At 41.3% G+C, this 72089-nt stretch overlaps 1 protein-coding gene across 3 annotated transcripts; it reads right to left on the reverse strand.

Moving 5' to 3' along the window:
* Positions 1-2475: 2475 nt before the first annotated feature.
* On the reverse strand, positions 2476-52908 carry RGMA (repulsive guidance molecule BMP co-receptor a). 3 transcript variants are annotated; one of them, XM_088452678.1, is made up of 4 exons: positions 52742-52908; positions 28175-28290; positions 12472-12986; positions 2476-6075 (listed from the first exon to the last, which is right to left on the reverse strand). In XM_088452678.1, the coding sequence occupies exons 1-4, from the start codon at positions 52753-52755 to the stop codon at positions 5392-5394; spliced, it is 1329 nt and encodes a 442-aa protein (XP_088308804.1). In that variant the 5' UTR covers positions 52756-52908; the 3' UTR covers positions 2476-5391. The 3 variants fall into 3 exon arrangements, with proteins under 3 accessions (XP_088308804.1, XP_088308803.1, XP_088308805.1); XM_088452677.1 differs by having other exon boundaries at positions 12472-12989; positions 52742-52907; XM_088452679.1 differs by lacking the exon at positions 52742-52908 and adding an exon at positions 28543-28582 and having other exon boundaries at positions 12472-12989.
* Between the last annotated feature and the right edge of the window lie 19181 nt (positions 52909-72089).

Raw genomic sequence — 72089 nt, forward strand, 5'->3', positions numbered from 1 at the left:
CACATATATCAATATCAACACTTATAACTGTTATATTCCAGAGTTTAATAAAAAATAAAATGAAGAGACTGCGCTATTAGCGATGACTACAAAATTGTGATATAGCAGAAAATATATATCAGTCAGGGCTCCATTAGTTTATAAAAAAAATTTCATTTACACACCTCAAATATAAATAATATATCACAATAAGTGTTAATACACACTCAACCTATTATCTCTATATTACTTTAAATGATTGGAGTGGTTCAGAACAATGTCCAAAACCTTGATACTATAAAACCACTTAATTGCAGTCCTTTCTTTGACCATTCACAGGGTATCATTTGTACCAGTATTGACCCGGCTTATTGAGATCCAAAAAATGTTCATGTGAATCACAGATAAAAATGTTGACACACTAATGGTTTAGTTGAGTTTTTATTGTTTTCTAGCCCAAATATTCACCCTAACCCACCCCTTGGTGCCTAACCCTAACTATTGGTGTAGGTGCATGACCCTAACCGTCCCTTCTAGTGCCTAACCCCTAAAAAAATTAAATACAGTGTCAACCTTTTGACCATCTTATATGTTGACCTTTTGTCCTAGTCAACCTAATGACTGTCTAACATCTGGTGTCTATCCAGACATTGTCGATCTTTTTACTGTCTATCTATAGTCCGAAACCCCCCCCCCCAAAAAAAAAATATAACAAACAATAATTCTACACATTCACAGGTTTAAAATGTAATGCTAGGATATTAGATAGTGTTGTGATCGAGGGAGAAGATTGTTTTCATATGCACAGTAGGCTTCCTGCTTGTACCTTAATGATATATGCGACAGGCTGCCTCCCAAGAGTAAGAAATGGATCTCATCAATCCATAATGCATTCAACTACATAACAAATTAAATTTAAAGCGTGTTTGACTGGGGTATGAGCACCTTATTATATTAGTCATCTCCTGCTCTAGAGTGCTCGGTTTTGTAGTGAGCAGAGAACAGAGCAACCCGCAGCCAATCATATAATTGGGAGTGGTCACAGTAGGATATAAATGAGCTGATCTTGAGGGAGAAAGTGACCTATCAACTCCTGTGATTGTTTGGAAACTGATACATCTCCCCCTCAGAGTGGACAAGTGTAGAAGTTGTAATGGGCAACTTGTCCACTCTTTAGAAGATATGATACATCTCTCCCCTAGTGATAGGATACAGTTACCTTTGACGTTGCCATCGACATATGACCATCTGTGGAGGGACACCATTGTCCTCTCACCATCAAAGAGGGGCTGAAGGGGAATCCCAGGAGACATTGACTGCTAAATATCAATGTTCTATTGCAGCTGTTGTTACGGCCTTCTGTCTTCTCAGTGTGCAGCAAGATGCAGAATATAAACATTGGCATAAAACAGGGGTGGGGAACCTTTTTTCTGCTGAGGGCCATTTTGCTATATATAACATTTTTCGGGAGCCCAGAGCAAACCACGCCCCCTCAGTGTGATGTCACACGGGGGCGGGACCACAATAGTCAGTTATTACAGCAATGCCTGGAGCATTCTGAGGATGCTCTGCGGAGCTGTAAGAGCAACGGTGTGACCGTCTGAAGCTTCCTAAGGATGCTCCAGGCGGCACTGCTGCATAGATTCTGGCTGTAGGATGCCATTCTAAGCACTCTGCTAGCCAGATGGGGCTAGCAGAAAACAGCTAAGAGGGCCAGACCAAAATGATTCTGCGGGCCTTATACCAGGGATGAGGAACCTCATGCCCGGGGGCCGTATAAAACCATAGATGGGAAAACATCAACCTATCGATTGCAAATTAAAGACCTGACAACAGTGGAAAAAATGAACTGTCCAAAATAGCTATAGTGAGGTCATGGCTGTATGTTACACAGGCAGGAACATGTAGGTGGACAGATAGTGGGTGCATAGAAATGGGGTCATCCAGGAAGCCACATTAAGATAGTGGAATGTTATGAGTGGGATCCCCCACAGGACAGTATCATGACAGAGGCACCATTACAAGTACAGTAGGAATATCATAGCGTATTTTGGTGTACAGATGTGTCCACATACACCTTTCCTAATATCTAGCCTTATGGTTCAATTTGCCATGCCTTTGACTATGCGATTTAGCCACGCCTTGTGATTTTCCTTAAAATTTGCTACTTTAAACAAATACTTTTGCAGCAAAAAAAAATTAAATAAATTTGGATCCGTAGAATTGCTACTCGTCATGGAGCAACTTGGCCATGCTGGCATCTCGTGCCAAATGAAGCAAAAAAGGAAAGGTGTACGAGGACACATCTGTATATCAAAACAATTCTATACAATACATGCAACTTGATATCAATAGCCATTTTATATAAGCAACTTCTATTTTAGGTTTAGCGGGTAATTAAAGTCGTATTTGTAATCTTGTGACAGATCTATTAACAGTTCAAAACTATTATAAAAAGGCAAATTTTGTTTTTCAAGAAAGAGAGAACACGTCAGACAATGTTAAAAACCTTTACTTGCATTTTTTTTTCAATAAATAATTTACATTATCTACATGAGTCATATTTAAGAACACAGAGTTATTGTTTTCCCTTTTTGCGGTACTTCATCACTTGGGTCTATCTTGGTATAATTTAACATAAAAGCTTGTTAAACACAACCAAAATAAAGTGCTTCACTTTATGTCTCTAAGTATTGATTAAATCGGCAACAATCACGCCACAAAATGACAGTGGTGTAAACTGCTAAACAGACTGGGCATTAAAGCTAATCCATACAGTATGCAATATTTAGCAAACTACACACAGACACACACACGCACACAGCAACATGCTTGCGGGTGGCTAGAGGATTATAGCTGCACAAACATAATAGCACTTGGCTGGAAATGCGACTGCACTTGTGGCAGGCACTACATCCCATGAATTCAGTGAGAATTATGCAGCAAGTCAGCCTTTCGGAGTCAGTGAGCTGGCAAAGCATCATGGTAAATGTAGTTTAGGCGCAGCTGGATTGTTCAAGGATCCCCATGCATGTGCTAATTAATGCTTAGCAAAATATGGGTTAAACAATGGAGACCCTTTATTAAAACTAAAGGCCTCTGATAATTTGATAGAGTAAAACCGATCCTACAGAAGGCAGCAGCCCACTCTCCAGTGTGCTAATGGTTTATCAGTTACTACAATCCTTCTCCTGCTGCTTTTTGGGAGTTCTAACTCTTTTAGGGAGTTAGAACCCTGCACAATAAAGACCAGTTGCATTATTTTTCACAAAGTAGATTTGAATTGAATTGTGCTCATAACCTGAATTGCTGGACAGAGAGTGATAACGGATTCAATTATGGAGGATCTAGGATTCCAACAGAGAGGAACTGCCACTAATGCAATCTCATTATATTAACATGATGAATGTGCATCTTCTGAGAATGTTTTGGAATACTAAATGAAAATACAGATACAGAAAACATTTGACAGCTAAGGTTTTCTTTTTTTTGCTCCTCAATTTTTTGTTTTTTAAAATATTTATTTTTTTAGTGTACTTATACAGAGAGGAGGAAGCAATTGTTTGGTACGAACAAATATTCTTAACAACGCGGGATATCATTTCACACTATTAACCAGTAGCACTGAAGCATGCCATCTGTCTCAGTGTGGTCCACAAATTTCTATAGAAGGGAGATGTTCTTCCCCTTTTCCTGGCAACAGGTACACTTTAATGTAGTGTAGTGCCACTCAAAATAGATTATATATCGCGTAACCGCTGCCATAACATTTTCGGCATCTGTTGAACCGATAATCACAATATTACCCATGAGTGCTTGAAACTTGTGCAGCACATTAGTGAAAGTCACGATTAAGCTTAATAGGGTGAAAAGTAGTTACCACATCTATTTTTTTTTTATACACTGGAACACATTACATCTCTTCCTATGTACAGTGACAATTTATAAAAAGAACCACAAAAGCTCCATATATTATAGACAACATAAATTACATCCAACACAAGTTGCATTTTTTTTGCTTTACATCTGACTCCTATAAGTATATATTTACACTATACATCTGCTCCAGTAATCGGTGTCATACCAGTAAATGGTCTGTACTATGAACACCAGTCTAAAGACCAGGCTATTCCACGCACCAATCTGGAATTTATAACTATAACATTATGAGTTCTAGGATGCTGCTTCACTTGCCACTAGAGGCTGCCTTGCAGATGCATCATTGTTGTAAGTATATAAGCGCTCTTAATTCCAGGCCTGCTGTTTAGTTCCTACTAGTCCTAATCTAGATGCACCTGTAGCTAGGGATAACAGCATGTACCTTGACTATCAGGTCCATAAAAGTGCTCCCATTAGGGTTATATCTGCCATAGTCAAAAGTAATGTTAGCCAAAGCCTGCAGTTTAAGGAACATAATGTTTTTCTTTCCCTTTTGATTTATTTGTAGAACCTAAGGATTTTACAGATTGTGTAACTCCTCTGTTATTTAATTTAAAAATATTAAATTCATTTTTGGGTGTGTTAAAAAGAAATTAAGGATTTGTTATTCTGAGGTCAGTGTTAAACAAATCAGTACTCTAAAACACCTATCAAGAGAAAATATTATTTGTATATATTTCTTGCAGTGAGAATCAGTGTTTTGTCCGTTACTGCATATGATGTGTGCAGTAGATATGAAGAGAGCTTATTGCTACATTCCACATTAACACTTAAAAAAATTCTCATTGTTGATACGTTACCAGATTCTGAGTGAGCACCACTAAATTGTTCATGCAGTTACAACTCACTATGAAATCACAAAAGCCACAGTCACAAGATGATACAATTTCACAGCCGGCATGATACTTCCAGTACCACGATTAAGCCAGAGGGGATGCTCTTTTTCGATGCAACTTCAAAGTGTTGACTCTATATAGACGAGGTATGGTGCACATAAACCTTGCTAGCAGACTTGACAGCCAGGCAACACCTGTGTATGATCCACAATTACTTTGTGCAAAAGACATGCACAAGCAAGGCTAAAAGGTCTCAGTTCAGCTCATTTTGAGGTCATAACCTGAAGGATTACGCACACCTGTCCAACACCAATGCCAGACAGCTCAACTTCATTAAAGAAACTAAACCAAAAAGATCTTAACATTGTGTTTACACTTTGTATCAAGGGCAGATGTGGTTTCACTAGAACAAACCCTTAGGCGGGAAGCGAGTGTTGCCCTCTTCCTGGTGTTCAAAAGATATTTCAGTGTACATTTAGAAAGCTGTTAAATACATCAAATAAATGATGAATGTGATTATACAGGTGTAGGTGTTACACTTTGTGCTTTTACAGAAACAAATGGATCTTGGGTAACTGAGCCTGAACCTCTGGGACTGCTTACTAATCTCAAAAAGATTTACACAGTAAACATAACATTACAGCAACACTGAAACACAAAACACAAAAGCCACAAGGAGCTTGGAGATCTCCAGGCTTATTTGAGGAGCTGCATTTCCAGGCCCCGTGGTCCTTTCATACAGATGGATTTTGTCCTTGTTGGAGTGTAACAACTTTACATCTTCAAAGGCATAATAAGCAGCTAGAGTGAAATTCACATCTCCTGTAGTAAGGAGGTCGAACACACAGGACTGAAAGTAAAGGTCCTCAACTGGCAGCTTCTCCTTGCATTTGGCTCCTGCCATTTGAGGGGTGAAGGACGCACCACTGGAAACAGCCCCATGCCTCCGAGGAGCAGTTTCTGGAGTTTGGGAGTGGAAGGTTCGAAAGTCAATTTGCTGATTCTGAGGACAACCCTGGAGGCACAGGTAAAGACCTTGGTTTTCTTTGTCCTCTACTGCATTCACCACCTCCTCAGGCATGCGCACTGCAAAGGTCAGATAGCGACCCACTTGCCGGACCACGATGGTGGTCCCAATGTATTTGGCCTGAATTTCTATGTGCTGCCCGGCCACTTTTTCAATGATTTTCAAGCTGTTGGCTCCACTCTTGTCCCCGCCATTCTTTGAACCATCTGCAAAGGCTGCAGGCAACTCGTCCATCTCAGCCTGGTAAACCTTCTGATCAACACACTCCGGGAAGTTCTTGAAGATTATTGTTATCTGGAGAAAGAGATTAGAACACAATCAATAGGAATTCATATAGACAATGCATGATCACTTTTATATTTTACATAATTCATAGAGAGGCGCAAAAAAAATGATATAAATATATAATTATATATACACACACACTAGACCTAAATGAACTTGTTCAGGACAGTAGTTTCTCTTCCCTCTTTAATGACCAAGCCAATGTTAGGTGTGATGTTTTTACAAAGTAAGCACAAGCCCTTCATTTAACTAAAGATGAAAAGAGCCATCTCTCGTGAGTATAGAGATTCCATATATGTGTAGTTTAGATTAAATATGAAAGAGTGAATGGGTTGTACATGCAAGCAAGTAATTTTAATATGAGAAAACATAATGGGTGTAATTTTTTACCAGCACTAAGGATTTAGATCTTTAAGCGCAGTGATTGTCAAACATCGGTCCTCAGGACCTCAAACAGTTCATGTTTTCCAGGTCACCCAGCACGTGCACAGGTGTTTTCACAGGTCAGAATCTATTTTGCTACTCAGTAATTATTCCATCTGTTTCCACAGACATAAATCCTGAAAACCTGACCTGTTGGGCATATTGGAGCTGAAAACCACCACTGTAGAACACCTCCTGGTAAATGCAGATTATATAGCTGTAATCATGCTAGCAGTCAGGAGAGACCAGATCCAGGTCTCTGCAGCAAGGGGTAATCCAGGACCTATCACAACAGGAATTGTGGCTGCTATGGATGTCAGCAATGGCAGGTAATTCTCCCCAGTAGGGAGGACGCTTCTTCTTTGTCAGCAGTGCAAGGGCCTGCTGCTGTTTGAGGCCTTAGGATTTCTTTTCCAAATGAGGAATCACCACATATTGGGCCTGATTCAGCAAGGAACACAGTTGCTAATATGCATGCAATCGGCCGATTGTTGAGTAATGCGCATGCATCACAGTGCGTGAACTAGCCATTGTGATGGGGACTGCGATCACAGCAGCTACACAGAGCCATCACAGAGTGATTGACAGGAAGTGCCATTTGTGGGTGGTAACGGGAAGGGGGTTTGGCCCAATGCAGGCATGTCAGTGCTTTCAAACGTCGTTGCAGGGGCGTGCATAAGTTATCCACTGCGATGCCCTACGCAACCTGAAGACACAGCGTGTGCTATAGTTAGCAATTTATAAGTAAGGTCAGGGCTTGTGCAAGTGTGCGTGAGGCTGCGATGGTTACGATGTTTTCGCAGTACTGCTAAGCATTACTGATGTATGTAAGGTAAAGGGGGCGTCCTAATGTTGTGCTGCGATGGCATAGTGATCACAATGGATTAGCATACTAATAGCAGTGAGACTGCATGCGTAATCGCTATTGCATTTGCACCTGCGTTCCTTGCTGAATCAGGCCCATTGTTCAAGCCTGAAAAAGGAGGCCACTGTTCTGCCAGTTTTAAACAGTGGGTGGATGGCTAGTAGTTACCTTTTTTTCCTAATAGATATGGCTTACTGGTGTCTGCAGAACCATTTACACTTTAGAAATTGTCTAGAATGCCTAATGACAAAACAAAAGAAATAATAGGGTGTTGCTGGACAATAGTCTTTGTTCAACTGGCAAATCCAGACATATAGAGAAAGCTAGGAAACTGGATTCATAACCATGAAACATATCTTGTCTCTATGGAGTTAAACTAGCCAGACTAACAGTGAATTATAAAGCTCCACAGAGGAAGGCGGTATAAGACTCTCCAGCTGTTGCTGAACTTAAGTTGCCTTAGCCAGCTCTCCTTCAGTAAAAACTTTTTTTCCATATGTGAAGTACACAGTTTTTGCAATTTTCCACCAATAGAATGGATTCTTAAAACGGTCTCCGGCTTCAACTGCAAGGCATGTTTTGCAGATATCATCCCAGGAGCACAGAAGAATGTATGTGATGGGTTGAACTATTGATTAACACAGTGGAAGATAAAATAATGCAAAGTTTCTACAGTTCAATCAAGTAGAGACCAGGAAACTGTGACAAGATGCATCTATTGTAATCCCCTAGATTGTAAGCTCCTAGTAGCAGGGTCCTCCTCCCTACTGTTTCACGGCCCTCTTGTCAAGCACTTCATTGCCAGCCTTCACCTTCCCAGCTGTATTGTGTATGGAGAATTGTGTTGCTATTTGTTACTTGTGCTCTGTTTTGGTTACTGTATTGTAAAGTAATGTTGTGTGTACCCTGTACTGTATGTACGGCGCTGAGGACCACTTGTGGCGCCCTATAAATAAAATGTAAAAATAATAATAATTTATTGATAAAGCTCCCAAAAATAGGCAACAATATAAATTTTCTACGTGGTTGTAGGGAGTTGTCCAGCCTCAATAGTAATGCACCTACGCAGAGTTGCTTAAAACATGCCGTTAGACCTTGAGACAGATATCGGGTCCTTGGACCATATGATCGCACAGAACAAGGCTCTCATGTTTGCTAGTTTACCGCATACCTTTACATTAATAAGGCAAAATAAAATAATGTTTAAATCATGGCGCCAAGCGTCAAAGCTTCACGCTGGCGCGATAAAACCCAGTGACAATATAAACAAAATATATGCATCTGCTTGCATTCAATAGGGTGTCATTCAATCAATACGGCTGTTATTGTTCTCGTCCTCCAGCTGTGCAGGAGAGTTTGAAAGAGAAGTTTGATAAAATCTTCCCCACGGTGCTGCGCAAATGAAAAGGAGGACAAGAGCAGGTCATGTTTTGCAGTTTCCCAGAATGGTTCAAAATGCCTAAGTGAAAAGACTCAGCAAAGCTGGCTAAACACTGACACAAATAGTGTGCTGATTTATTACACACTGCAGTTTCATACATGCAACCACATGCATCCACCCATCAGGACAAATATGTACTTCTCAGAAAGGTCTAACTAGTTCCACAAGATCCCGCGCAATCCAGGCTATCTGCAGAGAATCAAAAAGGAGATTAATAATTAACCTTTTTTTTTTGTTAACGATTCAATTAGAATTTTTCTTTAGTGATAATAAAACTGTGTGTTTGGTTGCATTTGCTAATTATGATCATTATCACCTAATAATATTTTTATAGTCACTTAATTGCCTTCTCTATTTTGGAAAAAAGCATCACAGGGGACCCTAACTCTAACCCTTTGTTGGTAAAGCCTATATTTACATATAAGATTCAATACGGCTTCAAATGTATTTCTTGTTTTGCACGTGAACTGAAGCAGAGCATATAAGAGTACAGTCAGTTGATCCCCACTTGTAACTGCAGGGGCAACAATGCAGCATTCTCATATAGCCATCTTTGAGGGAAGGAGTATGGACGGAATTGTGGGCTTTGTAGAGTATTTGTTGATGAAAACACACTTAACACTTTTCAGAAATTCATAGGGATCATTGTGCCTTATAATAACCAATGCAGGGAAATGACACTAATGATCCCATTTTAATGTATATATCTCTGTTTTTTTAATATAACAGCTTCATAATGGGGATAAGGATGAAATGAGGGAGATTGCTAGACTCTTCAGGGAGATTGCTACTATTTCAGGGAGTCTCCCTGACAATGAGGGAGAGTTGGCAAGTATGGTTAATGCATGCGTTTATTTCCCTGCATGCGATCAATTCTGTACCAGCCAAATAGTGTACCACCAATATTCTGTGACACCCACTAAATAACGTTGACCACTCAATAAGCTGGTAAATAGATTTTCATTTTCAACTCCAAAAAGTCTCAAAAGCAATATAGTAGAGATGAATTCCCTGGTATAAAAAAACTAGTGCAACCTAGTTAAATTACATTGCTGTAATTACATTGTCCCCTTTCATGTGACAGCACCTATAAGAATTATTTGCTTGCTTGGCCCCATCTATAGACATCGCTCATGTAAGCTACTTAAAAAATAAAATAAAATAAAATAGACTTGGATATTGGCATGCTAAGCTGCTCTTCCTACCCTGTGTACTTCCTACTGTAAGCGGAAGGGACTACACAGGGGAGAGGCAGCAACTTCTTCATTCTCTGGATGAATAGAGAGCGTAGCATTTAGATACAGAAATCCAGCACAAGCTACATGGTGACAAAAGGCAGAGAGGCCAAATGCTACATCAGGAACAAGCAAGTGACATAATCACCTCCACGCAATACTAACACTACATTGTGGGTGGATTTCACATCAAATTGCTCTTGTGCCTAGTGGACAAATAGTATTGGTGGGAGCGTACACCTATGACGATTATAAACCTTTATATACATAAATGTTGAAATGGAGGGGGGGAGGGCAAGGAGGCGGCTAACCACATCCCCCCCAAACATTTGGGAGGCGGTGGAGAAGGGGCAGGCATCGGTCCGATTTTATTGCCTCCCCAACATAAAATCCTTCAGACATTATCATTCTCACTTGTAGCTTCCTCTTATTTCATCCCCAGCATCTCCTGGCCTCCCCTATATCTTCCCTGACCCTTCCCCATGAAGCCATGGCCCTTTTTTGAGTGCATTATGTCCCTTTGAAAAATGAGGGGGGCGCCAATGCTCTTTCTGGCACAGGGCACCAAAAAGTCTAGTTACGGCTCTGCGTTCAGACGTCCCTGTTTATATAGAACTATTAAAGAGATTTCTTGATTTCTGCTTCAACAAAAGTGGACGTCCTATAACAAGAGAACTGTTGGATTGAAGGAATGTTGTGAGCATTCCACTGGTATATCAATGGCCAGACCAGGACTCATTTCTGCTGGATAATATCACACTGGCATATAGTAGATATTCCTAACACACACCACTGTTAGTAAAAGACACCCAGACTAATGAAGATACATTTTCTTAGAGTTAGAGTTCTGGCCATGACTACCTGTAGGACATTATGAAAAGGCAAGCAACAAAGATTGTCATTAATTTCTTACAAAATAAATAATGGTCGAAAATATATTTCCACGTGTCTATATGGAACCCAGTCTAATAAAGACACTTCAGTGAAAATTATAGCACAGTTTATTGGTAAAATATATGTTTAGCTTTCAGATGAAGGTCTGCCAAATCATGCTAATTGATTCTTCAGCCTAAGGCTGGAAAACAGTGGTCAGAATGTTAAAATGGCAGCTGGAGAATAGCAAACTGTCTGATGAACGATGACAGCGGCAACATGATCATTATTCTGTTAGCCTATAAAATGCTAGGCTCTGAGGAAACACTGCTAAATAACCTTATCCCTCTTATTACCGACCTCTCTGCTCAGTTATATGTAGGGACACCCATATGCCCCTCCCATTCTCTTCCAATTTAAATGATGGAAGCCCTAGCAATACATAACTAGGAGTAACAAACACATTTTGTCAGCAATACACAGAACCATAAACTCTGTACAGAGAATATATTCAGCAGATTTTAAAAGCTCAAAATTATATATTGCTTATCCATTTAAATTAATAGCGTTGTATAAATCTCAGAAACATGGGGACCGTGGCATTTGCCCTTTTCCTATAGTAGTATAATAATGCACAGACTTGACCTAATAAAAGCAGTTTCATTGCCTGTAAATGTCATGTGTAGCTCAAATAATTAATGGTTTGTAGGCAAGACGACCCCAAAAATGCCCTTTATGGGCACAGGTTATTCTGAAATGTTTCTTGTTGATAACTATTTAGGTAAAGAAAAAAAAGATGAAGAGAATATTCATCCTGTGTATCGTAAATGCTGTTTTGGCAATTTCTCTGTAACATACATAAAGCCAGTCACTGCCTACAGCAGCATCAATATCTGCCAGAGAAACTGCAATAGAGGTTTTCCACAAAGATTTGCAACTATACTTTGTGAAAAAGGCAAAAACAATACATTTTTCTGTGTAACCTAAGTCAGAGACAGTAAAACTTTGACGCAAAGCTATTTGCTATGCAATTGGCACAGTCAGTAGATCAAACTACAGATGTGTCCTCATATATCTCTGCTACAGTCACACTAAAAAGCCCCTCTCGGCGCACCAGGTCCCGGGAGACTTTGCCATCGCCAGACGTCTTTTTTGCCTAAAAGTCTCTAAGTCGCATTGCCATGCAACTGGGACGCACCAACAGACTGTGCAGATTCATTTGATACGTGGCATTTGTATATCGGTGTCCGACAGAGTCCCTGAATCTGTATACAAAGTGCTACAATGTAGCGGCCGCAGCTTTCTTCATCCAAGTTACATTGTGTTTCATATACAGACTCAGGTTCACACAGATATACAAGTGTCACATATCAAATCAGCACAGTCTGCTGGTGTGACATAGTCATCGCATTTTCGACAAAAAAAAAAAAAAAAAAAAGAAGATGCCCGACGCTAGCAGAGTAGCACGGGACCTGATGGCTCACTCACCCCAGGCAAGTCGCACTGTGTGGCGTATTGAAGCTAGATGTATGAGGACACATCTGTACTAATAGAAACCTTGTGATTACCTTGCTTGTAGCAGTTGCAGTGGATCCCAAATGTACCGGAGTGTTGGTGACTTGCACGTTCAAGTAATTATTGTCTATGAGAGGCCACGCCCCTTGAATTTTGCATGTCTGGAAAGTGTCCATAAACGTCCTAAGATGGGGGTCCCCAAAGAGACCACAATGGGTGTAGTTTGGGGTAGCCGTGTTCCGATGGAAATTCTTTTCGTAATGACAGATCTCAGGGCTGTCAGACCTTTCCTGGCTGTCCCATGGAGGTGGGGTTCGCACACGAGGCTGGGAGGTGGGACCATCTTTGGAGCAGTTGTGCTGACTCATGAGGTCGTCTATGCCATGGACAGCCGAATGGTAAGCCAAGTCTCCTCTACAAAAGCGGGCAGTGCGGCGAGTGCAATGGGCATAAGTCCGGAGTGCCGTGCAAAATTCCACAGAGTCCTCTAACCCTGTGTGATGATGGGAGTTGGATGTTGTCGTCCAGAATTCAGAGTTGCACTTCAGAATTCTACACGATGAGCTGACTGCTGGGGGGGAACAAAAAACAGAGTCAGCAAGATGCACATCTACATCACATGACACAGGTGACCAACAAAAAAAAATATGCATTAGGTCAGATTCAATAAGCAGTGAGGTTCAAATCAATATGTGGCTGCAATTAACACGAAATGTATACTTATTTATACTCTCATCTTTATAGAGCGTAAGCAAAGACAAGATTTCCAGCACCAATATCCTGTGCGAGATTCTGACAGAACCTCACAGCAAATTGTATCTGCCCATTATCAGCAAGCAACATGCAATCTTAAATCAATAAACTATAGCTTGTTAAACAACTATATTTAAACATCATAAAAGGAGGACAGACTCATCTATTTTAGGTTATATTTGTGCATTATAATATTAGTAGTAAAGCTCTCATTGAGGCAAAAGTTACCACTTGTTCTAAAAAAATATGCATCAGTGGTAATAAATAAATGGTAGCCACACTTAGAATCATTATTATATGAATAGTCTACCTTTCTGAACATTAAAGTGTACCCAACCACCTACACAAAATGGAGGCAGCCATTTTGTGAGCTTAACGAAGGTTCATGAGAATGTGGCCTTATTCTTAGCAGAATGCTCCTCGAGTGACAAATATCAGCCCAAGCACTCCGAAGCTAGACTACAAATACATTACGATCAATTGCCAAATTATATTCGCAATAATGCAGTCTATAAATCCAATATTAACATCTCTGAGGGACAATGGGCCAAAGTGATGGCAGTGCTAACTCACGAGTCAACACACGCAAACTGTCTGTACTCCCCCCATGTACGTAGGGAACAATGCAGTTTAATACATTCAAACAGTTTCAATTGGCTACTTTGTTTTCAAGTCAATGCCAAGCGGTAGGGTAAACTACAAATTTTGACATTTTTATTACCATTATAATAATATATAATATAGAAGTGTAATAAAATTAAACCTACAGTGACGTGTGGTGGCTGTAGTATAGGAAAGAGTTATTGGACTAAAACAAAGTACAAGTGGAGTATGTTAAGTGTGCAGCTATCAGCTAGAATCACGTACCAGGCAGTAAAACACAGAACAAGCTGGAAGTGCTTTACTAATCCTGACACCAGCCCCCACACCCACACAGCAACCACAGTTTATTTGATGTTTATGAGATACAGATGTTTATGAGATACATACTTGCGAAAAGGAGGGGAGGGGTAGGAGAGATGTGGCTCTCTGAATTACTGTAATATATTACCGATTGTATAGCCTGGGAGAGATTTAAAAGCAACTAGCAATTGATAAACTAAAAAAAGTATCTAAAAAAAAAAAAATATATATATATATATATATATATATATATATATATATATATATATATATACATATACACACACACACACACACACACACATATACACACATATACAGAGCTGACGACAAAGGGTTAGGCAGTGACACAGAGACTGACACACAGGCTGGAGAATGAGGCAGAGATGCACTGGGTCTGGGGGAATGGGGCTGGGACACACTGAGGCTGAGGGAATGAGGGGGAAAGGAGCAAGGGATCCTGGGGATGGAGAGGCGCAGGGGGTCCTGGGGATGGAGAGGCGCAGAGGGTCCTGGGGATGGAGAGGCGCAGGGAGCCTGGAGAACCACAGGGTGGCCTGGGGATGGACACATAGGGGGGCCTGGAGTAACACAGGAGGGCCTGGAGAGAGACAGAATTGTTTGTTCAGGGAAATTCATATTGTGTCTTGCACAAAAATTTCTGTTACAATATATTATTTGCTCATGATGACGACATTGGTTATATTTCTACGCAAACAGGCATCTTCCAGACAAATGATCTCCTGAATGAATAGTGAATACTGGAAGAAGACGCTGCCCAGTGAGGCTCAAATTCTTCAGAGCTTCCACATTGCAGAGAGACCACCACGTAGGTAAAAAAAAAAAAAAAGACTTTCAAACCGACTGGCCTGTACCTAGTGCAGAAGGATGGGGGGTCCCAAAAATAGTGTATCATTCACCAAAATATATGTTGATGGCCCTGCTCCCCTCAGTGGTTGCCCTCCTCCACAGACCTCGCCCCCTCAACAGACCCACCCCTCAGCAGACACAACCCCATTAGGGCTGCTTCCAGAAATTTCCCGGGCTGGTTTTCCATCCCAATCCGCCCCTGCAAAGCTCCATCCCGAACCACAGTATTTGAGTGGTTTGCAGAATTTCAGTACATTGGAAGAAGAGTAGTTTGGAAGAAGAGTAGTGCTGCAGCCGACCTGTGTCAGCCATCACAGTGGACAACGTTGTTGCCGTGCTGTCCATAGTTGAGGTGGATGCCAGGGTGACCGTGGCCCAGTCAGAGAAGGAGACAGGCATCTCAACGGGATCCATCTGCTCGATACTCCACAAAAAGTTTGGCCTGAGCAAGGTTTCTGCATGCTGGGTGCCTCATCAGCTGACTCGAGAGCAATTCACATACAGTTGTAAAGCGCAGCAGCATATGTTGGCGCTTTATAAATAAATCTTACTAAAATAAACCTATAGCAGCCTGACATCAGGTGTCTAATTTGCAGTAGATCACCCCAAGCTAATTACCGATTTCTTGCTAATAGTTAAAAGGACGAGCTGCGGTCTCTTAAATTATATATTGAAATGAGAAAAAAAAAAAAGGGTTCAGGCAGCGACATAAAAAAAGAAAAAAAAAAAAGCCAACGTTGCTTAATGTACAGTGTATTAACTTGTGCTAGGGCTGAACTGTGAAATACAACCCCGGGGCGATGGAGGACAGCTGTGTTCCCAGGTGAGGCTGTTAGAGTCTCATTTCCTCCTACCTCCCTTCCCAAACATCCACAATATTTAAGAGCACATATTGGCTGCAGGCATCAAAAGCATACGTCTGAATGCAGTAGTGACATGTGAGTGTCTTGCAGCTCGTGAATGAATTGCTATATCCATGCCAAGAAAAGAAAGTTAACAAAAAATTTTAAAATATAAAAGTTACACGATATTCTGTCACAGATTTAACTCATTCTCTGGTGAAGAGACTTGTTGGGGCCCATATGTTACTTTAAAATGTTGATGAACTACAACTCACACTATGCCCTCACAGCCAGCTTCCATTTATTTACTAAACTGACACAGACTGCTCTCCCAAATTATACTTTACAGCCACTAGTTCCCCTAGTATCTCTCCACCTCACAGAGCAAGTGATCTAAAATGACTCGACGCCAGAACAGAACCACTGCTTAAACTAACATTGTTCAAACTGGTTTATGTTAAAAACGGACACGTGTGCAAAATAGGTCTGAAAGCTCTAATTGCAAGCTTTAAGAGCCATCTGTCTTTTTTCTTCATGTATATCACAAAGTTCTGTCCTCCACTGAGGAGCCCTAACAAGGACAAACAGACTGTTTGTAGGTGAATACTCTCTATTAGCAAAAGCGCATGTCCTTCTGTAAAAATTCAAGAGGCAATGTTCTGGAGACTCATACATTTTGGGTAGTTCTCGTAAACTCAGGGAGACAGACGAGCCCAAGGGATCCCACCTCTCTAATGTAGTTGGCAGCTGGCAGCTGGATGCAGTGTTGCCTACCCTCCCGCCTCCTTCCTGCAGTAGACTCCCGATTCCCTGTGGAGTCTCCCGCTGCCCCAGATAGTTCAAGAAAGCCCAGGATTTCTCCCCACTGCCCTGCCTGTTAAGTAGTTGGACTGCGCATGTGTCGAGGGGCGGGGCCTGAACAAGAGGAAATAACCCGGAGGAAGCAGCCGCTGAGGACCAGAGCGGGGTTATCGGTGTAATTACAGTGAGAGGGAGGGGAGAGATTGCAAGTCTCTTTCAGGTACACGGATCTCAGCTAGTGGGTCGAGTAAGTGGCTGGGATAATGCGGATTCCTGTGCAGGCTGCCATGGGAGGGTGCTGTAATGGCGGTGGGTGGGTAACACAGAAGGTGTGCTGCGCTGGGTGACCCAGGGTGTGCTGTGCTGGGTGACAGAGAAGGGGAGCTGTACTGAATGCTGTGACAGGTGTTACAGTGCTGGGTGACTAAGACCTGCCCCAGTCTCACACACACACACGGTATGGGACTAAACAGGATATGAGTTGGAGAAGAGGGGAGGCAGAGACGTATGGAGAGGGAAGGCTCCGGGGGTTGATGACACTGCTAGGGGGGAGTCGGGGTCAAAGACCAGGAGAGTGAGGCTAAGGAGGAAATTACACTGCAGGAAACACCCCTGAGTGGCAATAGATACGCCCATAGGTGGAGCTAGGCACACCCTCTGGGCTCCTCGACGGCGAGCGCGGACATTCTATTACTGAATATAACCTCCCTGAAACTTGTTTTCAAAATTAGGCAAGTATGGTTTGATGGTGCTTTATGCAGCAAATCACATCCTCATTGCCCATCAAGACATTTTGGAGGGCCCGAGGGGGAGGGGGGGGGTGGATTTGGAGTTGCAAATGCATGCAAGCGTGGTCATTTAAAGTGCTGCCATTTTAAAAGTATTACCCAGACTTCGGTCCTCTTCTGAAAAGGGGAATCTTAACGGGTTATAGTACACTTAAATTGTTTTAATCTGTCTGTGAATGCCCAGCAGCTTGGTGGACAAATCTATTCAGGAAGTATCTTCTTTGATCCAAAGTATAATAAATTGTGAAAGCACAGTAGTGCCCTAGCTAGATGTTTTGACAATTAAAGGCCATAGAACTCCTTGTATAATATTTAAATCTGGGAAAATACAATATTGTAAGACTATCCTCTTAATTCACTAAAGGATTATGATTATGTACTGTGGGCCTGATTCAGACCCGCTCGCAAGCGGGTCGATTGTTAAACAGTGCGCAAGCACCTCAGCAAGAGAGAAATTCTCTTGCTCCGGGGCTCGCTACAAACAGGACGGCTGTCGATGTTGATCGACAGCTCGTCCCGTTTTGTAGGCGGGGAGGGGGAGTGGCTACACAAACGGAGGCGTTCCTGAAGGAACGCCTGCCATTTGTGGGAGGCACCACTGACATCACCAGTGATGTCAGTGAAGAGCTTCCTGCTCTGTTAGAGCAGGAAGCTCACTGGGGCTTGCGGGAACGAGACCCTATCACAAGGGTCTCGTCGTAAGCCCCGATGGTTGTGACCATCACCTAGCCGCTCGCAAAAGCTGTGGGTGGTCAACCACAACTTAGCGAGCGGCCAAGAGGCCGGTGTAAAAAAAAACCACCAGGCCGCCCCGATTCAGAACGAGCGCTCGCTTTTTGCGAGCGCCTCTGAATCAGGCCCTGTGTGCGACATAGGGTCTCATTCAAAGATGTATGCAAGCCCGATAGTTTGCAAACATTTCCCATGGCGAGATTACTGCGAGTTCGCTCGCAGTGTCTCCAAGCCTCAGTGTGACAGGCTGCAGCAGTATCAGGTGCCGGCCTTCATTCCCAGAAACAAGGACATGTCGCTCCTGTTTTCTGGGAGTGTAGATGCAAGGCTCTGCATCGGGAGACACAGATTTCCTGGCCTCAGCTACACAGATAAGACGGCCATTCTGAATAACCATTGTCTGCCAATGCTGCAACCATCGTGCCCGGTAATCCAATGCTGCGGCCTCGGATCTGTGTTGCTGTAAGAAGGCATCTTTTCTTCTCAGACGCCTCCTGGTGCATTAGTATCTTTTCACATTGCTGCATCATCAATGTGGCCTGTATTTATCTCTGAATCAGGCCCATTCATACTTCTATGTATGTTCAAGGCTTCTATACCCGATAGTAAAGATCTCTGGCCTTTACCTGTGATTAATCCAGAAAATGCACCATCTTGTATCTGCACTTCAGACACAAAAAAAGGAGGTCAGTGTGGAAATAAACAGTATTCACTAAAATCAGGTCAAGTAATACCTTAAAAAAAAAAAAAAAAAGAACACAAAGAGTAGTGCTCATAAACTTAGCTGCTAGCCGTCATATACGAGATGCAAAGTTCAGTGTGTGAGACATTCACTCAATGGCACAGTTGTTTGAAACCTGGATTGATCACAAAACCTTTCTTTCTGTGTGACTCATGCCTGGCAGGAGACACTGGTATTGTTGGCATCTGTACCCTTAGAACTTTATTTACTTGGTTTTGACACAGAAGGGGAAAAAAAAAAAAAGACAACGACAAAGTGCCAACATATCTTGGCTTTTGGCTGCCACATCTTTCAACAGAGAAACCAAAAGATTGAAAAATTAGCTGATTGAAATGAACACTAAAAAAGAGGCTTATTCAAGTCCCTCCAATTCCCTTCACCCAGTAAAAGGGAAAGGAGTGCAGCAACGCCTAATGCATCCAGAATTCGCATTTCTCGTCAGCTAATTACTATCACCGATCATTCGTCGCTTGTGAAGTCCATACTCTATGTTACTGAAATATCAATATTTAAACACCATGTATTAGATAAACATACACACATTTCTGAAAGAGCCATTTTGACAAAATTAATAGTTTATATTCCGCTTCTTTTAAAGGTTCCCTATCACACGCACACAGTGGAGGTAGTCATTTTGTGAGCTACTAAAATTCAGCCTATAAATTCACTATCATAACTGAGGCTTGAGATACTCGCTGCCTCGTGCCTCAGTGATGTCCTAGTGACTTGATAGGATGCCTGCTCATGAAAAGTGCTTCAGCACACAATGGGCTTCCACCACTGCGCACTTTAAAAACTTGATATACAGAGGTTTAGTGGTAGAAATTACTTATTCCTACATTTATTTATTGATGTTTCAGGTTGTAATAACCGAAAGGACCCGTCAATTACTTTTATCTGCCGGGTTTGATAAAGAAAGCACCGGCTGTATCTGCTTTAATCATAATCAAGAGATTGTAAAACACTGTGGCAACATTAATTACGGTATGCTAGGGCACTGGCCTCTGCAATGTACCAGACTTTTAAAAAAGGCACATTTCCCAGTTCTGAGAAAAAAGTCATTCTAGTTAAACTGGTTCTGATATATTGTGTGTGTAGAAACAAGCGACTTGGATAGTTCATCTCAAAGGCAGTTACCAGAAAATAGTTGATCCACAATCACCATCTTAATTAAAGGAATTTGCATTCAATATACAAATCATCACTTTGTACACAAGTGTTACTGGGCAACTGACTGCTGTACAAGTAATGCCCCCATTATTCTCACAAAGCCAGCATCATTAAGGGAATAGAAGGTAACTATTTAAAAAGTTCACTTCAATGAGTCTCATCTTGGTAAACCAATGTTAAATCACAGGTTTAAAACACAAAAGAGGTGTGAACATTTTAATAATGATTAGAAAAATAATTAAAAACCAGGAAGAAAAAGAAAAAAAAAAAAATCCGAACCCCTTCCAGTGACCTCTTTTGAACTGCTAATCAAGCAATCTTGCGGAATAATGGTCTGATTATTATTCTCTTGTTTGCATAACAAAGCAGCCTAATAAAAGTATTTGCCTGTACTCAGAGGGGTGTGAAAGATCAGCTGAGAATAGAGACTGTGGAATGTGGCAGCCTCACTAAAGCCTGGGCTAGAGAATAAAGACAATGCAATTTGCCATCAAGAAAAACCCAATAGGCCAATAAATTACCCCATGTGCAAAGGGGATTAGATCAGGTTTCAGTTACACTGAGATGGGGGTTGGGTGGAGAGAGAGAAAGAAACTGCAGTCTTAAAGATACAGGGTTTCTTTCATTCAATGCCTTCACAACAGGGATCTTCTGAGACATATGGCCCAAAGCTAAATTAATGCACATGGTAAAGGAACTGCTGAGCTATATTACAGGATTACTCTGCTGAAGACCTTTTCCCCCACTTGTATTTTTTTCTTTTACTTGTAGCATCAAACATCTGGAGGAGGACTTAACTTTAATTATTTGTTACTTCACTTTTTATCTCTGTAATACAAACTCCCCACTATGGTAAATTGCCAAGCACGGCAGTATTTTACTCAAATGGTATATTTTATGGCAATACCACTAGGGGATAGACAACCTGTTGCTTTCGGTCTGCAGAACATTAATATTGTGAATTGTTGTTCTGACTTGTATAATATACTTGTATCATACACCCCTGTTTAAAATAAGATGGACACATTACCCATCTAAATAATGGCACACGGATTGCAAGTAGAATACGAGCTAAATATATTTTATGTCACTGTAGCTGAAAAAATATCTGTCTTGTAAAACACTAGTCTATCTGGGTAACCGGAGACTGAGCTTCTGCTGGGATAACAGCTCTCTTGTCAGGAATATCACATAACCCTGTATCCTGTCCCAGAATCTCTTGCAAAAGGAAAAAGGAAAAATCAAAACACCAGCTAAGCATTATTTCTGGCTATTACAAGGGTCATCGTGTGGTTTTCACACAAATAGCGCTACAGTAAATAATTTAAGTATTTCATGCATGGAATACATAGCTATATATATTCCCTTTCAAAGAATACTGTTCGCAACATGATAACAAGCTGTAAGTGGTCCCATAACAAGCTATAAACTGTCTGCTAAATTTTACTTCATTAACATACTTCTGTTTGTCAGTGTTCCCAATGCCATTTCAATTCTGCATTTGAGATACATTTCCAATTGATTGACATTCCATAGCCATTAAAAAATGCAAAGCAACTAAAGCACATGCAAACAGCTGTGATCGTACATATTTCAGTGCATTTAACTTGTGTTATGGTGGGTTATTCTCAATACTACTTGTTCTATTTCCATGTGTCTGATGCAGGTCATATACTGTGCGGTATTATCAGTGCATGAATTTCAACATGCATTTGGCTTAGAAATGTCCTGTTACACACTGAACACCCATCAAATTTAATACAGTTTATATGCACTTATGTTTTAATATCCACTAGAATTAAACAAACAAGCAGTTAAGGGAGCACCAAGCAAAAAGGTAGAACATCAAGATTTGTAATAATACACTAAAAGTTATGCTAGTCTTAGCAGCTTGGTCTTCTCACCTTTCAAAAACTGCACACAGGCCTAAATTATGCTTGTACAAATCATGCATGACACCCTTATCTACAGATAAGAAAAAATGCTTCCCAAAGCTGTCATCATATTCTTAATAACAGATAATTTGACAAAACACTTATACCCAGTGGAATTGCATTGGTATTTTTTTTTTTTTTTTTGTTAAAGCTAGTTTCACACTAGTGTTTTTCAATAGACTTCGGAGATCACTGCAGGCTGCCACCAGTGTAAACAAAGAAAATATATAGAACAGGATGCATTTGCTGTGTTCCAGAATGGAGCATTTTAAATGTGCTTGCAAAATGTATAAATGGCTTCAATGGTTTGTAGTGTCAGAAAGGGTCCAGTCGCAGGGCTTACCAGTGTGATAAACTCTAGTAATAACACAAGTATTAATTGTGAGTAGATTCAAGCCCTTAGGAAGGCCAGGGTTACTTTGTAAAGTACAGACACAGAAGGTACCTGATAAATGAGATACAATTTGAAATTAGTCATACTTGGCCTTCTGATAGTTTTAATTACATATCTCCCATGCTAGTCAATGCTTGTGATCACAGACAGAATAAACTAGACAATACTGCAATTGTGAAAGCAACTGTGCTAAGGTGTTGCAAAGAATTATCGGAGGCTTCAAGTAGTTGCAGATGTTGCACTCTTTATAGTACAATACAATAGATATTTCACCTTCAAACTGCACATTACTCATAGACGGATGTTGATAAAGTGGATAAAGGATTTTTACCACAATCCTAGATAATAACTCTGTAAATGCAGAAATACCACCATTATCCAGCTCTAATCAAGGTAACATGTCAACATAGAATACCAATTAAATATAAAATTACACCTGACGGTGCAACGTTCAATCAAGTGGTGGGAAAACCCAGTAAATTCCAAGTGAAAATAATAATAAAAACATTCCTTACTCAAAAAACACAGTTCTGGACATGAGTCACTCATAAAAGTCGTCTTCCTATTGTTTGACAGTAGGTCTTCATTGACACAATGCTTGCTGTCTGGAGGATCCTTCCATCTTTGTATATGTCCTCTTAGTCCTCATCAATGTATAGCTGACTTGGACACTATCGGAGCTATTCAATTTAGCGCACTGTTAGGGCGTCTAAAGGATTTCTTCTCGCACCCTGAGAGTGCAAGGAGAAATCTGACTAAAGTACTGGCCGCAAGGCTGTTTTCCGGCTTTTCGAGGCACTAACAGCCTCGGGGCCATCACTTTAGTTGTGAGAACTGGCATTCTCAGACTAAACACACAGCTTTAGCTGCGAGAACCGGCATTCTTCAACTTAAGTCCGACTAATCGAACTTAAAAGTGCGCTGAATTGAATAGCTCCGGGAGCTCCCTCCAGTCACCATCAACAGTGGGCTTAATTGAATCAGCCTCAATAAGTCTTAATGAGATAGGGGAGACCTAAAAAGTACAAACATAGTGTAACATCTTCCATATAAAATAAAGGTGTTTTATTACTCCATTACGCTCACATTTAAAAAAAAACAAAAAACATTACTATCATATATCACCACCCATGCACGGGTCTTGGTGTGACTCGGTCTGCTCTTCTGAGTCCCAGATGATATAAATTTGTTCACAGACCCAGACACCTGAAAGAATGGCTCAGAGACAGCATTCCAATATTCCACAATCTACCAGTCACAAATCACCAGGCTTGACGCATTTCAGGCTACTTGTTCTTCCTCAGAAGCCCCTGAGGAAGAACAAGTAGTCCGAAATGCGTCAAGCATGGCGTGGAATATTAGAACGCTGTATTAGAGCCATTTTGTCAGGTGTCCGGGACTGCAAGCAAATTTTTACCATCTGGGACTCAGAAGGGCAGACCGATCCACACCAGGACCCATGCATGGGTGATATTATATGCTTGTAATGTTTTTTGAAATGTGAGTGCTATAGAATAATAAAACAGCTTTATTTATGTGGAAGGTGTTGCACTAAGTTTGTACTTTTTAGGTCTCCCGTGACTCATTGAGTCTTATAGTGCCAAGTCATCTCATGTACAAAGATGGAATGATCCTCCAGACAGCAAGCATTGAGTCAATGAAGACCTACTGTCAAACAATAGGAGGACTTGTATTATGAGTGACTCATATCCAGAATTGTATTTTTTGAGTATTTTATTATTTTTTCACTTGGAATTTACCGGGGATTTTCCACCACTTGATTGAACTTTGCACCATCAGGTGTAATTTTAATATATTTAATTGGTATTCTATGTTGACATGTTACCTTGATTTGTGATGGTTAATAGTGGTATAGTTAGACTAATCGCACACAACCCAGCATATAGAGCCTAAAACTGCACACAACTGTGGCTTGCAATCAAAAGTTGCATACAGTTAAGGAACAGTCAGCTCTCTAAATGGACGTATACATGTTGCAGTCCCCTGACAGCTGCAGAAAAGTGTAGTATGTGTAGCCATACCCCGAAGGGGGTCTGCTGCTTAAAATAAATAAAACCAGGCCTGATCTAGGAGTTATACTTACTATGGTCACAAGCAAGTGATCTTGTATTTAGTCCAGCTGGTTTAAAGTTATATATAGTACAAATTCTAACTTGCCCTAAATGATACATATAGCATAAGATGTTAGAGCCTTTCTATAAAATACTGTACATCCAGCGCTCATTCACATGTTGCTATTTTTTTCACACAAAGTTAAACTCATGAAAAGGTGTTTAAACTAGGAGTAAATGGTGCCTTTCCCACCTTTGTGCTATAAGATTTTAATGTGACATTTAAAAATGTAAGCCTTGAACAACGGAATTCACAAGGCATATAGAACACACAGTACCAAAACACGTAATAGGGTAAAAAACGTGTGCAAACGTTTTCCTAACACTTGTGCATAAGCCCTTAAGGTGCATACACACGTAACGATTTTTTTAACGATTTGTTGTTAACGATGTCGTTATCGTTCAAAAATCAGTTTCTGAGTTATATGCTCTTGTTTGTAGTTATTCATCGTCCATTTCAGATTGTTCAACATAACGATTTTCATTAAGGGAATGAACATTTTTCATTCATCATTGTAAAAATCGTTCATTACACTTCAAAAATCGTTCACTTTTTCAAGGGAAAATCTGACAGAAAATCGTTGGTTACAAAATAGTTACGTGTGTATACACCTTTAAACTTACAGAACTCAGATGGTTGAAGTTCCTATATTGTATACATTAACAACCAAGCATTTGCCTGATCTTGAGTGCTATGGATTGAGACGTGACCTCTCACCTGTATGACATAACCCTCAGCAAATGCTTTGGTGTAACGAACTACCCTATATGGACAGCTGGGGGCAACAGAGCAGTTACAATTCACAGCAGTAATTGGTGGTTAATAGCACCAGGTGTATACACAGGAAACAAATCTAGTTTGGGTTGTGTGCAGAGTACACAGGTGCTGGAACCCAGGAAAAAAACACAGTGAATCTCACAGCCAATTATCCAGTTTGCTGAAATGGTCTACACAGCATACTGACCACTATAAATTGTATATCTGCCACTTAACCAACACTTGGCAACTGAATTCAGCCTGTGATTGTTAAAATGGGGCTACATTATTACTTTATTTGTAGTAAACACACAACAATGTTGCTTAAGATACGATTTTTTTCTGCCATCAACAAATCTGCTGTATATGACGGAAGCGTACAAATGGACTGGCAAGCTGCAAGTATTCTGAGTGACCTCTAAAGCAATATCTGCACTAGTAATTCTGACAGATAACGGAGTTCTGATTGATCTGTCCTTGCAATGTAAATTTACTTAACACCCTAATCTTCCTTTCTGAAACATAGCCTAGCAGTGATTTGGAAACAAATTATTGGGTGTTGGAAGGTCATATTATAGTATATCTTCCTATTTCAGTGACATGAGAGGAACAACCCCCCCCCCCCCTTCCCCCAAGGATTAACCTAGTAATGGAAAATCAGATGTGTAAATAGTCATCTTTATAAAAGAAGCAGCTTGCCCACAAAGCATCAGGTGCTAATAAAGTTTTATTACTATTCTACTACTGTATATAAAAATTAAGTCTCTCTTCAAACTTTATTACAAGAGAAGTTAATAACCTGATAATCTGACAGTGTGATGTCTCATATTTTTTCACACACTTGGTGGTTCACATTTGCGATGAACAAGTTGTGCTCATAAACAGTCTGCTATAAAGAATCTTATAGTCTACTGTACATTATATATTAGTTAAAAAAATAAATACATACAACACCACCAGTTTAAAAACATTGATCTTAAACTTGAGCAAATATTTTAGTAATTTCAACTTAATATTTTGTTAAAATAAATTAGAAAAACTACTTTAGCAAACAATGTATGAAAATTTATAGAAACAAGATCCAAATATCTTGTGGGATACATGACCTAGAAAGAAAAATATTTCCACATCTGGAAACAAGAGAGACAGTCATTTTAAGCATTTGAGAAGGTGCCGCTCACAGTTTCTATCTCTGCAGTTTTATTACAAATTATGGAGACATATCCCTTCTGAGACCACATGAAAGGGGTTTATCAAGCCATCTAAAGACTTCCAATAAGCAAGATCTCCATCTAGAAGGAACTACACAGGCTAGCACTTAAGTCTAATAAGCACTTAAATCAACTACTATATAATCTTCAACTTCATAGCTATAGGGGGTCAAATACTTTTTTTTTTTTTGCACACTGGTCCTGCACTTAAGAAGCAAAGGTTAATAAGGCAGTTTACAAAAAGTGATTATACGCATTTAATTTTTTTTTTTATTTTTTTTTACAAATAGGATTTTATCTTAAATCAGAAATTATAGATGAACTTTAAAGAAATTAGTGGGATTCATTTTTCATCTAACACAATGTTTGAATATAATAAAAATCTATTTTTAGGCAGAATGCACGGACAGGAATTAGGAGGGTAATCCGGGTTATACAGCACCTATTCTTCCCAAAATAGTTTGGCTGTTGATAGGTGACTAAAATTAATTTGTAGTCCAAGCAACAAATACAAATAATTTAAACACCCAAAGGCCCAAAACAAAAGCCTTATAATCTTGTAAGAACATAAATTATAATTCCTGATACATTTGGAGATTAACGGTTTGAAAAATCAGCATTTATGACACATTATAATCCAGATGCTGTGACCAAACCCAGAACAGTTTGTGATGAGCAATGAACTATAGTCATTTAAACCTATGTCACAGCAGGGACTTTAAGTGCAGATGATCTGGTTCATTATAAAGTAGATTTGTATGCGTTACATATGTTCAATGAGGAATGATTTTGAAATTTCCCATGCTTGGTTGATTGCACAAGAAAAAAAAAAATCTTAACATGCCTAAATAAAAAGGTCAGGTTTCAGCAAACAGTTCCATATATTAGATTGACAAGGCGATTAGTTTTATAGCTCGTTCTTACAGGTAAAACAAGCATGTGACAGAAAACTCTGCCAGTTGTACAACACTTGGATATAATGTGCAGAGAATGATAAAATACAATTATTTCGGGATTTAACAGTAATACATTTCCAGGTGAATAAAAAACCTTAAGCCTGCAGAAACTCGAGATCTCTGCAAGGAACAAAACCCCCAGTGTGGAGTCTGCCCTCCTCCCCCAACAAAAACAAGGCTGGCAGGAATTTGCAGGCAAGGATCAAGCCAGCAAAACACTAAGATTTATTGAAAACAGATGCCTATTCCTGGTCTCATTCTATAGGTCCTGCGGCCCTACCTTGAAAAGAAATACGCAAGGATATACTACAAATAATAAATGCATTTTTCCCCCAAGCCTAGCAGCATTGTTATAGGGGCTAGGACAGAGACAAAAATTGCAATGGAAATAAGGAACTAGACATTTTTTTGATAGGGGTAACTATAATAAACAATCATTTATTTTTTAACATTTACTGATATATTGCCAGCATATTCAGTTGTGCTTAACGATGGAGATATTAACTGCAACAAAAACATCCCAAACTGTAATGTGCCATACAGATAATGACAATCAACTTTACTGGCAGTGTTACCAGCAGATGGTGCATGCATGTGTAACTTTCATTCAGGCGAGTGATTAAAACATGAAACAGTGTTACAAGGAGCATGCATGTTACAAAAAGCCACACACACACACACACACACACACACGTGTTTAGTTACTCTATAGATACCCTCCATAGGAGAGGGAACCCTTATGGTAGAGACAGGAATATGGGATTGCCTTACCTGTGTGGAATGTGCACAAGAAGACGGTGAGGATGTAGAAGAGTCCCAGGGCTTTGGGTCCTGCCCCTCTCCCCATGCCCATCCATCCAGCTCGGGCTTTAACCACAACCCTCGCCCTGGACCAACAACAGAAAGAGAGAAGAGATGACACAGTCCGGCAGTCACCAGCGTGTGCGCAGCGCTGCAGCAGCCGGGCTATAAAAAGGGATTGCAGCAGCCCATCCACACTACAGCAGCAGCTATCAGTCACTGACTTTTACTGAGCTCCTTTCCCAGTGCCGCTTCCCCCCTCCCGTCCCTGCCCCCATGGCTGCTGCTGATCTCACTGTGTCCAACCCACAGCTGCCTGGCCTCCTCCTGCTACTCACTGCTGGCCTAGGAGGAGGAGATACTCAGTCCCGCTCACACATCTAGCACCACGGTGTGCAGCACAGTCACACTCACACAAGCAAAGCCCTACAGGGAAATTACATACACACAGTACCAGTACTTGTCCACGGGTGTTTCTGTCACCATAGTTGTCTGGTGCAAACACATAAACATAGATTCGCTGCATTTACCAACATTTAATTCTGGTTTGTAGCTCCGGGCAGACATTCATCAAAAAGCAGACTAAACAGATTTATTTTCTGATGTGCAGTATTATTCCTAATCTACTTCCTCACTTTGTTACCTGAGAAAGTCATTTTATGTTGTTGTTTTTTTATACTTCATATGCAACATGGTACTCTTAAGTATCAGCCAAAATGATGTCATGGGCCTGCTTCCTCCATTAATTATCATGTATTATACAGGACTGCAAATGTATATTATGACTTCTTACTATAGTACCTATAGTTTAAATGATAGAAAGTGCTGCAAGTTTTATTCTTAAAACTGAACAAGAGACAGAAAAAATAGAACAATAAAATAGTCTATAGGCGTTGTTATTACTTAAAGCCACATGAAAAAAACACCCATGTGCACAGCAGTCCCTAGAGTCAGACCTAGACATTTGGGTCATACCCCCAGAGTCCCCTAACGCTGCACCCAAAACTCTACATCCTATATAGTAGAAACATCAGGCCTCATAGAAAAATTAGCAGGGGATGGCCTGACATTTAAGTCCACTCTCTAGAGACCTTTGCTCTTTTGAACCATGTCCCAATCCAATGCATGCCTAGAAGAACAAAACAGGTCTTAAGCTGGGTACACATTAGACGGTGTGCAAACGATGCAATATCGTCAACGATTTCCCTTGAACTCCTGGACAAACGATATAATGCATACACACTGTGCAATCTTCCAAACGACGGCACGATATAGTGAGCATCGTTTGGTGGTTAGATCGTTAACTATATGATATTAACATATCGGTCCTCATTTATTAACGAGTTTTATCACCAAAACGAGTGATACATTTCACGGTGTATGATAAATGGTGCTCCAGCCAATCAGCTCCCAACTGTCATTTTTCAAACAGTTGACAGCTGATTGGCTGGAAAACCATTTATCATACACAGTGAAATTTATCACTCGTTTTGGTGATAAAACTCACTAATAAAAGAGGCCCATCGCCTGGTCGTTTGGTAGAGCGTACAATGTAAAAATCATGAATGAACAGCATGTAGGGCCGACCAAAAGACGCGACAAATGACTCACGGGAGCGCGTGATAGTGCGTGTATACACTGGACGATTTGACCGATTTGTCTTTCAGATCCCCCGAAAATCGTCAAATTGTCCAAAATATCGACTAGTGTGTATCCAGCTTTAGGAGTGCAGACTGGACTTAATGTACGTTCCCAACTTTAGTCCCTGCAGTGGCCACTGCTACTGAAGGTGCAAATATACAATTTAACTTTACTGAATGGGAGCCAGGCAGTAGTGTCTGCATAATGCAATGTTTGGTAGTGGCTTACTAGGCATTATCTGGGTTATCTGGTAACCTCAGCCATTGAGAATGGGCATTATCCTGGTTTCCAAGAGAACCCCGACCATAGAGACCTTTACCACACTACCTGGGAAATGACGCAATGCTTTTAAAACTAATAGTCCATCCACCTAGCATCAGATTCTACCTGTACACAGACATATTGACATATTTGCCTTTTGAAATCTGACAAATAAATATAAGGAACACGTTGTACAAGTTTCATAAGTGAGATGTTTGAGCTTGTGGCTATTGACTGTGTCACAGATATCCTTCTAACTCTTTGTGTGCTGGTGCAAGAAGTGGTCTAGATCAGCTCAGTGTACTCTTGTAACAAACCTTGTCTGTCAAATTACAATCAAAAGCAAAGAACCTAGATTCTACCCAAATGATCTGATGCAATATGGTGGCTGTAAAAATCAGACAGAAGCCAACTTTAATATAAAGGAATCAATAAAGCCGGCCATAAATGCAATAATATCGCCAGATATTGCTGTGTCTGTGGCCACACTGACTAGAACATCTGAAAGATGCTTTGTTTAAAACTTATTGCTTGGAAATGCCATGCAAGCATTCAATATTTCTCTAGAATAACTTTGCCCTGGTGTACCATTATTCTTCTGATTTGTATGTATTGCTAACACATCATTGTTCCTTGGCCAAGTAATTAATACCAAACCCCAATGGGAAACAGAGATATAAGGCATTGTAGGCAGATAATAAATTACTTAACATTTATTTAAAAAAAAAACATTAAAAACAAAAATAATGTAAGTAAAATCAATGGATGGGATGAGTATATGCCCCCTTTAAGTGGAGACACACAATAAACAGTGAATCTACGATGGTCTCTTAGGAGTGATATATCTTAAGCTACAATATTTTTCCCTGGAGTCAGCAAAACTGTCAGTAGGTACCTCATAGTGACATAGATAAGAAAGAAGGAAATTATTCTCTGTTCAACTTATCAATTAATAATAAAACTCTATCTTTAAATGTTGCATTCTTGGAACGGTCAATATTAAAAAGCCAATAAAGTTTATCCGAAATTTCATCATCTGACATTCAAAAAAACACACTATTATATATATATGCGCACACACACACACACTATATATATATATATATATATATATATATATATATATACACACAGTCAGGTGCATGAATATTGGGACAATGACAGAATTTTCATATTTTGGCCTCTATTCACCACCACAATGGCTTTGAAATGAAACAAACAAGATGTGCTTTAACTGCAGACTTTCAGATTTAATTTGAGGGTAATTACATCCAAATCAGGTGAACGGTGTAGGAATTACAACAGTTTCTATATGTGCCTCCCTCTTTTTAAGGGGCCAAAAGTAATGGGACTATCAACTCAAAAGCTATTGACAGGTATTGACTATTCCCTCATTATTTCATTATCAATTAAGCAGGTAAAAGGTCTGGAGTTGATTCTAGGTGTGACATTTGCATTTGGAATCAGTTGCTGTCGACTCTCAATATGAGATCCAAAGAGCTGTCACTATCAGTGAATCAAGCCATCATTAGGCTGAAAAATCAAAACAAACCCATCAGAGAGATAGCAAAAACATTAGGTGTGGCCAAATCAACTGTTTGGAACATTCTTAAAAAGAGAAAACGCACTGAAGAGCTCAGCAACACCAAAAGAACAGGAAGACCACGGAAAACAACTGTGGTGGATGACAGAAGAATTATTTCCCTGGTGAAGAAAAACCCCTTCACAACAGTTGGCCAAATCAAGAACACTCTCCAGGAGGTAGGTGTATATGTGTCAAAGTCAACAATCAAGAGAAGACTTCACAAGAGTGAATATAGAGGGTTCACCACAAGATGTAAACCATTGGTGAGCCTCAAAAACAGGAAGACCAGATTAGAGGTTGCCAAGCATCATCTAAAAAAGCCATTACAGGTCTGGAACAACATCCTATGGACAGATGAGACAAAGATCAACTTGTACCAGAGTGATGGGAAGAGAAGAGTATGGAGAAGGAAAGGAACTGCTCATGAGCCAAAACATACCACCTCATCAGTGAAGCATGGTGGTGGTAGTGTCATGGCGTGGGCATGTATGGCTGCCAATGGAACTGGTTCCCTTGTATTTATTGATGATGTGACTGCTGACAAAAGCAGCAGAATGAATTCTGAAGTGTTTTGGGCAATATTATATGCTCATATTCAGTCAAATGCTTCAGAACTCATTGGACGGCGCTTCACAGTGCAGATGGACAATGACCCGAAGCATACTGCAAAAGCAACCAAAGAGTTTTTTAAGGCTAAAAAGTGGAATGTTATGCAATGGCCAAGTCAGTCCCCTGACCTGAATATGATTGAGCATGCATTTCACTTTATGAAGACAAAACTGAAGGGAAAATGCCCCAAGAACAAGCAGGAACTGAAGACATTTGCAGTAGAGGCCTGGCAGAGCGTCACCAGGGATGAAACCCAGCGTCTGGTGATGTCTATGCGTTCCAGACTTCAGGTTGTAATTGCCTGCAAAGGATTTGCAACAAAGTATTAAAAAGTGAAAGTTAGATTTAGGATTTAACACATCTTGTTTGTTTCATTTCAAAGCCATTGTGGTGGTGAATAGAGGCCAAAATATGAATATTCTGTCAATGTCCCAATATTTATGCCCTGACTGTGTGTGTGTGTGTGTATATATATATATATATATATATATATATATATTTGTTTCAGGAATTAAGATGAATTAGATTGTATATAACCTTGTTATGTAAGTTACTGCAAAGTTGTGTCCTATGAGTGCCCTGTCACTCACAGGCTGATCTGCTGCTCGACCATACCTGCCAACAGTCCTGATTTTCTCAGAACAGCCAAAACTTGCCAGTGGACACTGCATGCCAAAAAGAGTGTGTGTCCTTTATCATAATTGGTGTTGTTTGGGTAGATTGGAAGTTCAGAACAATTTAAGCCATGCCCCAATCAGAAAAGTTGCCATTTCTACCCGAGTACCTACTTACAGTGTCACAGTACAATTTGGCAACACATATAGGTGCATTCTCTGTAGGCCGATAGGAGTCTGCTCCCTACTGCATTTATCAACATGTCCGATAATGACCGATTTGGTTAGATATACAGTAAGCTGTCACTGCTAGCGTCACCGCTTTTGTGTCATGTTTGGCTGAAATAAGCTGACTACAATACCCTTCATTTGCATTATGTTGTCCTACACAAACAGACTGTATGGGTGACCCAACAAGTCCAGGTCTAGTTGTTTTGTGACTGACACAAATGTCTGTATTGCATGAATGCCCATGCTGTCACAGGATGACTGATATTTTTCTCTGTGTGGTGTCAGCTGTACTGGTGTGCATTAGGAAACATTCTTTCTCCATAATAAACATTTTACTTCCAATACCTTCAGGTCTTCTAATATCTCTAAATTATTATATATATCAGAAATGCTAGTAGGAGCTATTTTATACTAAGTAAATTGAATTTTAAGATTTAATGGTCATTTGACTGTAGTCATAGTAGTCTCATACCAAATGTTATAGCATATAAAATAGGTCTGAATAATCTACTCCTATGTACTCTGAGGATGGACTAAATAAGCATGTGAAAATGGAAATGTGAGTCAAAGCGGCCTATTAATTAAGCCTTTTTTAATTCATAACATTATGCAGAAACTGCAGTTTATGCATAATTCTATGAATTGTTGCTATGTACTAATAACCTAGACAGAAATCTCCTGCCAGTGGAGGCTTTACTCGCAGGAGAGAGACTTTCCAATCCCTCTCCTGCAGCCTCCGGAAAATGGATGAGACTTTCACAAATCTGAGACTCCTCCAAAATGCCAGGGAAATGACTCGCAGGGCCAGAGGTCATTGCTACTGCTGTCCCTGCGGGTTCAGTATAGTACATAGCGGGGATATTTTCATTCAAAATGAAAATATCCATCGCGATACAGATTATACATAATCGTGGCACTGCTGTGATTATTAATAGACCCCTAAATGTTGTAAGTGCTGCTGACATGTTCAGTTGTCGGTTATCAGGTCAGTTAAACTACTAAGCTGGCCACACACTAGACCAACTTTCCTCCAACCAAACAACTAGTTAGTTGGTTGGAATGAAAATCCTGTAATGTATGGGAGCAAATGAGAATCAGCCATTTGCTCATAAATACTGGAAAACGGACGAAAGCTGTTGTTCAGACAAGTTTTATTTAAATCAAACAGATTTAACCAACTTGCCTGAACAACCTTTTTTTTGTGTTTTCTGATGTTTGGGAGCAAATTGCTGATTGTCATTTGCTCCCATGCATTACCGGATTTTCATTCCAACCAACTAGTTAGATGGTCGTCTCCCACTTGTCCATCGATGGCAGAAAACCATTGGTTCTCTGCCATCGATGATAAAGTATTCGATATCAGACATAAACCATAGATCAGTGGTTCTCAAACTCGGTCCTCAGGACCCCACACAGTTCACTTTTTGCAGCTCACCCAGCAGCTGCACAGGTGTATTCATTACTCTTGATTTTAAAAGATCTACAGGTGCAGCTAACTATTTCACTAGTAATTATGTGAGGAGACCTGCAAAACATGCACTGTTTGGGGTCCTGAGGACCGAGTTTGAGAACCTGTGCCATAGATGATTTTGAAACATCGATGGTCGATGGCCATCCCTAGTTGGAGGAAAGTTGGTCTGGTGTATGGCCAGCTTTAGATTACAGATCGGCTCCTCAGCTGACTGGCAGAACATTCTGGAAATTTCTCTGCTCCCATGTTATCTTGTGCATTAAACTGATTTGGCCTCTTACAAAAAGAGGCATGAAAATATATTCATATAGTAAAAGGATGTAAATGGGTATGGGATTGGAATCCACTGGTTCTAATGACCCCATACCTACTAACATTTGCATCATGGAGCACTCGCTTTACACGGTTTTTTGTTTTTTTTCAAAACTGCCTGCTCCATTTACTCGCATTCACTGGAAGTGAAAGTATTGGAGTCAATAAAATGTCCTCCCCCTGGACCACAAGTGCTGACCATGGACCTCATTCAGACCCGCTCGCTAAGGCACGCTCGCAGCAATTTTCGCACATCTACGCATGCGTATAATTCGCAGTGCGCATGCGCAAGTCATTCGTTGCGATCTGCTTTTGGTAGCTCGCAAGCCACTTTCAGGTCGCTGCTTTGAGTGACAGATAGTGCCATTTGTGGGTGGTAACAGGGGAAGGCGCTTGTGAACGGGGGAGTGGTTGTGCGAACGCAGGCGTGTCAGGGGACCAAAACGTTCTTTAAAGGACGTGCATAACTTACAAAGTAGCGTCATGGTACACGTCACCTGAATGTATTTCAGCCAGTACTGATCGCAGTGCTTGCGGCAGACTAAGGCAACCCCAAGGGCTGCGAGCAGCTCCGATGGCTCTCGATGATCCAGATTAATCCTTCATTTCCCGGAGATGACGTGTGTTGTGAGTGGCAAGAGGGCGTCTTTAGACACTTACGAGCGCACTTTGCCGTAGCTCGCTATAACATAGTGGGCGTCCTTACGAGACGCAGTGCGAGCACATCATTACAATATCCGGCCCCTTTTTGCCAGCGAGCGATCGCATCTTGCGAGAGACTCTGAATGAGGTCCCATATGCGATCCTGTATGACATGCAGTTAGGATGGCAATAATATAACTTTAATTAGGGACACAATTGTCTTACAGGGGTTCTGATGCTCATTGAGACCAGATGAAATGCAGACTTGAAGTCAGCCAGCCCCATAAATTGTGTTATTCATGTGTCCCTGATTAATAGGATATTATAGCAACCCTACGTGCAGTGTCCCTGGTGTTTAAGGGAACAACAGTATTTAATCATCCCTTACATGCAGGTTTAATACATCTCAAAATAGAGAACATGGTTGGTTATGGAGATAGTCTGTACACTAACAGTCAGTGCAATAGGATAAATCAGTACATGAAATTTATGCATGCTGTCTATTGCTTTGTTGACATTGGCACTGGTATGTACAGACCAACCTACCTCTACACGGAAGAATGTTTCTATTTTGAGATGTGTTCTAGCTGCGCTTTGATGCGGCTGAATGCTTTTCAGATCCACCAAACATGGGTGCAGGGAATACGCCGGAGAGTAAGAGCCCTTACACCAATTCTTCATGTAACTTCCTTTCTAACATTCGGCATAAGCAGGTATATTCTATTACAGAACATCTTGTAACTGTAAGGGTTAATAAGCAGTGTCAAATCAACGTAAGATTAATAATTTTTACCAGGCTCTAAGCATAAACATTTAGAAATGCAGAGAGCTGATAAAACAGTCCAAAGTGAGGAATGATAAGCAACATGTCATCCTATTCCATTAACAAGTATGTGGGCGATTAATCAGGGAGAGGAAATTGTGTTCTACTACTAGCCAGAGCCATAGCTAGGGTAGTGCGGCCGGTGCCATCGCACAGGGCACCACAGGTCAGGGGGCACTGTTTGGGCCTGTCAAATTTCTGTTTATTATCATTCTTGCTTGTAGCTTCCTCTTATTTTATCCCCAGCATCTCCTGGCCTCCCCTATCTCTTCCCTGGCCCTTCCCCATGAGGCCATTTCCCCTTTTTTGGGTGCATCATGTCCCTTTGAAAAATGAGGGGGGCGCCAATGCTCTTTCTGGCATAGGGCACCAAAAAGTTTAGCTACGGCTCTGCTACTAGCTGTGTGTAGTCGATCACCAAACCTGCAACCTGTATGTACAATATTTTGCATGACTGTCAGATAAGGACAAAGCTAAATGAGAACACATGAAAAGGAAAGGGGCCTAAAACATGACATCTTTGGAAAACAGAACTAGAAAAACTTTTTTTATTTTGATGTTTAGATTTTGAAAGTTTATTTTAAGTTGCATAAATTGGTCACTGGGGGCGCTGTCTCATTGGAATTTATTAATTCAATTTACATTTTATCTAGGAAGAGCATGTAGTAACATTTAAAGGCAAAAGGTTCTCTGTACTAAATGTATAAATGTATTACGTGTACATATTTTTAAATAGTACTTACAGCACAGTATATATACCCTTTACATTAATTAAATACTTTAAATTCAATAAAGTTGTTTCCCTTTTATTGGACAACTGTATACTACATTATGTATTCTCTACATCAGTGGTTCTCAAACTCGGTCCTCAGGACCCCACACATTTTCCAGGTCACCCAGCAGGTGCATCGGTGTATTCATTAGTCACCGACACATTTTAAAAGATTCACAGGTGGAGCTAATTATTTCACTTGTGATTCTGGGAGGAGACCTGGAAAACATGCACGGTTTGGGGTCCCCAGGACCGAGTTTGAGAACCTGTGCTCTACATCTTTGCATACATACATAAAATATACCTTGGTAACCGCTACAATAAAAGGACTACGGTGTCTATTTATTAAGCCTATTTCAAAATTTAAAATTTACTATTGCTACTCAATGCAGCAATTTGCACTATATACTATTTTAGTGTGAACCACATGCGGAACATAATTTATATGTATGTATTCATTAGGCAGACTCCGCCCATTTTATCAGGCCAAATGAACTGCAAGAAACTGAGATTGTGATGAATTACAATGAACATTATTGTTCCCACAAGGGGTCCACAGTACCTTACAAAGCACATATACAGCAACAGTATAAACAAAATAATAAAAAGTGACTTATACTGCTTATACACCAAAGTTCCAGGTCTGAACCGGGATTTGCAACATGTTTCCAACCCACATCAGACCTGGGACAGACACTTATCTACTGCAGCACCAACTCAGGGTATGGCTGGGTCGGCACTGTTCACCCCGAAGCCGGGTTGCAGTGACCCGTCTATTCCAGGGTTGCAGCAGACGCTTGGAGATGATGTAGTCTCCAAGCTCCACTGAAGCCACCCAATTGGGTAGAATGCGGCATGATCCGGGTCATTGTGACCCGGATTGCGTTGTTTACTCTGCAGGGTGACATGGGAACAACCTAAGGCAAACCCTGCAAGCTGCCAGAGTTGGATCCCTGGGTCCCTGGACCCGGGTGGATCCATTTACACCGGCAAAAATACAGGTTTGATGCACGTTCACGTGCATCAACCCGGGATTTTCAAGTCAGTGTTATGCCAGTATTAGGAGTATTACAGAATGAAACAATGCAGAACATGGACAAGGGCTTTGCAAACATTCTTACAGCAACAGTTATAAGACCCAAATAAGCAGCAGGGAGGCCGATCTCAAAAGGTTTGGTGCTGTTGTTGGCAGTGGGGAGTAGATGATGGTAGAAGTAAGGGAAGGAAAAGCACATGAGGAAAATGGGCCCTGCTTGTGAGAGCTTACAATCTAAAGGAGAGTGGCAACAGGGGTGATACAGAGGGCACAGATAGTGAGAAAGAATCATGGAGCAGTTGGTTAGGATGAGAGCTGGAAGGCTTTGATGAAGAAGTGGGTGAGAGCCCGTTTGAAGTTTTGTCAAGTGGTGGAGAGGGAGAGAGGGAGAGAGTTCCAGTGGTAGGAAGCAGCACGGGCAAAATCTTGGCAGCGGGAGTTGGAGGAAGTAATCCATTGGGAGGAGGAAGTGGCAATCATTTGTGAAGTGGGTGGTCGGGAGGGTGAAGGGAGAGGAGGTCAGAGAAGTAGGACAGGATTGGGTGGTGGCTTGGTAAGTGAGTGTGAGGAGATTTAATTGGGTTCTGTAGAAGAAGGGAAGCCAGTGTACGGCTTGTAGTAAAGGGGAAACACGTAGTGTGGTTGGAGTGGAAGATGAGCCAGGCGGCAGCATTCAAGACAAATTGCAGTAGAAAAAGGTGGGAGACGGGGAGGTCAGATGAGAGGAAGTTACAGTAGTCCAGTCTAGAGATTACCAGTAAGTGAATGGAAACAGCATTACTGCAAGAGGTATTGAATGTGCAGTTTGAAGGAGAGGGAGAAGTGAAGGCAGGGCCGGCTCAAGGCATGTTTGACCAGTGCGGTCGAACAGGGGCGCCACCTCATAGAGGGCGCACCCCTCCCAACCATTCCTGATTTCAGTGCCACAGTCCCATTTTTCGGACGCTGCTCCGCTGTTCCACCCGCGGGACGAAGTGTCCCACGGGTGGTCGGGCACCTCCAACGCTGCAGTTGTGTGGCAGTGCCGGCCCCAGAGAAGAGGAATGGATGCCGTGCGCATCCATTCAGTGCAGGAAGAGGGCTGGGGGCAGCCCAGCTACTGTCGTAGTGCTTGGCTCGCCCCAGCCTGACCTTTAACGGGAGGCATGTCATACAGGGACCCCCCCAAAATAACGTAATTTAGGGGGTGTGGCCTATGGTAATTGGGCCACATCCCCATTTTTGGTCGTGCGCAGTTAAGGGGCGACGAGTTACCGTCCTGCACAGGGCGCCGCTCCCCCTGGAGCCAGCCCTGGGTCAAGGATACCTCCAAGACAGGGCACTTGCTGGCTAGAAGAGATGGTTGTGCTTATAAATAGATAATGAAATTGATGGAGGTGAGGTTATTCTGAAGGGTGGGAAGATGATCAGCTCAGTCTTAGACATGTTAAGTTTAAAAAAAGTTCTGGAACATCCAGGAGCAAATAGTAAAGACACGGCTGCAGATACAAGTGAAGAGAGGGAATAAAAGCTCAGGGGAGCAGAGGTTTATAGCTAGTTTCACACCTGCCGGTTTTGGCCAGCCGGGCATGAAACAGGCGGTGGCCGGCCAGGCATGAAACAGGCGGTAGTCGGCCGGGCATGAAACAGGCGGTAGCCGGCCGGGTTTTTCCAGGCACTCAGTGCCTTTCACAAGCCCGGCCGGCACAAGCCAGTGTGTGTGAAAGGAAACATTGTTTCCTTTACACCACTGGCGTGCAGGGAAGGAACGGGCATGGCAGCCATCCTGCACAGTGGATACTCCCGGTTGTTACACGGCAACTGTGCCGTGCCCGGGCGTTGTTAAAGGATCCACTGCTTCCCTGTTTATCTTTTTTTCACACCCGACAAAAAAACGGGCAGCTTTTTGCCGCCTGGTCAAAACCGGCATGTGTGAAACTGTCCTATCTGTGTGTGATATTTGGGGCCAAAGCTGGTGCGGAGCTCACCTAAACTGGATGTATAAAGGAGAATAGAAGAGGACCAAAGAACAGAACCTTGGGGAACACCTACTGGTAGTGAAAACATATCTATGTTTCCCAAAAGTAGGCTGATTTCCTCGTAGGTTACCAGATTGAAGTGGTATATGGGTAATTTGATTGAAAAGAACGAAGATCTTTGCTCATTGGTGGACATGGAAATAGGCACTGTCACCAAGACTATCAATTTAAATGCCTGGCAGGTATCTCTGGCACAGAATTAGAAAACAAAGTAATAATTTTTTGGGTCACAATTTATGTAATGTGTGCAATTTTTCTCGTCCTTTATTAAATAATATCCTTTACAGTAATAAAGCATCCTATACCGAACAAAACTGATTTGGGGACAGAGAAGACAAATCATCTGTGTAAAAAGTAACAAATAACCCACCAGAAAATTGAGTTTGTGTACACATACCCCCTTACTGTCTATAGTCAAACTCTTGTAAAAACACACAGCTGAAAGTAAGTGAGATGAGACACCTGGAAGTTTGACAGGATCTGTCTTCTCATAAAAAGAAGGTGAGGTTTATGAGGCTTGTAAAAATACATAGCATTTTAGTGTATTAGCAAGGGGAAAAAATTATCTTAATTTAAACAAAAAAAATGAAAAGAGGGCAGAAATTACAGAGACGACAAATGAGTTTTGATTGCCTAGTTTTACAAGCCTCCATTTAGCTGCTGAATTTACAAATTACAAATTGTAAGACTTAAACGCTCTAGATTAGAGCTCCCACACACTAATACATATAATTTCTGAGGTTTATGTTACTGGTTTCCCTTATGCAATGCAATAATATACACAAGCCTCCCCTTTGACGGCATTCCAAGAGGCTATTATAATAGGGATGTAGGAAAACCTGTAAAATGTCTGATAAATAGTGGTAAAAAAAAAAAAAAAAAAGTATTATACCTGGTGAAACTTACAGCGTTTGGCTACTTTGTAGCTGATTTTGTCTGTGAGCCACAAAAACAAGGTAGAATTTCCAGCTACTGTATCACTGCTTAAGTAACGATGCATTAATCAATGGGCATTGATACTTTTTAGTGGGCACTATATAAATAAATAAAGCCATATGCTACACTGTTTAATCAAAAGATCATGAATCCGGTTATTAAAGACATCTAAACCGTGGGTCATCTCAAAAAGTGCGTTGACAAAAAAGTTCAAAACATTTCTGGAAATAGTCTATACTAATGTTAAAGTTTGTCATAATTTAAAAGTGGGATGATAATGGGTTCATACTTAAAATAATTTTAAAGCAAGTCGGGTGTATTACAAGAAGTAATAACAGCAAGTCACATAAGCAAGCCACCATTTCTTGTTATACACAACGGATATATAGCCATTTATTCTGGAATTAATTTGACGTTCACAACGCAAGACGACTATATTGAGTCTGAAACATTTTTGAATGAACGTTTCAGCCAGTCAGTAAATATTCAGGGAGCACAACAGTATCATGCTTTTATACCTGTTGATTCAAGTACATCAAAAATATCTGTGAAAACCTTTTCTAAGGCAACAACAACATCTACAGTATTCATTTCAAAATCTCTAAACAAACTCCAGTTGACACAAATAAATGGCTATATATCCATTGTGTATAACAAGAAACGGTGGCTTGCTTATGTGATGGACAAGAATGAAGCTGAAGACAAATTAAAAGTGACCTTCCTTCATCCAGCTGGACCTTCACCATCATTATTCTATCCAAGGAAGCCTGATGTACTATGGATACCTCTAATAGATGTCTTATGCAAAGAGAACCCTATAACTCCAACTGGAAGAATTTATGTCAGGTCTCCTGTTGGCACTTTAAAAACCACTGAGGCATTGTCAAACTATCTTCAGCTAACATTGTTGATTGGCTAATAAAATGTCAAGTATTTCTATTCAACTTGATTTATATAATTAAACTAATGAAGCCATCAAATCTATTATTACCTATTACTACTTGTAATACACCCGCCTTTTTTGAATAAACTACCTTGCTTTAAAATTATTTTTAAGTATGAACCCATTATCCTCCTACTTTTAAATTTTGACAAACATTTAACATTAGTATAGACTATTTCCAGAAATGTTTTGTTGACGCAATTTTTGAGATAATCATGATCAAAAATTTCAGTTTGAATTTGGGAAAATGTTTCCTCACAAAGCATATTGTGTTGTATATCATAGGAAAGGGCATACACAACACAGTAAAATGACACCACTCCCACCTCTGTAGCTTAATTAGGAGAGCGGCTATGGCGGTTTGAAAATATGCTGGTTGTGCGTTTTTGACAGATTTTTGAAAAATTTAGATAGCCATATTTTGGAAACGGCAGGAGATATTTAAATACAATTTTGTATTTTTTCTTAGACTACATATATACTCTCCATATACCAAATTTGAACAATATCTGAGCTGTTGATCTAAAATTATAACAACAAGTGTGTTTATTTTACATGCAATGGCCCTCCTACAATTTTGAAAAGTTCAGATATGACTCATGGAAAATACATTCAGGCTAATGCAGAGCGAGTACAACACTAGTTTGGTGTATCATATTTGCGTGAAATTGTACTGCACATGCCCAGAAAGCAATTCCATGATTGCAGACTTGAACATTTTGCACGTATCAAACCTTACAACTGGAGGAGCAGGATGGGGATAGAAATGAGAGTTCTCACATAGACAAAGTTAAGTAAGGATGTATCCACTTAAACAAGGCTCATGCAGAGCAGCAATTATGCGCATATACACATTGTAAACAATGATGACTTGTCATAAATGGGGCACATATGCTGCGGATGTGGAGGCAGACGTACGCATCTGGAAATGCTTCTGGTTCAACATATGTACGGAAATACAATATTTTTGCGTGCACTTTTTTTTGCTATCACCTTTGTATCAGCTGCATTGTTCGGTGTTGTGCTGAATTTTCACTACACCTCTGCAAAACTGGCAAAGTAATATTTTAGTTGCCTCCCCACTTTACTACAGCCATCAGTGTGCAGATGGGATGTCATATAAGTCAAAAAAGCTCAGAATACAGCCATCTGACATGACATGACATTACTTCTGTGTATATACAGTAATTCCACGCAGTGTGTTTCTACACAGCAACTCTGCTCGCTTAGAAGGTGAACTACCACCCTTCTTACATGGCAACCTGCTGCAGACAGGGCCGTGCTACCATAAGGTGAACCTGGACACGCCAATGTCTACAGGACACCTAAAACATGGAACCCCCACACACAGAGGCAGCCAGCAGGTTCTTCCATTTGGAGCTGCTGGCTGTTCCTCCATGTCAGCGTTATGCTGGCTGGCCATACACCAGACCAACTTTCCTCCAACCATCCAATAGTTGGTTGGTTGGAATGAAAATCCGGCAATGCATGGGAGCAATTGCCAATCAGCAATTTGCTTCCAAACACCAGAAAACACGAAAAAGGTAGTTCAGGCAAGTTGGTTAAATCTGTATGATTTAAGCAACTTGCCTGAACAACAGCTTTTGCTTGTTTTCAAGTGTTTGGGAGCAAATGGCTGATTGTCATTTGCTCCCATGCATTACCGGATTTTCATTCCAACCAACCAACTAGTTGCATGTTTGGGGGGAAGTTGGTCTGGTGTATGGCCAGCTTAATGCTTGGTTATGATGTCAGAGCACCTCATACTGCACTCGCCTCCGGCCTGCAAAGTAAGAAGTAGCAGGAAGAAGTAGTGGGCAATGACTGAGGATTGGTAACCACTTCTAGTCTGTACCTCTCTATTACCCAATCAGGTGTCCTCAGGTCCTCAGGCAATGCACAGGCCCTGTCTGCAGAGGGATGAAACATATATTAATTTCAAAATGTTGTTTTTACTTGCTCCTTAAGAAAAATTAGATGATAGGTACCAATTATCAATGTATTACTGCAAAAGGAATCGGTACCTACCTTAAAGCTGGGTACACACTGGGAGAAATTTTGGTTGTTCAATTGAATGAGCAACGTCATTCACAGACATATCGCGTCGGCTGTGCAGCACAGCCAATGGCCAATATATCTGCAGATACATTGGCACATCATGCTGTGTGTACGGGCGGTCAGCCGACTGCCCATACACTTTCTGTAGAGGCCGCCGGTGACTGACGTCACAACTGGGCAGGCACATGTAAATGCCCACCCACTTGTGACAATAGTGCAACAGATCGGGCCGACGATTGGTACGTGTGTATGCACTTACCAATCATCAGATAGGACAGCGGATCAGTCGGAAGGCCGATCCGTTGTCCTAATGTGTACCCAGCATAAGAGTAGAGCAACAGTTATCTACTGATTTTCCATTGTTGTTAAAAAAAACAAAATACAGCTCACTACAAAACTGCATAGGTTTAGGCAATTCCAGACTAATTAATAGGCAATTAAATTACAGTCTACAGTGGATTCAAATACATTATAAAAGCAGATCAGGTAAAGTGTGTCACATTTTGTATGACACTTAGCACTTCCGCTTCCCATGTGAGTTTTCTTTTTTCACCAGGCATTCCAGAAACAGACTCATATAATTTTATGGACCTAAAGCTGTTTGAAGTGGTTACAAGTTCATGATGCAGCAGATAAGATGGACTTTCAACCACACAGAACATTGTGATGTCATTCATTAAGTATAAATATTCTTACAAACACAACCAAAAGCAGATGGACATGTAACGCAAGAGGGATGAGAAGTCAGTAATGACTCCCCAAAAAGACCTTACCAACACAAGAGAGACATTTACTGCATTGATTATTTTAGGTGTACACTCTTCCAAATCTTGCCTTAAGAACCTCAAAATGAAATTTGTCCTGTGAATGTAGACAATTTGCATTTGTACTTCTATTTCCTCTTCTGCAGAAGTTAATGTCTTATTGTAGGTCAATGAAAGAACACAAGATTAAATACAAAATTGACATAACTAAAAAATTTGATGCTAACGAGAAGTAAAAAATCAAAGATCTCCTATTTAAAATTCAGACAAAAATTGTCCATAAATAGCAGTAACAGCACCAACCTAAAACGTCAGATTTTATAGAATGGCCTATAATTATTTATAAGTATTTCAAGTTCTAGCAAAATAATGGAACTTCTATTCATTTGTGTTAACATTTTGTTTGTAAGTAAATCTGTGTATTTTAGCTCATTTTTTAGTTTATATTCATCAGGCTGACTTAAAGACATTTTGGACTTCCACTTTGAATATGAAATTTACTTTAGCCCTATCTCCCTGCAGTACTTTGCTGAGGCCCCTCCACTGAAAATTAATTTCTGCAATTAGCAATGTCCCAGAAGTCACATATAGGGGCACATTCAATTAGATCAAATAAGGTCCCACAAGTTCTTTTTTGGGGGGCAATATCCCACAGCCACAACGTTTTGCTGTTCAATTAGAAAATAGTGTTAGAATCTTTATTAATTTTATTATTTTTTATTAATTTTATTATTGAAAAAAAAGTTATACATTTCTACCATGTGACAAGTTTTAACAGCTTCATACACTTCTCTTGCGGCCACTAACAGCCTCCGGCACTGCTCTTGCGGCCACTAACAGCCTCCGGCACTGCTCTTGCGGCCACTAACAGCCTCCGGCACTGCTCTTGCGGCCACTAACAGCCTCCGGCACTGCTCTTGCGGCCACTAACAGCCTCCGGCACTGCTCTTGCGGCCACTAACAGCCTCCGGCACTGCTCTTGCGGCCACTAACAGCCTCCGGCACTGCTCTTGCGGCCACTAACAGCCTCCGGCACTGCTCTTGCGGCCACTAACAGCCTCCGGCACTGCTCTTGCGGCCACTAACAGCCTCCGGCACTGCTCTTGCGGCCACTAACAGCCTGCATGGGTATCATCAGCCTGCCAATATCATCATACTTGGGTGTATTTTTACCACTTAAGTGCATTTGATTATGCTCCACGGGCCACTTTAAACTTAAAATAGATTACACATGTAGTGACAGAGTAAAACTTCCCAATAACTAACTATAAGGTAGCAGGCTTGATACAGTTCTGCCAGGTCCCAAACCAATTAGCTATTATTTGTGAATACTTCCATATCCTAACGGAGTTCGTCATTGTAAATGTCTCATGCCACTGTTAATAGAAGGTAGAAGCAATTTTCTTTTGTACTTTTCTGCCTTGTCTGAAGTTGATTAGATCATACTAATGAAGATTATGCAAAATAACTAAATTTAGACACAAGTATACATGCCTTGTGTGTGGTTTGATTTTCCATATCCAAACAAGAAAACATGTCTGTAGGCAGCAATAGTAACAGCACCCTTATACTATACAGCGAAAGTATATAAACAGGGGCGTCTTTAGAGAGAAGGGGGCCCGCGTGCATCCCCAGTCACATGCCCCCTCCTCTCACCCCAGCGGCCGGCAGCTGACTAATGCAGCTGGCCGGTCACCGCAGAATCAGTAGACTCTGGGCACTAGAGTGTGCCCTGCAATTTCCTCACAGCGCATGCGCAAAACTCCAGAAAAATGGCCGCGCTGAAAGACCCGACGCGGGACCTCGGAGAGGGAAGTTTTAGATAACATGGGTGCAGGGTGTGCGGTGCGGGCCTACGTGCACTGCACACCCTCCACCCATTATAAATACGCCTCCATCCGGAAACCACGAGCTATACTCTTTTTCATGTATTTCAAAGTCTTATTGTAAATAAAATACATGTATTTTAGATAGCTATTTTGTTTACAAAATATACAAAGAATAAAACCACCCAAAAATGGAAAATTCAGTTTTAGGAGGAATTAAATAAGTTATAATATAATACTGAACGCTACTGACTTGTCCAGAGTTTTTTCTGAACCCTTCGTGCCAGGATCCCCGACCTGTCGGGATTTTGGTGTCGTTATTCAGACCGTTGGCATCCCGCAAGCCGGGATGCCGACTACATCCCATCAGAAACAGGGTACCGCTCGCCCATTACATGAAAGGGTGGAACGCCAAACTCCACGTAAGCATTTAGCCAAAAACTGTGTATATTTGGGAATCTTCATCAGAAACCAGTACTATAGTGTATAAGGTTTATAGTGTGGATATGCTTAGTGAGTTGATTTTAAACTAGGACTTGTTTTTCATGATCTAGTTAAAATAGGGAAGGAGAATTAAAAACTGATATATTTCAGGGAGAGGGAAAAAAACTTTGAAAGATGGCAGAGAGAAAAGTTGTGTATATTTATTTCACAAATGTATTTAGGTTGTCAAACATTTTGCATCTGCTAGAAATGCACCCCGGTGATTTTTCCGTGATTACAGAATATGGTATAAATATGTTGTACCTTGATTCACACTCCAGTGTTTGGCAGGACACAGTGATCAGGCTTGCCAGAACTGCGGTTATCACACCCTTATATGTGCATAAAACAGATTTCAAACACTATCAAAATGCACTGGATAGGTCTACGGACACAGCGACTGCTTCTGGCTAAGACTGAGTGTGTACTTTTTACGCTAGATGGAGCCGTCGTGTGAATAATGCATTAAATCTGGTTACAGATAGCATGGAACAATTTTGCTGGTAATAGTACATTTAACCCTACAAAGGCCATTCAACATATTTTTCTTGGTTGATTACAAAACCCATTGCACACTCATTTGTATCACCAAACTAAGAGTGTCTTCCTGATTTACATTATATTAATTTCTCCTCATTGGTATAGATTTTTGCATAACATATTACTTTATTTTAAGCCGGTAAGCTCTGGGTTTATAAAATACTAAAGATGAGTTTTGCAAAGGGTCCAATTTTCAGCAGCTTTGAGTGCTGGCTTTTAAAGGCCGATAGTAATAAAAAAAAAAATTAGGCTTATTTCACACGTTTTACTATTGCCCTTATAAATCTGCCCCTCAATGGTTGTTCTGAATAAATGATCTGAACAGAAACAAGTGAAAAAGCATTGTTTTATGCATAGAGGACATTTGATGATGTAAGACCATCACTATGACTCTCAAGCTCCTGAAAAGTGTTATTGTCCCCAGTCCTAATATTTTATGTCTACATAAAGCAGTTGGGTTATTTTTTTACAACTCCTTAATAAAAGAACAAGTGATTTGTTTTTGAAACCCCCCCCCCCCCTTTTTAATTTCTCCCAATACACGGGATTACACATTACAATATGATTTTCAGTAAATGTTTTTCTATTCATCCTTCTAGGTCTCATGAAAATTTATGGGCATGTTTAAATGGCAGTCATTTTAATAATGCTGAAAATAAGGGCTGGCTCAGAGGATTGATACTAGTACATGATAGTGTTGAATTATCATAAAATTAATGTGTTTTTCCTCAAATAAGGATAAAATACAGCACTGGCATAAATTGCTAAGGAAATGCATTCAGAAGCAATTCCTGACAGCTGTAATGTGATTACTGTCTAGTATTGAATTGTGATCTAGGCCTGTTATTGTAATTGTGAAAAACTGCAAAACACACAATACAGCTGCAGCAGATACAGCCAGAAGCTTCACAAATCATCCTTCAGAGTTAGCTGCACTAAAAACCTTGCCTATGGATATTGATAAGATTGTACATTAGCCTGGGGTGCAAGGAATGCTGGGTACATGTTGTACCAGAAGTACTGGAGAGCAACAGGCTGCCTGTCTCTATTATGCATAGCTAACAGCAGGAGTTACTATTTTGCAAAAGTCTCATGGCTGCTGGGTAGAGAGCTATGTATAAAACCGGGTACACACTAATACGACCGGCAATCGTGACGAGTTGCCTTCACCCTGGACATCTCATGATTGCCTGTACACACTGCAACGATTAATGAACGGTGGAACGATCACTCGTTCCGTCCTTCATTAGTATGCATGGTGCCACGTGCGATATCGTCAGGTTTGATGTGCAGCACATTAAACCTAGCGAACACGGGAGCGCGCATATCGTGCATGCGATGTGCACATTTTGTCATTCCGATTTGGCCAAATCGCCATGACAAATCGTTCCAGTGTGTAACCAGCATAAGCCATCTAAAGTGGGAGATTTGACCATAGCAACCAATCAGCTCCTAACTGGCATTTTTTTTTAAACGGTGATAAATAAATGATAGGTCGAAGCTGATTGGCTGCTATGGGTTGCTTCTCCACTTTTCTCTCTCTCCAAGGTCTGATACTTCTCCCCTTCACTATGATTTTGTGTCAATGAAAGTAGCTAAATTTTGTTTGTGTTCCTTTGGATAAAATACATTGCAATGTTTTTTTCATTGGACACAATTGTATTCAGACCCCAGCTTTCAGACAACAGATGCAAACCACTCTGTCCAACGATATAAAGACCTGAGGGTAGATTTGCTTAGCTACAAGTTTCCGTCAGAACCTCTCATGCTGCTGCAATGCGAGTTATCCAGGAAAAACCTCTCTCATTTTTTCGCTCGGACCCCACAGAGGCGGGAGCAAATACTAGTGAGGTTCACTCTCCTGTAATCACCCGAAATGTGGGGGGTAACTCCTTTCATTATAATGCATGAAGGCAAGACAGCAAGATGTAAGTAATCAAATCTGTATGAGCCAATAGATAAATAAAAGGTTATCAGAGGGCGGAAAACCTCTTTAAGGATCATGTATAGTGATACAACCTATAGCAGTTTGTAATTGACACATTTGCACTAGAATGTTAATCTTTAAAATACACCTATTACTTACACAGTGGATACAGCTCTTTCATACAGTATGCAGAACCAATACTAATGAGAATACAGCCTATCTATTCACTAGGCCTGTCAGTGATAGCTAGTCAATAAGATGCATTGTAATGAAAATTATTTTAATGTAGAGAATTAAGTGTCTGGTGGTCTTAGTGGACGGACAGTCTGCATTCTCATGATACTGCCTGTCTGGGCACACTTTATTATTCATCAGTGCTTGGTTTTTCATGCACCAAGCTATTGAAGATATAAATTACAATTTTTAAGAACATTTTCTTCATATCCTGGATTATCATCTGGTTAGCAAAACTTTTTTTTTTTACACAAAAATGAGCATTGTGCTAAAAGACAAACACACGCACAATGCACATGTGGTCTCATGTATTTAGATTGTGTCCAGTAGGTGGCACTATTAGTCCTAACCTATTTTAAACAAATTCATACATACTGTATATCTACCTAACTATAATTTTGTAAGGACACACGGTGTGCGTAATTTTTCGGAAATGTTGGTGTTGGGAAGCGAATATATTTCTAGGTAGTGTAATTAATTAAACATGCAGACTCCAATTAATCAAATTATGCACCTGCTACTGCCTATTTGTTGAGAAAAAAAATTATTTTTTTAAATCATTATATTTTACAACTTATATTTTAAATAGTTAACATGAGCAGGAGAAAATGACCTTGCAGGTGTTTTTTCCTTAAATAATTTTTTTTTATTTTTCTAGAATTTTTGTCATGGGTCATCTTGGTTCCCCGAAATTGGGATCACATTAAAAAGAAAATTAAAAAAATGCTAGGAAAATGCAAATTAAGTTTTCCCATGGAGAAACAATTAAATTAAAAAAAGTGTTCAGGACCAGTTCCATACAGTGAACTAAATTTAGCAGCTTTTAAGGAAAAATAAGGTAACAGCAGCTGTCTAATATTCATCTATACATATGATCATGTAAGTGATGATTCACATATGTGCCCTTCACTTCTAGTTTGACAGAATTCAAGATAAAACAGTTTAATAGTGATGATCAATCGTTATTTTATTCTGCTGTGTGTGAGGGTCTCACCCAAAGTCAAAGTCATTTTGTATAATTTATATGAAATTGGATCTCCCCCAGGATGCACTGGGGCCAATTTATCATTAAATAAACCCCTACCCTACTTGCTCTTATGTTCTAATTGGCCACCGCCTACATAGGTATGGGACAAAGAGACATGCATTAACCAAAATGTGAGGTATGAAATGTTGAATATAAATTCAAAAATACATGGTATATGAAATAATGAGAGAGTGAAAGGGAGGTGAGGGAGAACGGGAATAGGGCGAGAAAGTGACAGAAAGAAGGAGTGATGGAGAGAGAACGAAAGAAACGATGCGAGACACTGAGGGATACAGAGGATAGAGAGAGGGATACAAATAAATACACATGATATATTATGTTATTGCTAAGCAGGATAAGCAAATTATGACTACTAGTCTGACAACTAAGGTAAAATCCAATCTACAGTTTATTTAAATCTTCTATTTACTTTACATTAAAAGGAATTATGATGTGCTTCTGACACAAACATAAGGGCACATAAACTGGGTACAAACACCTCAATTACTAGTTTCTAAAAGAAATGAGATGAGACACTTGTAGACCTGCAGTTGAGTCAAATGACCTAGGAAATACAATGAAGCAACATTCAAAGCACATATTGTAGTTCAACAAAGCCAGTGACACCTGTTAATTGGGACTTGTGTGAAAATACACTATACTTTATGCATGAAAGCAAAAATATAGTTATCGTCATTGTCTGAGACATGGTGCATTATACTGCACATGCCTTTACAGAAAGAGGTGCCTGTGGTCACATCCTGCAGTGGGGAGATTGGGAAGGCACAGTCATTTCACGGTTTAACATACTGTCCACCAACTACCCTACTAAACAGGCAAGCAACAACTGCAACATAATGCACAGCATATGCTGACTGACCTTATGCTCTCACAATAAATGGAGGGATAGAACACTGACAAGATTTTTTTATATGAACAATTATCTTCATGAAACTTAAGCTCGGATACAAATAAATAATGATACACAAGTGTTCAAATGCAAAGCATAACATGCATCACATCATTGTATAGGGTGCGATTCTTAAAATAGGGTTTAATAGATTAATGGTAGGAGAGATGTCACCAGTAATATGTATCTGTGTATATATATATATATATATATATATATATATATATATATATACACACATATACATACAGCATAGGTATATATATATATATAATATATATATATATATATAATTACACATAGACATACACACACAGACGTATGAAGGAAAAGACTATTAATGTGTATAGCAGTGATGGATATTGGGGTGCAGTATACACATAGGGGTGTGTGTGTGTGTATGTATATATATATATATATATATATATACACATACACGAACGAAAAGCCTTTAGTAATGTGTCTGTAGCAGTGACGGATGTTGGGGTGCAGTATACACATAGAGGTGCGTTCTAGGAACACGTGATACCAATATAATAGTAGAGAGTATTGTGCAGAATTTGTAAGGGGCATAAAATGAATAAACACAATATAGATATGATACGTAATAAAAAAATATATGTTTCGTCTTCTTCCGAGTACAGGTGATAGTATCAGCCAAGATAGATAGGTAGGTAGGTTATATTTCACATTTTGGGTTGCAAAGGTGTCAAGTACCCACTGAGCCTACCCGGCTAGCCAGGGAAGCAGATATTGATTGGCCTCGGAGTTACAGGGGATGGAGTTGCCGGGGAAGTTGCATGTGTTAGTCAGTGAAAGGTGTAGTGCTAAAGAGAATGTCTGACATGAATGGAAATTGCAATGTCCCACTCACCTTATCGGCTTCATCAGCCTACCCAACCCGTGGGGTCACCCTCCCATAGGACATTCAGACATGGGGGATTATCTTCCTCTCCCCCGCATGCTGCAGCAACGCACAGCCCGAACACAGGCACAGTCTGACCGACACATACGGAGCAGCTGCCTGGCTCACTCCCAGCTCCTCCTCCTGACAGAGGCTGACACATTCACTAGACGTGCTCACTTCTACAGATGGACAGGATTTCACCAGCCTGGACTTAGCTCCTTATTCACATCTAATTCATGCTCCAGATTCTACTCAGAAAACTTTATTTGAAAGGATGAAAATCACGTTGGCTCTCTAATTTAACATTGAAATAGCACTAAAGGATGTCCCGTATACAAATTGCATTTGTATGTAAACTACCTATGTGTTAGGGCATGAAATCAGGTGGCAAAGCAGGTACAGGCACAATATTTTTTGAAGTGCCTTGCTATGTCCCCGTAACCATCCTTTATTGATTCCCATTGTGAAATGTTTGTTCCAACCTGATTTAACCCTTGCAAAACTGCAGATTTTTGTTCAAAAAGACACCTGTGCCCACCTTACCATCTGATTTCACACCTAAATCCTTGTTGGATCAGGCAAAATACTAGTGTGTTTGCATGTAAAAGACCACCCTCTGTTGATTCTCACAGTCAAATGAGTGGCCTAATCTGATTTAACCCTTGATATGTTACAGCTTGCTATTCATGCCAGTTTACTAGTTTTTTCGTAATGGTAAAATGTGTTGCCCGTGCCCACTTTGCCACCCACTCCCCCCAGTGACCTATGTCATTCTATGAACTATTTTACACCTCCACATCCCCAGAGCAATAGGACTTTAATGGGCCTTACCCACCCTAGTGCTAATAGAGTCCCCCAGGGGTATCACCCACTCACCCCCATGGAGCATTACCCCTCCTCCACATGCAGAGCGCACCAGAGTGTATCTCCCTAGGGACTGATGATCAGTCTTTCAGCATTAGCGCTCAGAGGGGAGCTAAAGGTCCTCCCTTGCACTTTTAAAAGCCGTACATGCGTTCCAAAATGTCTTTCGCACGACTTTAAGAGGGTTTTTTTCGACAGTGATATTGGCGGTCACAGACTACGAAATCCCTGCCTGGGCAGATGGCAAGCCAGAGGATTAACTTTTTAAAAGTTGGGGTTGGAGGAGGACGGGACAGTTGCATGGGATGCGACCGTGACAGCTGAAGCCCAGCAGGCTGCCGTCACATCCCATGTGACCACATCAGTTAAGTGGTTAAAGAAATTAGAAGCTAAACCAAGTCAGGAGAAAACAAGATCAATGCATTGATCATCACAATGTGTAGAAGAGCTAGTAGATAACCAGTTATATATCTATAAAATTCATTGCAGCTAGTTGCACAGTGGCTAGCATCGCTTTAATACAGTACTGGCATCATAGAGTTTGGATGTTGTCCCTGTGTTTGTGTGAATTCCTCTGGATGATTACACACTTCAAAAATATTCTGGCAGACAAAATAGATCCTAATGTTTGTTTCTTGTAGGGAATTCACTATAAGCTCCAGGACAGTCCCATTTCTTTACGTTGCTCCACTCCTCTCGGCGAAATGCCATTTTGTCCCGTTATCCAACAATTTTTCAGAAATGTGCAAATAATTTTAACTTAACTGATTTACAACATTGAGATGGTCTATAATTAAAAAAAATTATTGGGAAAAGATAAAAAACATAATTGCTTAGAGAAGCGGTTCTCAACAAAAAGTTTGCAAAGAGGGCTGGCTGGCAACTTTCAACCTGGGCTCAGGTACAAACAAGTGGACGTGGCCAAGCTTTATTACCAGCGCATGCAACGAGAAAATGGGCATGGCAAAAAAACAAACACAGAAATATGTTGTAGGCGTGGTTTTACTAATGTGGGTGTGGTTTATATAAACCAACCAAAACCATGTATTTACTAAAAGATATTTACACCACTGGGATTTGTCCTGAATATTCATATATATGGATGGTACAGTGTTTCCATCAGGCCCGGATTTCCCACAAGGCAACCTAGGCGCTCGCCTAGGGCCCCGCGAGTCCCAAGGGGCCCGTGGATGGGCCCCCCCAAGAAATCTGTCCGGTTAAAATGCTCCCAGAGGAGCACTGTGCGAGTACCGCGTGACGTCATGATGTCACGAGGACGCGCTTATACTCCCAGAGTCCCGCTGCGGCGCCGCTTTCTGCAGAGTGACTGTGCATAAGAGGGAATAGGAGGGTTACCGGGTTCTCCGACCAGCCCCATCCAGCTCCAGCCCACCCCCAGCACAGCAACCTCGCTTGCAGCTTGCCACCAGCAGCACGCATCGGTGGCACCCAGCGAGGAGCAGAGGGACAGGCCAAGGCAGAGTCTGGCTGAGTGAGACAGTGACCGAGGATCCAGATCTCAGGGAATCACAGCAGCCAGGCAGGTAGGGTCAGGTACTGTGCTATTCTCAAGCACTCTAATATAGATTGACTTATGTAGGATTTAATTTTTATGGTAGGTGGGGTCTGGGAGGAGGACAGGACTGCCTTATATTACAAGCATATAGTAATATACATTATGATGATCATGATATTATTAGTATTATTAGTACAGGTTGAGTCTCCCATATCCAAATATTCCGAAATACGGAATATTCCGAAATACGGAATAATTTTAGCATGACTGAGATAATGAAACCTTTGATTTTTGATGGCTCAATGTACACAAACTTTGTCTAAGGCACACAAAATTTACCTCCAGGCTGTGTGTATAAGGTGTATATGAAACATAAATGAATTTCATGTATGTACACAAACTTTGCTTGAGCCACAAAATTATTGAAAATATTGTATAAAATTACCTGCAGGCTGTGTGTATAAGGTGTATATAATACATAAATGCATTCTGTGTGTATATTGGGGTCCCATTCCCAAGATATTTCATTATGATATGCAAGTATTCCAAAATACGGAATATTCCATTATCCAAAATACCCCTGGTCCCAAGCATTTTGGATATGGGAGACTCAACCTGTACATCAATCCAGGATGATGGTATTTTCATGTTAGGTACTTGTAATATACTTGTACTATAATGCAGTCCTGTCCACTCCCCACCTACCATTAAAAAAATAAATCCATAGTGCACTTTAAAAAAAGGGGAGGGGTGTAATGGTGATGACTCATCCCCATCATTGTACTCAGCTGAGCACAGTCACACACAATACTGGGCATGACCACACCACAACCCCCACTGCAGATGCCACCTCGCAGCCACCTTCTAGTCCTTAGCACTCCTCAGGCTTATGTGATGTATTTAATGGATGACGAGGAGTAAAATCTTAGGTATTAGGTTTAGTTTGGGTTATAGTATTAGGGATAAGGTATTAGGGTTGGTGTATCAGTTTGGGTTATTGCATTAGAGATAAGGTATTAGGGTTGGTGTATCAGTTTGGGTTAGGGTATTAGGGTCAGATTAGGTGTTTGAGTTGGGGTATTAGGGATGGTGTAGGGTTTAGCAGTTAGGGTTTTAGGGTTAGAGGTTATGGTTAGGGTCAGGTTTGAGCTTAGGGTTGAGTTAGGGTCAGCATAAGGGTAGGGACGCTTTGCATGAATTAGGAACGCAAATAAAGTGCTATGGATTGTTTGAGGGAGGGGGGCCCCAAACTGGTATCTTGCCTAGGGCCCCTTGAGGTCTAAATCCGGCTCTGGTTTCCATATGCACAGCATAAAGTTGCCAAGATAACATTTAAGCTTCTGGACCGACAATTGACCCATGCTGTGGTAAGATCAACTCTATTATATACAGACCCGCTGACCTTGCACTTCCCTTATTCAGTCTCTTCAGGACTATACCTATTAACTGAGACAGAGAAATAGCACCAGGCCTTGAATATCTTCTTTTTCTATTTTTGCATTTTTATATTTTTAATGACTCTGAATGCAAGCATGTAATTCCAGACAGTCTCAATGATGTTGAGATCAGGGCTCTGTGGGGGCCATATCATCACTTCCAGGACTCCTTGTTCTTATTTACGCTGAAGATAGTTCTTAATGACATTGGCTGTATGTTTGGGGTCGTTGTCCTGCTGCAGAATAAATTTGGAGCTAATCAGATGCCTCCCTGATAGTATTGCATGATAGATAAGTACCTGCCTGTATTTCTCAGCATTGAGGACACTAATAATCCTGACCAAATCCCCAACTCCATTTTCGGAAATGCAGCCCCAAGCTTGCAAGGAACCTCCATCATGCTTCACTGTTGCCTGCAGACACTCGTTATTGTACCACTCTCCAGCCCTTTGGTGAACAAACTGCCTTCTATTACAGCCAAATATTTAACATTTTGACTCCTCTGTCCAGAGCACCTGCTGCCATTTTTCTGCACCCCAGTTCCTATGTTTTCGTGCATAGTTGAGTCGCTTGGCCTTGTTTCCACGTAGAAGGTATGGCTTTTTGGCCACAATTTTCCATAAAGACCACTTCTGGCTAGGCTTCTCCGAACAGTAGATGGGTGTACCTGGGTCTCACTGGTTTCTGCCAGTTCTGAGCTGATGGCTCTGCTGGACATCTTCCGATTTCGAAGGGAAGTAAGCATGATGTGTCTTTCATCTGATGCACTAAATTTCCTTGGCTGATCGCTGCGTCAATGGTCCTCAGCATTGCCCGTTCATTGTGCTTCTTCAAAAGAGCTTGAACAGCAAAAAAGAGGGTCTCTGTATAAAAATAGTTGCTATTCCTTTTACATAACCTTTAGCTCCCCCCAAGACACTTACCTGGGTTCTGGAGCTAGTGGAGGCAGCCATGAGTAGGCAGGATAAGCACTGGCAGTAGAGAAGAGGGATAGAGAAGGGAGGAGGATGGGAAACAGGAGAGGAGAAGCCAGCCTTTAAAGGAGCACAGCTCATTGGTGTATGTCCCAGGGGAGGGGCGAGCTACTATAAAGCACAGTACCCGCTAAAAGGGGCTGGCCCTAATAATCCTGGACTGAAGCTTTGTAGATCAGGGATCTGTTGTGACCCGGACCTGGATCACTCCATCCCCGAAACTCCCCATTTAGGGCCACACAGCGTGAGACATATAACAAAATTTTTTAAACACAATCAGAGTGCCCAGGAGCACACTCTGCATGTCTCCCCGCCGCAATGTATGCGCAAGCAAAGGGCACCAGCAAATTGCAACATTGTATCGGCCCGGGGTGGTATGCGTACTAAGGTCAGGCAGTATGATGTCCACAACCAGCTGCTTCCGATAAGGCTCATTCTTTGCATCATAATTGAAGCAGCTGGCTTCAATGTCATGTGACCCTAGCACAGCCAATCAGAGAAGGAGAATGAAGATAGTGCAGTGCATACTGCAGGCTGTAGTTGTGGTGCTGCAATGGAGGTGTTTTGAGTTTTGTGGCATGTGGGTGAGGTGTATAACATATTGAAGATTAAAATATATTATGTTATTAGTGAAATTTTACATTTTTATTAAGATTTAATGGTTGAATGTTATATGTCTTTATTTAACTTATGCAACTATATGATGGGTATATATTGATGCTTAATGGGTTTGTGAACAGTACTGTTTATGTAGAAGAAGCAGGAGCATATTAAGAACTTGGGGGGGTCCGTGTGCATCCCCACTCCAATGAAGCAGGTTCCCACTTTACCCCACCCCGGATCTGATGATATGTTCCACACTGTGTACTCGGAAAGATGGCGCATGTGCGGAAGACAGCAAAGACCCTGACACAGTGCCACAGTCTTTGCCAGCTCATGTGCAGTACCATCTTTTTGAATACATTACTAACAAGATGGTGCTGTACGAGAAGCATAGGGAGCTGGCACACCACAGAAGAGCCACAGTGGTCGGTCATAAGTGCAGGATGTACAGTGCAGGCCCCCTCTGGGCCCATGGACACATGTGCACACTGCACACATGATACTGTAGATACACCGCTGAATAGAAGTCACTAACAGAGATCCTAAATATCTTGATAGAATATTGAACATTTCTGAGATATAGTACTCCTTTTTAACCTTGAAAAAGGAGTAGGATATCTCTGGAACTTCGCTGCTGAGTCCCAAAGCTTGTGTTATGCTGCATATATAGGGTGACAATGTATATAAATAAACAAATATATATATATATATTTATCATTTAACAGTAGAAAATACACTTCCTCTGCGCTAGAATAGGGATTTACAATTACAACAATACAGTGTCACCAACTTGACTGCACCTCCAGACAGATCCCCTGTCAAGAATGGATCCCAGAGTTCAATACATACAAAAAATGTCCAGAAGGCGCCACATATAAAAAAAAATTGAGAATTGTAATCCTTAAAAAGTCCAATACTGGTACTTCTTTTATATATAATTAATCCCCACACTTTGGAGTTCTACCGTTGGGGTAGTGGAATGGAGGGGATGGTTTCATATGAATAGCCTATTATGGCTTGCTATACCCCTGATGAAGTAGTATGGACGAACTGCGTAGGGTAATTTTATATGGAACCACCATATTGGTCTGCCAACAACCAAGAACCTTTACCCCAATAATAGGGCTAGACAAAGGATTAATGTTGCCAATATACAATTGGTGGTGTTCTATTATTAACTGAAGGTCTCAGTATAGGACCTGAATGTATAAAGACCTACCATCTACTCATTGAAGATACCATCCCCTCCATTCCACTACCCCAACGGGAGAACTCCAAAGTGTGGGGATTAATTATATATAAAAGAAGTACCAGTATTGGACTCTTTTTAAGGATTACAATGCTCAATTTTTTTTATATGTGGTGCCTTCTGGACATTTTTTGTATATATATAATAAATATATATATGTATTTATATTTATGTGCATGGTTACCCTATATATACAGCACAACGCAAACTTAATGGTGCAGATAAATACAATTAAAAAATCTGAGTCTATTATAACGGGCTGAACAGAGCACAACAAATAATGTGCAGTCTGAAGGGCTGATTGATGTTCCACAGGCTTGTAGTTACGTTGAGGTAATTAACAGGAGGCTGTATGGTGATCTAGGAAAGAGAGGACACCTGTTGGTGGGTACTGTATGTGAGGACAGATGGTGTTCTCAGTGGGTAAACCTTTTTTAGTCTCACAGGGATGAGATTTCAAAATAGACTACTCACACACAAATAATATTTTAGCATTGATGTCAGCCTTGAAGAACAAATAAAGCCTGTGTTTACATTGCATGGCCAAAAGTATGTGGACACAGTTTTAATTAGTGTGTGTTGACCATTTCAGACTTATTGCTAACAGGTGCATAAAGTATACACCCATGCCATCTCCATAGTCAAACATTATCAGTAGAATGGGCCATCAATGACTTTTAAAGTGTCACTTTCATAGGATACAACCTTTCCATCTAACTAGTTCATCAACCTTCTGACATGCTAGAGCTGCCCTGGTCAACTGGTGCTGTTATTGGGAAGGGTAAATGTTTAGTAGAAAAAAACAGCTCAGCCTTGAAGCCCTAGGCCACATAAGTTCACAGAACCAGAAAGCTGAGTGATATAAGATTTATCTGATCCGGGTCACATTAGTAACTAACTACCAGCTTTAAAACTGCCTCTAGAAGTAACAACAGCACAAGAACGGTTCATCTGGAGTTTCATTGACTTTGTTTCCATGGCCGATAAGCCGCATGCAAGTCTAAGGTTACCATGTGCATTGCCATACATTGACTGAAGGGGTGTAAAGCACACCGCCATTGCACATATGGGTTTGGCAGATGTCAGGAGAACAATTCCTGCCTGTATGCTTAGTGGGAACTGTAACATTTAGTGGAGGAGGAACAGGGGCAGAATAATGTGCAGCGGGCCCCCTCCTTTGAACATTGACCCCTTATCATGTCTCGTATCTTACCTTGTGCCGGCAAGTGGATCCCTCGTCCTCCATGGCGCCATCTTCCCAGTTATATTAGGGAAGATGATGCATGCGCACAAGAGAGAAAAGGCTCTTGCACGGTGTCTTTGCTTCCACTGCACTGCGCCATCTTCCTGAAGATGTCACTGGGAAGATGGTGCCGCAGAGGAGGAGGGACCAGCTTACCGGCACAAGGTAAGTATAATATGGGTGCAGGGTGTGTTGTACGGGGACCCTTTGGACCCAGGGGCCCATGTGCACCGCAGACCAGGCACCCATTAAAAATACGCCTATGAGGAGGAATATGGTGTGGAGCTGTACATGGTTTTGCCTGGGTCTGTTAGTTCCAGTGACTAGGTTTCCCCTCTAATCTTTACTGTTTTTCCCAAACAGACATAAAAATTATTATTTTTCCAATATGATGCTAAAAAAAAAATCGCCCTATATTTGTAACTATAATCGAATTGATGCGTTCACACACAGCATCGAAGTATCATTCCACAGCTGAGTGGGTGCATATTATTGTTTCCTCATATACTGTCCTTCATCTATACATTGTAGTGTCTTCAGGTTATGAAATGCACCAAAGAAAAATGACATACTGTCAAGGACAAGGTCAGCGTGTCAGAAACAAGGTCAGTGCTCTATAACATGAGGATATATCATCTCTCACGGAGAGGCTCTACACACAAACACAGACACACACACATGTACATTTTTACAAATATATATATAATATATATATATATATATATATATATATATATATTGTATTGTACTTTTTTTGTAAATTAAAAAATAAGTCCTAAAATATAATCAAGTCAAATAATTGACCTTATCAGATCACATATTTCAGTGCTTATATTAGTAACTAAGTATTTCAAGGTTTTTACAATGTTGCGTCCAATTAAGAACAGCTTTCAGTTAATTCTTATTTACATTTGTAAAATGTTTGGTATATGGCAAAAATGATGAAACTTAAAACGAGGCTACAATAGTATTTCATATGCTGAGCTACTGAAATAAATTGTGTAAAACTGTCTTTTATTTGTCTTCTATTCCCCTGTACCTCGTAGTAAGTATAAAACCTTTGAATAAATGGTGCATTTATTTTTCAGCAAATAAATAATTTTTCATTAACATATTTATAATGTAACACAAACATTTGTATCTATTTCTATTATTTGAATATATTATTTTGATTTTTTTTTTACCATTTATATTTTATTTTATCATCTATTTACTATATTTTATTATATTTGATTTTATCATCTATTTACTATATTTTATTTTATCATCTATTTATTTATATTACTATTTTATTTTATCATCATTTCCACTAAGAAAATTGACACACAACTAATGGTGTCAAAAAGAAGATCAATTAGAATACTGTCAGCTCTACATAGGGCATGAAGGGGTAGTCATTACCTCCACAACAAAGCAGCACACATCAACCCAACTCTTTCAATTGTTGGGTAAGTCAAACCATGTAATCAAATGTGCCAACCATATTCCCACTTTACCAACAGGTGGTAGATGGTGATGGATTGATATTGCATTTCTCAAAAAATAAAATATACCTGATACAATAAGAAGACCTGTTTTATATGATCTTTCATTGATTTCAACATCTGAGGTTGGAGAGACCATTACTCATTGTGTAGTGGAAGAATTTGGGTTAAATAATGTATGAATGCCACCTGGGTTATATAATGTATGAATAATGTATATTTTGGTACATATTAAATTGGTATTTTGGGAGTCGGGATTTTCTAGTAATAGATTCTTCAGAGAATCATCAAGTTATTTTATGTCACCCCTATTTAATTCAAAATACAGGATGCTGTTGAATAAATACCAGTAATGTTCCCATGTTCCTGCTGTCAATAGTATATGAATGGTTAAAAGTGAAAGTTTGTCCCAAGATGTTGTTACCATAGAAAGTCCCCTTGTGAGGATCAAGGATATCATAAAATGTGTGGCAGGTTTGTGTTACCCCCCTCCCCAAGGGATATAAAAGTATTAAATAGTAAATGTTTTTTTTTATTTTGACGTCAAATAAAAAAAAGCATAATAAATTTTTTTTTTTGTTTTTTTTAATGACTCTTTAGAGATGAGGAAAGCGATTTTACTTAATTCACATTCCCAAAACAGTTTGTAGATTCGGAGAGAAGTTAAGATGGACCATCATGGAGCTGATCGGATTTCAAGAAGAACTAAATTTTAATGATAACATGAACATGAATAAATACTGACTTTTATTAGAGCAGGTAACTAACAATGAACCAATGTGCAATGTTACCAAGTACCCCTACCACAATTGATAATTGCTTCCCTGTCTGTAAACACTTTAAGGGGCATATTTACCCAAGCGAGAGACCGCACTTAAATCTTCTGACGCTTCTGTGATTTCAAATATGCATATTTTTTGTCTCTTTGCCATATTTGAAAAAGTACTTTGCACCAAATAAAATCATATCTATCATCTGAGACATGTCTACCGCATGCATCACAGCAGAATTATCTTGCCAACGTTTATGTACTCTTAACCTGAGCTTTCTATTATTTTCTATCTAGCCTTCCAACAGCAATAAGATGCCAGAAGGTAAGTGGTATCATGGGTGCGTTTCCAGATTCCGAAACAGCAGACGGGATTCACTATATTCCCTTGTCTGTTTAGCTTCCTCTAATTGTGTGATACAGCTTCAGTAAAGGTGGGAGCATCTGGCTTTCTGTGCTGTCGCTGATATCTGGATTAGTACTGAGAGCAGCAGCATCAGCCACAACAGATCATTTTCTGTAGACTCTGGTCGAATCTGCAGCTCCCTGTATTCTGCCCCTGCCCCTGCCTTTGCCCCTGCCCCTGCTAATACCATGTTAAGATGAAGTGATGTGAAATTCCCTATTTCTTTTTACATATCATCTTACCTAGAAACAATAAAATTGTGTGCATAAGCTACAAAAATAAATCAGAACTCCAATAAATAAAGCACACATTTTCTAACTCTGTTTGCCATCTCCAATGGGTTGGGAATGAAATCCTGGCTTGCGGGATGCCGCTGGTCAGAATACCAACAGCGGCATCCCGTCAGTCAGAATTCCGACACCCATAGGAAGTCACGGTAAGTATTTTTTTAACCCTACCCTAACCCATCCTCCCTGGTGCCTAACCCTAACCCCCCCTAGTGCCTAAACCTAACCTCCCCCTCCCCGCACCCTAATCCTAACACTCCCTACCCGGTGCCTAACCCTCCCCCTAATGCCTAACCCTAAGCCCGCTACCTAACCTCAACCTCCCCCTAACACCCCGATAATTACTTTCGAGATGCCGGTGGTAAGGATACTGGTGTCCAGCATTAGAAATGATGCATGTGGTGCTCCCGTCTGTTGGCTCACCTCTTCCTCCTCCTTTGCTGACCTATATGGCAATAACGAGATGTCACTTGGAAAAAGTGATAGGACAAGAGTCAGACCTGGACCTGCTGCAGCATTCATAGAAGCTCAGGTCAGCAAATTAGTAAAATAATAATAATATGGGGGGGTGGGTAGTGTGGCATATCATTTGAATTGGGGACGCAGTGTGTCATAATTTGAATAGGGGAATATAACGTGTGGCATATATTGTGAATTAGGGTATGCACGGTGTGGCATATACTGTGGATTGGGGCAATATGCAGCGTAACATATAATGTGAATAGAGGGAATACAAACAATACAAATATTGTTTTAGCGGTAAAATAAACACCCACAGTTATTATAAGGAACCTTCTTTTCTCTAAACGGATCCTAGGAGGATTGTTTGATACCTTTTAGACTGATCAGTGGATTTATATCTGTTGCTATTGACTGCTACACTATTTCATTTCAATAAGCTACAACTCTGCACTGAAATTAATACCAATATAGAGGATTGTGGGCCTGATTCAGAGCCGGACACTATTTGCAGACGCTCGTTCTAAAAAAGGGTTCGGACATTTAAATTGAGCGCTCGCTCTTTGCGGTGTGTTGACGCCTCTATGTCTGAGCGAGCGTCCGAAAAATGCGCTCGCTATTTTGTAAAGACGCCCCTTTGTCGTTCGCATCACACGTCATCTCCGGTATTTATTAGATTAATTGGGAACATCGAAAGGCATCTGAACTGCTCGCAGTGCTTGTGGTAGGATTTTCTTCCCGCTATCACTGCGAGCAGTTCAGGCTAAAAGACAACCAAGTGACATGGTCGATGACGCTCCTTTACTAATTATGCACTCCCATTAAACGCCCTTTTGACCGTTAGGCACGCCTGCGTTCGGATCTCCGCTCCCAGTTTTCAAGCACCTTCCCCTGTTACCACCCACAAACGGTACATTCTGTCAATCAAATTAGCAGCCCCTCCCTGTTTTACAAGCGCACAATTTCCGACCGCAATGACCGTTTTGCGCATGCGCATTACGACCCATATGCATGCGCAGTTGTGCGAACATCGCTCAGAGTGAACGAGCGGCCGCTTACGAGCGGCTCTGAATCAGGCCCTGTGTTCCATGCTTATTTAGCAATTTTGCATTGCATTTAGAATGGAGATTGGTACTTATTGGATTGTATGTTTTATGCTATGTGCATTACATGTTTTCATGTTTGTTAATTTAAATAAAAGAGCACTAATAGACTCATCAGTTTGAGTGCTATACTATATATATTTTTTATTTTCTGTTTTTAGATTGTGTACATACACAAAAGAGTATGGTGTAAACACTAAAGAGTCTGTTCACGAAGGCTAAAACCATGCTAAAATGGTTGTGCTAAAGTGAGATATCTTCTGCTTTAAGCAAAGCAACACTGTAAACAGCAGTGCACATTATTCTCAATGGGGACAGCGGTCTGAGGGCCTAATTCAGACCCGCTCGCGAGCGCAGGACGCTCGCAAGCGGATCGATGGTGCCCTAATGCGCATGCGCACAATGGAGGGAGCTCCGTCGTGCGCATGTGCGAGACCCGGCGAGCGACGGGGTAGCCGTCGCTCGGGGTCTTGCACCAAAGGGGGCGTGCTGTCGATGGTGACTGACAGCATGCCCCCTTTGGTGGGCATGCCGGGGGCGTGGCTTCCAGACGGAGGCGTTCCCATGGGAACGCCTACCATCTGGGTCCGGCCCCACTGACATCAGTAGTGATGTCAGTGGGAGTGATTTTGCTCTGATAGAGCCAAAATCACTCCAGGGCTTGCGGCAGCGAGACCCTACCGCAGGGTCTCGTCGCAAGCCCGATGGTCGCGATGGTCTTGACCATCGCGACCATCATCATGGACACTCGCATAAGCTGTGGGTGGTATCACAGCTATGCGAGCGTCCAAGAGGCTGCTCCAAGTTGAGGTAGGAGGGCCCTGATTCAGAGCGAGCGCTCTGGTCAGAGCGTCCGGCTCTAAATCAGGCCCTGAGTCAATTTGCCAAACTCTGAAAAATAGTATTTCAGAGCCAGGACCCTATAGAGTTCTGGGCCTGATTCAGACCCGCTCGCGAGCGCTGAGCGCTCGCAAGCGGGTCGATGGTGCCCAAGCGTGCATGCGCGAGACCCGAATAACGACGGCCAAGCCGTCGTTAAGGGTCTCGCACCAAAGGGGGCGTGCTGTCGATGGTGATTGACAGCACGTCCCCTTTGGTGGGCGTGCCAGGGGCGTGGCTGCCCAGACGGAGGCGTTCCAATGGGAACGCCTACCGTCTGGGTCCGGCCCCACTGACATCACTAGTGATGTAAGTGGGAGTGCTTTTGGCTCTGATAGAGCCAAAAGCACCCCGGGGCTTGCGGCAGCGAGACCCTACCGCAGGGTCTCATCGCAAGCCCGATGTTCGCGATGGTCTTGACCATCGCGACCATCATTTTGGCCGCTCGCTATAGCTGTGGGTGGTCAAAAAGGAGCAGGGACGGCCCTGATTCAGAGCGAGCGCTCTGTCAGAGCCTCCGGCTCTGAATCAGGACCTCTGTTCTATGGAGAAAGCATCTCTGGAAAGGAAACTTCTGATTTCTTCCCAGCAATAGAGCTGGATTAAGGCAATATGAAGCCTTAGGCAGGTTACTTGTTTGGGTCTCCCCCATATATACTACCAAACTGTAGACTAGCGAATAAACACTGATCTTTATTTGTGTGCAACGTTTTGGGTTACCACTTACTAACCTTTCTTTAGGCAATCAAGCAAACTAGGGAATCCCAGCAGTAACCACCTTAGTTATGGAGGATATTATGGATATTAGTTACTGAGGATATTATGGAAATAATGAGTCTGTAATTTGAGGGAATTTGTAATAAAGAGTGTTACCACAGTTCACACATTGCACATCCTTAGGACCCAAAGAGTAGTATTGTAGTGAATATCTCATGTCCAATGCAAGCGGCGTATTGATCTTGTTATACATTGGTTGTGATAATAATATTATTGACTGTAAGATTTTTGAACTGAGCGCTCTGGGCAATATGTAAGGGTTCCACCACATCGACGTCCTTCAGGCCGGCCTCTAGGCATGTTTGGTGTAAACAAAGAATGGAGCAGTGAATAATTAAATAAAACAGCAGTGGGTGATTGAGTCCCCGCAAGATGTGCTGATATGTGGCTGCAAATGACTGTCACAGTGTCCAGACTACCCAGGGGACATGTTGCAGGTCAACCCGCAGGTGCACAGGAAGATTTCAGTAACTGACATGGTTTGCAGATCACCCAGCAGGTCACATATTCCAGGTCACCCTTCAGGTGCACAGGAAGGGTTCAGTAACTGACACAGTTTCCAGAACACCCAGCAAGTCATATGTTTCAGGTCATCCAGCAGGTGCACTGGTAAAGTTTAACAATTGTCATATTTTCCAGAGCAGAATGGTGATGCACTATAATTGCGGGTGGACGTTTTGCTACATAACTCCGAAATAAAGCAACCAATTACAACACCAATTGTTTTCTGCAAATCTATCGACAAAGACATTTAATTTGGTATATAATGTGCCCTGCTCAGACAATGGCATCAATGTCACTTATAAAAGTCATCCTTCTGCTATTAATATGTAGATAGTGACAAACTAGTGCTATTTAAAAGCATTTTGGCACCAAAAATGGGTCTGATGACATAATGTGATGTCATAATTAGTTAACTGGCTTCAAATCATGCAAAGGAAAAGAACAACAGCAAACAGAATATAATTAAACATAACTATATTCAGTGGCGGTTGCAAACCTGGGGCTGCATCGCAGACCAAAACTAGCAGAGGGGAGTCGGATAAAACATAACCACTAACTGTGCCTGCAAACATTTTTTAAATATTGGCGGGTGTTTGCTGGAATGTAAGCTCACTGGGGATCAGTGCCATGTATCACAACCGCATCCACCGGGATAGAGCAATCAGTGCCTCCTTGGTGTATCTGCCTGCCCTCCAGACTCTCATTGGCTAGTTGAAAAAGCAGTCTGGGGGGCGCTGATTGCTCTGTCCTGGTGGATGCAGCTGTGATTCACGGCGCTGATCCCTGGTGAGCTTATGTTTCTGCACACACCCACCAATATAAAAAAAAAAACGTTTACAGGTACATTTAGTGGTTATGTTTTATCCGGCTCCCCTCTCCTAGTTGTGGTCTGCATTGCAGCCCCGGGTTACCAACAATTACTTGGACGGAGCATATAAGAAATAGTAAAGCTGTATTTACCAGAATGCTGTAGTGTTAAATGCATTTCAGTGTCCATAATGCGCTGTCCATAGTCTGTAAGTACAGCTGACTGTCAGTATTGTGAGGTTGTTTGGTGACCTCTGTTCAATCAGGGAGCGAGAGGCATGGCCAGCCATCTGGCAGTATGAACAATGGCTCAGAGCCACTTATATATTTTGTGGCAACATAAGGATAGCAGCCAAGTAGTAGTACATCAGGTCTTGGTACAATCATCTGCAGCTAGTTTTATTAGCAGCACAAAAATAAACAAAAAATAAAAGTAAATCCTGACCTGTCCTACTCTAACTAAACAAAATGATCTCTCTATCAGAGTCTTCTAAACAGAAGTCTTTAGCACAGCACTTACATTCAGTAATCACAGTGTCTCTCAACAGGCCTTTCCCAGGCAGTGAGAGACTGGCTACAGAGACTGACACACCCTTTATCAGCCTCTCACAGGTGGTCTGGCAATCAAGGCTGCTAATCAGCGTCTGTCTACTAAGTTGTTAAGGGGCCTATCCATTAGACGACTTTTTTAACGATCCGACCAAAATCAGGAGGTTTTGGTCGAAACGTTCAGAAAGTCGTCTAATGAATAGCCGGCATGGACCAGCGATGCACATGCACGCTGGGTCCTTGCCGACGCCGAATATCTGTGGAACATGCTCGTCAAAATGACGACGACCATCAGGTTCCACAGGTTCGCAGATTGGAGGTCAGTCTCCTGCACTGAATGACGTTCAGTGAACACCGTTCAGTGTGGGCACTGCACCTAGGCAACCCGAAGGACTGAACGCTAGTCGTTCAGTTTTTCAGGTCGCCTAATGGATAGGCCCCTTTAGTTATCCAGCCATCCCAAGGCAGTGTTGAGGGGAAAGTACTTAAAGTGATTACCAGATGGCTGTGCCTATGTGACCATGGGGGAGATTTATTAAACTTTGAAGAGGAATAAAGTGGAGAGAGATACAGGACCTCATTCAGAGTCGGTCGTTGCGGCCGCACGGTCATACGCCACCGATGTTCGCTATACTGTGCATGCGGAAAGTTCGCAATGCGCGTGCGCAAACTAGCCGCTACAATCAGAAATTTCTCTCTCCTTGAACACAGCCAGGTCGGTAGTTTGAGTGACAGATGGAGGCGTTTGTGGGTGGTAACAGGGGAAGGTGCTTGAAAACGGGGGAGTGGAGATCCGAACGCAGGCGTGCCTCATTATGCGAACGGCGTTTTATGGGAGTGCATACGGATTATGGGAGTGCATAATTAACAAAGTAGCGTCATGGCACATGTGACATGGGAGGTTTTTACACTGACATGATCGTAGAGCTTAAGAGAGGGTATGGTCAACCTTAAGCCCTACGACCAGTTCCGATGGTTCTCGATTAATCCTTATACGCCCGGAGATGACGTGCAATGCGTACGAGAAGGGGGCGTATTTTTTTGTCTTACGACCGCTTCCTACCCTTGGTCGGCCAACTACCGATTCGAACTTAGGGACGCAACTTGCGAGGGAATCATTTGAATATCCGGACCCTTTTCCCGTACGACCGTGCGGCCGCTTCGACCGACTCTGAATGAGGTCCACAGTACCTACCAATCAGTTCCTGTCACTTTACAGGCTGTGTTTCAATAATGACAGTTAGAAGCTGATTGGTTGGTATTTCATCTCTCTCCACTTTCTCTCTCTCCAAAGTTTGATACATCTTGCCCCATGTAATCATTAGATGCCAAGATCAAACATTTCAGTTGAATAACGTTCGATACCTGTACATGTACAGTATAAATGGTGATTTCCTGGGCATGCATACACACTGTGCTCTGTGTTTAGCAGCATTACAGGAGGCGCTACAAGTGTATTAGCCTAGGGAGTCCGTACCCTTTAATCAGGCGCTGAAAGTGGCACTCGACTGGATAGCAGGGTTTGTAGTGTAGAGCAGCTTCCCACATGTCCAGCATCTGAGAATGAGCTGCCACCAGCAGTTTCCCCCCCCTGCTGTGTGAACATACAGCTGTAAAAGCTCTGGGTCCCCTTAGGAATAGCATTCACTTTGAAAAACGCATCAGTGGACTATCTACATCAGCAGTTATTCTACTACAAGGACCTCAGAATAACTTCAACAGGACCTACAGGCTTTTTTGGAAATTCCAGCCCATTTACCATTTGGACACCATCAGCATTCCACGGAACTGGTAATACACTTCTGGCTTATTGGGGGATAAAGACATTTCTTCAACATATTATTAACTGCTGAACTACACACACACATACACACACACACACACACACACACACACACACACACACACACATATATATATATATACATGAATATCCACAACAGGGAAGAACAGCACACCAAATAAATGCCAAAAGAATGTTTATAAAGAAAGCATGACCAGGAGCCACATATTAAAGTGCAAAACAGTGCATATTAAACTTATTGAATCCAAGCCGCTTGTGTAGCTCTCTGGCTGCAGAAATATGTCCTAATGAATGGACAGCCCGACGGCCGTTTCGGTGCTGGGACGCACCATCGTCATGAGCAACCTCATGATGTGTTAAAACTTTATGTACAAGCACCCAGTTTCATATTGTTTTGCAGCGAGTGTGCAATACTCCTTTTTTCTACTTATATATATATATATATATATATATATATATATATAGCACCCCTACAGATGGGGGGCTTTTCACTGTAGGGGCGAACCTCGGTTGTGAGCACCCATGATTGGAACAATACGTATTTGATGACTCAATATCCGGTGCACTCTGGACGATTGCAGTTTCTTCACAATGATCCCGTTTCTGACGATCTTTGAGCACACTTTGGAAGCACGCTGGGAGCCAACTGTAGCCTGATAAGTTAAAGGCAGTGCTGACTGGAAGCAGCCTTGGGGTGAGCCTCGATGAGACCCCCTCGAGAAAGCGGTCTCATTCATAGGACTGGGTAAATATCCGGATCATTCCCAGAACATTGCATTTATATGCCATTCCTATTACTTTGCCACATAGTGGTGTCTGCAGATTTTTTCAGTGAATCAGTTCAAATTATTAAGGCTGACGGCATATGGACAGTAAATAAGCCGAAGATTACCGGCATAAGCGACTAATGAGAACAATCTAATCCTGCAAATTATTGCTACATAATTTATCGATTAACTGCACACTGGATAGGGTCTCTGTAATTATTTCTAAAAAGTTTCAATTTTTTCATGTGAATGTATGCAGGGCCAGATTAACAATGGGGCGGATGGATCTTCAGCTCCAGGCCCACCCATCAAAAAAGGCCCACAGCATCAGTGCTGCTGTAGAGAAGAATATTTTTTTCCCTATTACAGCAGCAGCTTGCAAGCAGGCAGCAGCCATCTGATCAAGATACCGTCCACTGAAATACCTGCGGCCCACAGCCCCCCTCTCCCATCTGCCCGGCCACGGTTTAAACAGCACCGGCAGCCGGGCATACAGTGTCACACACATGGCCGCATTGCAGCGCAAGGGTGGTTGGCAGCACCCTTCCCTCTCACAGGCACATTCTCCCAGACAGCCTAACATTGATTTGCTCCATGCCTGGCGACTAGTTCCTCTCCACCTTACTACATGTACTGCACGGATCAGTCTAGGGCTGAACCGTCCCTCCCCATCTGGCACCTCTCTCTGCAAGTTGTCCCATGCAGTGCTCCTCCACCGTGCTCGCAGCCCCAAACAAATCCTTTCACAGGTGGCTGTACTGTAGCACTCAGGGAGGGAGAGGGAGGTCACATATAGAACAGGTATGTTCCACTGTAGTTTTACTTATGTTTCAAG

Source organism: Taudactylus pleione, unplaced genomic scaffold, assembly GCF_031769625.1.
Source record: "Taudactylus pleione unplaced genomic scaffold, aTauple2 ptg000556l, whole genome shotgun sequence".
Lineage (NCBI taxonomy): Eukaryota > Metazoa > Chordata > Amphibia > Anura > Myobatrachidae > Taudactylus > Taudactylus pleione.

Coding starts and splice junctions, on each gene's coding strand:
- RGMA (XM_088452677.1), bottom strand. Junction 12,990..28,174: donor CTTGTGCACATTCCACACAG/GTAAGGCAATCC, acceptor GTTCCCCCCCAG/CAGTCAGCTCATCGTGTAGA. Junction 6,076..12,471: donor CTGCAACTGCTACAAGCAAG/GTAATCACAAGG, acceptor CTCTTTCTCCAG/ATAACAATAATCTTCAAGAA.